The sequence below is a fragment of the Rhizophagus irregularis genome, chromosome 2, assembly GCF_026210795.1.
Source record: "Rhizophagus irregularis chromosome 2, complete sequence".
Lineage (NCBI taxonomy): Eukaryota > Fungi > Glomeromycota > Glomeromycetes > Glomerales > Glomeraceae > Rhizophagus > Rhizophagus irregularis.
Genome location: NC_089430.1, coordinates 3,969,083 through 4,037,067, shown reverse-complemented (window position 1 = coordinate 4,037,067; position 67,985 = coordinate 3,969,083). Strand labels below are relative to the sequence as shown.

At 29.5% G+C, this 67,985-nt stretch overlaps 19 protein-coding genes across 19 annotated transcripts in view; 10 read left to right on the top strand and 9 right to left on the bottom strand.

Annotated features, from left to right (window-relative positions):
• Positions 1-4,523: 4,523 nt before the first annotated feature.
• Positions 4,524-6,070, top strand: OCT59_012241 (uncharacterized protein; the record flags this gene model as incomplete). Its single annotated transcript, XM_066134326.1, has 12 exons — positions 4,524-4,542; positions 4,635-4,647; positions 4,917-4,963; positions 5,062-5,112; positions 5,196-5,244; positions 5,313-5,345; positions 5,422-5,456; positions 5,535-5,573; positions 5,653-5,688; positions 5,771-5,806; positions 5,890-5,951; positions 6,035-6,070. 12 exons carry the CDS (start codon positions 4,524-4,526, stop codon positions 6,068-6,070), a joined length of 456 nt encoding a protein of 151 aa, XP_065989602.1.
• A 3,644-nt stretch (positions 6,071-9,714) lies between these two features.
• Positions 9,715-10,194, top strand: OCT59_012240 (uncharacterized protein; the record flags this gene model as incomplete). The annotated part of the gene is made up of 1 exon (XM_025329926.2): positions 9,715-10,194. One exon carries the CDS (start codon positions 9,715-9,717, stop codon positions 10,192-10,194), a length of 480 nt encoding a protein of 159 aa, XP_025188516.1.
• A 14,199-nt stretch (positions 10,195-24,393) lies between these two features.
• OCT59_012239 (uncharacterized protein) lies at positions 24,394-24,908 on the top strand (the record flags this gene model as incomplete). The annotated part of the gene is made up of 3 exons (XM_066134325.1): positions 24,394-24,420; positions 24,480-24,558; positions 24,634-24,908. 3 exons carry the CDS (start codon positions 24,394-24,396, stop codon positions 24,906-24,908), a joined length of 381 nt encoding a protein of 126 aa, XP_065989601.1.
• A 448-nt stretch (positions 24,909-25,356) lies between these two features.
• OCT59_012238 (uncharacterized protein) lies at positions 25,357-26,250 on the bottom strand. The gene is made up of 4 exons (XM_025314858.2): positions 26,072-26,250; positions 25,874-26,002; positions 25,753-25,782; positions 25,357-25,681 (listed from the first exon to the last, which is right to left on the bottom strand). The coding sequence occupies exons 1-4, from the start codon at positions 26,231-26,233 to the stop codon at positions 25,493-25,495; spliced, it is 510 nt and encodes a 169-aa protein (XP_025184164.1). The 5' UTR covers positions 26,234-26,250; the 3' UTR covers positions 25,357-25,492.
• A 97-nt stretch (positions 26,251-26,347) lies between these two features.
• On the top strand, positions 26,348-27,295 carry OCT59_012237 (uncharacterized protein). Its single transcript, XM_025323250.2, has one exon. The coding sequence runs from the start codon at positions 26,384-26,386 to the stop codon at positions 26,873-26,875; it is 492 nt and encodes a 163-aa protein (XP_025184165.1). The 5' UTR covers positions 26,348-26,383; the 3' UTR covers positions 26,876-27,295.
• OCT59_012236 (uncharacterized protein) lies at positions 26,879-27,842 on the bottom strand (the record flags this gene model as incomplete). The annotated part of the gene is made up of 3 exons (XM_025309105.2): positions 26,879-27,483; positions 27,555-27,689; positions 27,754-27,842. 3 exons carry the CDS (start codon positions 27,840-27,842, stop codon positions 27,042-27,044), a joined length of 666 nt encoding a protein of 221 aa, XP_025184166.1. The 3' UTR covers positions 26,879-27,041.
• Positions 27,843-28,273: 431 nt separating this feature from the next.
• On the top strand, positions 28,274-29,808 carry OCT59_012235 (uncharacterized protein). The gene is made up of 7 exons (XM_025314859.2): positions 28,274-28,465; positions 28,522-28,855; positions 28,936-29,018; positions 29,081-29,259; positions 29,335-29,458; positions 29,534-29,613; positions 29,730-29,808. The coding sequence occupies exons 1-6, from the start codon at positions 28,319-28,321 to the stop codon at positions 29,570-29,572; spliced, it is 906 nt and encodes a 301-aa protein (XP_025184167.1). The 5' UTR covers positions 28,274-28,318; the 3' UTR covers positions 29,573-29,613; positions 29,730-29,808.
• On the bottom strand, positions 29,698-32,807 carry OCT59_012234 (alpha-1,4-glucan branching enzyme; the record flags this gene model as incomplete). Its single annotated transcript, XM_025329566.2, has 13 exons — positions 29,698-29,930; positions 30,004-30,252; positions 30,324-30,555; positions 30,643-30,803; positions 30,882-31,054; positions 31,118-31,169; positions 31,260-31,473; positions 31,551-31,731; positions 31,801-31,980; positions 32,046-32,229; positions 32,295-32,407; positions 32,470-32,639; positions 32,710-32,807. The coding sequence occupies 13 exons, from the start codon at positions 32,805-32,807 to the stop codon at positions 29,886-29,888; spliced, it is 2,052 nt and encodes a 683-aa protein (XP_025184168.1). The 3' UTR covers positions 29,698-29,885.
• Positions 32,808-33,265: 458 nt separating this feature from the next.
• On the top strand, positions 33,266-34,685 carry OCT59_012233 (uncharacterized protein; the record flags this gene model as incomplete). The annotated part of the gene is made up of 4 exons (XM_066134324.1): positions 33,266-33,493; positions 33,568-33,654; positions 33,722-34,172; positions 34,290-34,685. 4 exons carry the CDS (start codon positions 33,266-33,268, stop codon positions 34,586-34,588), a joined length of 1,065 nt encoding a protein of 354 aa, XP_065989600.1. The 3' UTR covers positions 34,589-34,685.
• On the bottom strand, positions 34,365-36,760 carry OCT59_012232 (uncharacterized protein). The gene is made up of 8 exons (XM_025314860.2): positions 36,123-36,760; positions 35,981-36,043; positions 35,704-35,881; positions 35,351-35,637; positions 35,198-35,281; positions 35,090-35,112; positions 34,835-35,021; positions 34,365-34,582 (listed from the first exon to the last, which is right to left on the bottom strand). Exons 1-7 carry the CDS (start codon positions 36,586-36,588, stop codon positions 34,872-34,874), a joined length of 1,251 nt encoding a protein of 416 aa, XP_025184170.1. The 5' UTR covers positions 36,589-36,760; the 3' UTR covers positions 34,365-34,582; positions 34,835-34,871.
• Positions 36,761-36,998: 238 nt separating this feature from the next.
• OCT59_012231 (uncharacterized protein) lies at positions 36,999-38,649 on the bottom strand. Its single transcript, XM_025324817.2, has 3 exons — positions 38,020-38,649; positions 37,762-37,933; positions 36,999-37,694 (listed from the first exon to the last, which is right to left on the bottom strand). The coding sequence occupies exons 1-3, from the start codon at positions 38,546-38,548 to the stop codon at positions 37,259-37,261; spliced, it is 1,137 nt and encodes a 378-aa protein (XP_025184171.1). The 5' UTR covers positions 38,549-38,649; the 3' UTR covers positions 36,999-37,258.
• A 65-nt stretch (positions 38,650-38,714) lies between these two features.
• Positions 38,715-41,719, top strand: OCT59_012230 (uncharacterized protein; the record flags this gene model as incomplete). Its single annotated transcript, XM_066134323.1, has 11 exons — positions 38,715-38,965; positions 39,040-39,148; positions 39,243-39,443; positions 39,516-39,671; positions 39,746-39,944; positions 40,029-40,122; positions 40,185-40,329; positions 40,406-40,564; positions 40,633-40,815; positions 40,890-41,170; positions 41,251-41,719. The coding sequence occupies 11 exons, from the start codon at positions 38,715-38,717 to the stop codon at positions 41,573-41,575; spliced, it is 2,103 nt and encodes a 700-aa protein (XP_065989599.1). The 3' UTR covers positions 41,576-41,719.
• A 134-nt stretch (positions 41,720-41,853) lies between these two features.
• On the bottom strand, positions 41,854-46,283 carry OCT59_012229 (uncharacterized protein; the record flags this gene model as incomplete). Its single annotated transcript, XM_066134322.1, has 21 exons — positions 41,854-42,199; positions 42,274-42,563; positions 42,639-42,737; positions 42,804-42,912; positions 42,984-43,057; positions 43,134-43,217; positions 43,295-43,355; positions 43,430-43,499; positions 43,570-43,649; positions 43,763-43,894; positions 43,984-44,136; positions 44,228-44,583; positions 44,657-44,767; positions 44,857-44,982; positions 45,058-45,211; positions 45,279-45,413; positions 45,496-45,564; positions 45,635-45,723; positions 45,795-45,899; positions 46,064-46,142; positions 46,236-46,283. 21 exons carry the CDS (start codon positions 46,281-46,283, stop codon positions 42,077-42,079), a joined length of 2,547 nt encoding a protein of 848 aa, XP_065989598.1. The 3' UTR covers positions 41,854-42,076.
• A 268-nt stretch (positions 46,284-46,551) lies between these two features.
• OCT59_012228 (uncharacterized protein) lies at positions 46,552-48,136 on the top strand. The gene is made up of 4 exons (XM_066134321.1): positions 46,552-47,023; positions 47,093-47,236; positions 47,313-47,511; positions 47,633-48,136. The coding sequence occupies exons 1-4, from the start codon at positions 46,576-46,578 to the stop codon at positions 47,640-47,642; spliced, it is 801 nt and encodes a 266-aa protein (XP_065989597.1). The 5' UTR covers positions 46,552-46,575; the 3' UTR covers positions 47,643-48,136.
• On the bottom strand, positions 47,848-49,819 carry OCT59_012227 (uncharacterized protein). Its single transcript, XM_025314863.2, has 6 exons — positions 49,751-49,819; positions 49,245-49,669; positions 48,914-49,000; positions 48,760-48,834; positions 48,594-48,694; positions 47,848-48,522 (listed from the first exon to the last, which is right to left on the bottom strand). Exons 2-5 carry the CDS (start codon positions 49,597-49,599, stop codon positions 48,645-48,647), a joined length of 567 nt encoding a protein of 188 aa, XP_025184175.1. The 5' UTR covers positions 49,600-49,669; positions 49,751-49,819; the 3' UTR covers positions 47,848-48,522; positions 48,594-48,644.
• A 1,326-nt stretch (positions 49,820-51,145) lies between these two features.
• On the top strand, positions 51,146-52,654 carry OCT59_012226 (uncharacterized protein). The gene is made up of 8 exons (XM_025309106.2): positions 51,146-51,317; positions 51,401-51,464; positions 51,566-51,761; positions 51,841-51,931; positions 52,003-52,106; positions 52,178-52,234; positions 52,308-52,350; positions 52,433-52,654. Exons 1-8 carry the CDS (start codon positions 51,236-51,238, stop codon positions 52,459-52,461), a joined length of 666 nt encoding a protein of 221 aa, XP_025184176.2. The 5' UTR covers positions 51,146-51,235; the 3' UTR covers positions 52,462-52,654.
• OCT59_012225 (uncharacterized protein) lies at positions 52,563-54,019 on the bottom strand. Its single transcript, XM_025314864.2, has one exon. The coding sequence runs from the start codon at positions 53,962-53,964 to the stop codon at positions 52,855-52,857; it is 1,110 nt and encodes a 369-aa protein (XP_025184177.1). The 5' UTR covers positions 53,965-54,019; the 3' UTR covers positions 52,563-52,854.
• Positions 54,020-54,215: 196 nt separating this feature from the next.
• OCT59_012224 (uncharacterized protein) lies at positions 54,216-56,462 on the top strand (the record flags this gene model as incomplete). The annotated part of the gene is made up of 1 exon (XM_025314865.2): positions 54,216-56,462. One exon carries the CDS (start codon positions 54,216-54,218, stop codon positions 56,025-56,027), a length of 1,812 nt encoding a protein of 603 aa, XP_025184178.1. The 3' UTR covers positions 56,028-56,462.
• An 8,558-nt stretch (positions 56,463-65,020) lies between these two features.
• Positions 65,021-67,985, bottom strand: part of OCT59_012223 (uncharacterized protein) — a 3,382-nt gene continuing 417 nt past the window's right edge. The window contains exons 1-7 of the mRNA XM_025309100.2: positions 67,194-67,985; positions 67,008-67,113; positions 66,791-66,913; positions 66,606-66,723; positions 66,443-66,524; positions 66,308-66,368; positions 65,021-66,221 (exon numbers count right to left, since the gene is read on the bottom strand). The exon at positions 67,194-67,985 is cut by the window's right edge and continues 417 nt beyond it. Of these exons, the coding sequence (XP_025184179.2) occupies positions 65,802-66,221; positions 66,308-66,368; positions 66,443-66,524; positions 66,606-66,723; positions 66,791-66,913; positions 67,008-67,113; positions 67,194-67,985 (1,702 nt within the window). The 3' untranslated portion in view covers positions 65,021-65,801. The remainder of the gene's footprint in view (positions 66,222-66,307; positions 66,369-66,442; positions 66,525-66,605; positions 66,724-66,790; positions 66,914-67,007; positions 67,114-67,193) is intronic.

Genomic DNA, 67,985 nt, shown 5'->3' with positions numbered 1-67,985 from the left:
AGTAGGATCTGCAAAGAATTTTATATATAATTTTTACCTTAACATCGGTAATGTTTTAGGAGTAAAGATCCATGTGAAATCCTTATTTTCTGTAAATAGTAAGGATTTGTGTAGATTCTTCCCTACCTCAGCGGATTTTTAGAATTAAAAATGTTTATAGAATTCCTAAGAATTGGAAAAATCTCCTAAGATATTTATTTATTATTTTATTTATTAATATATATATATTTATTTATATTTATTTATTATTAATATGTATTTATTAAATTGTATAAACGTATATTTATTTATTTCATATAATTACATATATTACATATTTCTCTAGAATAATAAAAAATAATAAATTCTGATTTAATTGTAAATAATAAATTCAAAGAGCTTACTAATAAATAAGTTAAATTAATTAGTAAACGTTATATATAAAGAAATAAATAACCATAAATTTTTTCTGAATACATACTTTTTATTAAAAAAAAAAATAAAATAAAAAAATAAAAATGGTAAGTTTCATCATAACTTACAGTTTTTAAAATCTTCATTAATATTAGAGATTGGAACCGTATCATAAATGATCATCTGGATATCCATGTAATTTTTAAAATCGTATCCAGTTGAAATTGGGTGGTTTATTGGCGCAGTATTTAAAATGGGTTTGTTGTTAATAAACAAAATTTAATTTGTATTTATTTCGTAATTATTAAATTAAATTAATAAAATTATTGCATATTATTATATATTTAATATTTTAATTATACTTTTTGTTAAAATGACAAAATACTAATTAAATTTATTTTGACAGACGTAATTAATTCATAGTAATTTTATAATAAATAATGAATTAGTCCGTTCACCGAAATATGACGTAATTAATTAGCGGAGAAGTATAATTTTAATTAATCATTTTAGTGATTTGATTTACATACATTATCATACAATATTATATACAGTAAATTGTAATTTGGAACAGATTTAAGAAGTTTTTTATTTAAATTTCAATTTACAATTGTGAAAAATACTTCAACTAAAATATATGAATTGCATTTGAATTTCTCTTTAAAAACATCATTTTACCCGCCAGTTTTGAATCTAAATGTGTACGTTTTGCAGTAATTTAGTTATCCGTGTCAGAAAATAATCTTTCACTGGGTACTGATGAACTGGAAATAGATAAATATTTTCTAGCTAATTTAGCAACATTAGGAAATTGAGTTTTCCGAATTGCCCACCACTCAAAAGGATTCACGCTATAAGCAGCTATTGGTGTACGAATAGGATCCAAATAACTTTCTAATTCAGAAAAGGGATTTGCTGTCACCTGCACACCAAAAATAAAGTGCGTAATTGATCATACGATGTTATTGTTAGCTTTTTAAGCCTACCAGATGGTGATGATTGTACCAAATTTAAATCAATTAATTCTTTAAATTGATGTATTAATTCTGTTTTTGCTTTGTTGCATGTTTCTTCATCCCAGTTAGAGAGTGTTTTCAAACGCAGATCTAAAAGAAATGCTAAAAGACCAATCATTATGGATTCATTCCAATAGACAAACAAAGAATTATAAATAGTCTGTTTCATTATTTTAAGAATATCTTATGCTGGCTGAATAGTTGATGCTGCTGCTACTTTAGATTGAGTTTGGTGATGATGTATTGTTGATTGCTCCTGAGTATCGTTTCTGAATTATCTTCGTCACTATCGCGTCTGCTTAAGTCGCTTTCTTCATCTGATTCTTCATGCTAAAAATTTGGAGTATCTTTAAATAAATTATAATTAATTAGCAATATAATTTTTAAAATAATATAATAATTTATAATAACAATATATTCAATTTACCTTGTTCTAATTCTAAATCATCATCATTGACTTCATCATTTTCAGCATATTTAAATTTGAGAACTTGAATCAAAGGATAAATAATTGACAAAGTAGCATAGGATGTTCTACTAAAGTATGTCACGGCATCTTCAAAAAGCTCTAATAGGACCCTGCTTACTTATAAGATAAGTCACCTTCAGGCTTAAGGTAAAAATCATATATAAAATTCTTTGCAGATCCTACTATAAAAGGAAATTTTATGTTACATTGTTATGATTTTTTTCCTTTTTAGCTAATTAACCAATAGAATTTAAGAAAAAAGTAAGGTAAAAACTATTAGTAAAAAATCAATTTTCTACAATGACTTTTATTATAAGTAAGTAGAATCCTGCTCTAATAGATCTACAATTTGTTTTAATAAATTCATTCATGAAGTAATAAAAGCCATTTTTTAAATCTTCTCCCATCTGCATGATCATCATAATTATCAGATAAAGATAATGTTGCACATAGTCACTCAATTGCTTTACATAATTTTAACAAATGGTTCCATTTGGAATTCCATCAGGTTTTAATATCTGCAATATTTCGCAAAATTGGTTCTTGCAAATTAGTTGAAATGTTTAGTACTTGTTTATTCGTGCTATCATCATCATCATCAGAATCATCACTAGAATTATCAGAAATATCTTGTAAAGAGGTATTTTTATGCCTTTGACATTCCTTTTAAGTATTATTAAGACGCTCACTTTACTTAGGAGAACTTGTAAAAAAATGTACTAAACGTTTAATTTGTTTAATTTAAATGTTAGTTTTTTGAAATGCACAATTAATTGAGAGTTATAGGGTGTGAGCAGCACAAGCACTGGTCAAAATCTATGCTATCGGGTATATATCAGGCACCTATATATTGGTAATAAATCGGATATATATCGGGCAGTTACATATATCGGGTACACATCGGGTACCCAATATATCACTGATACACACTGGTCAAAATCTATATTATCGGTTATATATCGGGCATCTATATATCGGTGAAAAGTGAAATATTTCGGCATAGTATGTCATATATATGACTTACAGTACGGTATAGGTATGCCCCAAAATCCATCAGAAAATTGGGATTGAATCCGTTCAATCTGATAATTTTTTTATTATTATACCGAATTTTTTTTTTCGGATTTTAATTCAAGCCATAATATATTCATTAGTTTATAGTTTATTATATAGTAATATGAAATTATTTATTAATTTGAACCAAAATAAAATTATTATGTTTGTTTAAAGTAAACCCACCCCACACACTACCCATATCCCAATATAAAAGAAACATTAGTATGTTTCTTCAAAGTAAATTCCAAACCTCCCTACATATTTACCCAATATCCCAAATAATCCAGGAAGCCGAAATCTACAAAAAAGAATAAAAAAAGAAACGTTATACTGGTCGAAATCATTTCTTTCAGCATTAATACTTTTCGTCAAAAGTTCATCATCGTCGTCACGTGATTCGTCATACAATCGGCTAATTACAAAATTTGGAAATATTTTGGCATAAATCAACTGGTCGATTTTTGGTTAATTTTTGATTGAGTTGTAACATAAAAAAAAACCATAAATCGACCAGTACTTTTTTTTTATCAATTTTTTTATTAACCACACGATCGACTTGGAATATTTGGCCTTAATACAAATTGGCCTATATTCGATGATCTATGATTGAATTATGTTACTAATTAAATGTTACACATTACGCAATATGCGTATTAAAAGTTTAAAAAAGATTCATCTTATGCATCCTTTTTTAAACTTTTTTAATTTCTTCCTTTCCCTTCCCTTCTTTCCCTTTCCCCTTTCCTCTCCTTTCCTTTCCTTCCTTCCCTTCCCCTTTCCCCTTTCCCCTTCCCCTTTCCACTTCCTTTCGTCCCTTTTTTTTTAATTAAAATATGAACGGTTAAAACTAACCGTTCTTTTTTATAGTTTCGGCACTCGGGTGGACTTCTAAAGTACAGAAATCCAAAGATTCGTAAGTACGAATTCTTTGGATTTTTTTTTATTTTTTTTTAATAAAATATGAATGGTTAATACTAATGATAACCGTTCTATTTTACTTTTTTTTTAGGTTTGGCTCTTGGGTGATTTCTGAAGAATAGAAATCCAAAGAATTCGTAAGTACGAATTTTTTAAATTTTTTTTTGTTTTTTTTTTAATAAAATATGAACGGTTAATACTAACCGTTCTCTTTACTTTTTTTTTAGGTTTGGCACTCGGATGGGCTTCAAAAATTGGAAATCCAAAGAATTCGTAAGTACGAATTCTTTAAATTTTTTTTTTTATTTTTTTTTAATAAAATATGAACGGTTAATACTAACTGTTCTCTTTACTTTTTTTTTTAGGTTTGGCACTCGGATGGGCTTCAAAAATTGGAAATCCAAAGAATTCGTAAGTACGAATTCTTTAAATTTTTTTTTTATTTTTTTTTAATAAAATATGAACGGTTAATACTAACCGTTCTCTTTACTTTTTTTTAGGTTCGGCACTCGGGTGGGCTTTGAAGATTGGAAATCCAAAGAATTCGTAAGTACGAATTCTTTAAATTTTTTTTTTTGTTTTTTTTAATAAAATATGAACGGTTAATACTAATAACCGTTCTTTTTTACTTTTTTTTTTTTTAGGTTTGGCTCTCGGGTGACTTCTGAAGAATGGAAATCCAAAGAATTTGTAAGTATGAATTCTTTAAATTTTTTTTTTGTTTTTTTTTAATAAAATATGAACGGTTAATACTAACCGTTCTTTTTTTACTTTTTTTTTAGGTTCAGTACTGGGGTAACTTCCGAAGAATGGAAAAAACCAAATTTCGTAAGTTCGAAACTTGGTTATTTTTTTATTTGTTTAATTTTTAATATTATGAATGGTTATTAACCGTTTTTTTTCTTTTATTTTTTATAGGTTCAGTGTCGGGAGAGGCTTCCAAATTCTGAAGAATGAAAAAAACTAAGATTCGTAAGTATATATATGAATCTTGGTTTTTATTTTATTTTTTTTTTAATTTTATTAACGAATGGTTACTAATAACCGTTCGTTCTTTTTTTTAGATTCAGTGGACTTCCAAATTCCAAAGATCAGAAAAGAACCAAGATTCGTAAGTATATACGAATCTTGGTTTATTTTTTTGTTTATTTTTTTTAATTTTATTAATGAACGGTTACTAATAACTGTTCTTTTCTTTATTTTTTTTAGGTTTGGTAGGCTTTCGAGTTCCGAAGAACAATGAAAAATCAAGATTCGTAAGTAACTATAAATCTTAATTTTTTATTTTTTATTTTTAATATTATGAACAGTTTCTAACCGTTCTTTTTCTATTTTTTTTTTAGGTCTCAGGTGTCTCGGGTGGGATTCCAAAGAACAGAATACCCAAGATTTGTAAGTACGAATCTTTATACTTTTTAAACAAAATTTTTTTTTAATTGTATCTTTTTTCTATTTTGTAGGTTTCTTTCAGTTCTTAGACGTTGGATATATAGGTAGGTTTTGAAGTAAAACTTCAAAACTTTTTTTTAAAAAATATTTTTTAAAATTTTTTTTTCTTCTATTTTGTAGGTTTAGCCTTCGGTTCTTGGGTGTTGAATATACGGGTGAGTTTCGGAGTAAAAACTTCAAAACTTTTTTTAAATAAAATTATTTTTTTAATTTTTTTTTCTTTTATTTTGTAGGTTTAGGATTTTGGTTATTGGACGTTGAATATATTATATGTAAATTTTGATCGGAATGAAAGAATCGAAACTTTTAAAAAAAAATATTTTTTAATTGTTTCTTTTTTCTTTTTTGTAGGTTTCGACTTTCGGTTCTTGGGCTTTGGATATGTGGGTATGTTTCGAAGAAACTTTGAAACTTAATTTAAAAAAAAATATTTTTTAATTTTATTTTTGATTATTTTTCTATTTTGTAGGTTTCAACTTTCAGTTCTTGGGCTTTGGATATATGGGTAAGTTTTGAAGTGAAACTTCAAAACTTATTTTAAAAAGGATTTTTTTTAAATTTTATTTTAATTTTTTTTCTATTTTGTAGGTTTTGACTTTTGGTTGGGCTTTGGATATATGGGTAAGTTTCCACTTCAGATTTTTGGTTGGGTAAGTTGCAAAATATTTTGAAACTTAAATTTTTTTTTATTAAAGAATCGGTTTACTAACCATTTCTTTATTTTTTTTATTAGGTTTCTCTTTCGGACTTTTGTCAGATAGCTGAGTGAGTTGTAGATAATTTTGGATGAGTAGATAATGGTGGATGATGGTGGATGATGGTGAACGATGGATGGTGAATGATGGGTAGTGGACAATGGATGTGGACGATAGTTAATAATGGTTGACAATGGTTGACGATAGTAAATGGTAAATGGTGGATGGTAGATGGTAGGTGTAAATAGACAGATACTGTAGATATTAGAAATTTAATATAATACTTTTTAATATGTAATTTTTAATAAAGCGAAATAGTAAAATATAATTAATTGATTGCTATTACAAAATTAAAAATAAGCTAAATACATAAAAATCGTTAATAATTAGACAAAATTAGACTCAATTTTGTCCAACATTCGGCAATTTGAAATTTGGACGAATGTCTAGTAAAAGTTGACGAATAGTTATTTCCGATTTTTTAATGAATTTTTGCCGAATTGTAATTGCCAAGTGGCAGGCGAACTGTGCAAATCGTGCATTTTAATTTTGACGATTTTTTTGGTAATGATCAGCCAAAATTAGACCAACTTTCGTCCAATATTCGTCAATTTGAAATTTGGACGAAATGGACTATTTTGACCAGTGATATCTAAGGTTGCTTGCCGAAACCTAGGGGTTTAGGCAAGATGGCGTTTCGCCAAAAAGCGAAATTCTGCTGAAACTATATTAAAGTTATATTAAAAAACTGGTGAAACTTTGGAGAAAGGCGAAACTGCCGAAACTTATTATAAATGCCGAAACTGCTGAAACTCTGCTGAAACTATAATAAATCTATAGTAAAATTTTGACGAAACTAATCGTAAGATTTTGAAGAGGTTTAGACAAGCAACCTTAGTGATATCAAATGTAGAATTCCAACGAGTTGACACGTTTAAAACAACTTTTAAATTAATGATTTCATGTAGTTTACAGTTGGAACTCAATTTTTCTTGACGTTGTGGAGAATAGTGGATTTTACCTAAAAGTGTTCGAAGCTATATATTATGAAATAAAATATTTGTTTAATAAAATCATACAATTTTATTGATAAATAAATACAATTATCTTACCTGACTTAAAAATCTATCATCTAATTCTTTTAAAATATCTTGAACACATAAATTAATGACGTGAGCAAAACACCTAAAATGGTTTTCCTTTTGAAAAAAACTATTATTTTTTGCTAATGCATCAATAAATGTTAGATTATTGGCTGCATTGTCAGTCGTAATTCCCATTATCTGTAAATAATATTATTAAATTAATAAATTACAACAATATAATTTTAATAAAACAAACCGAAATTTACCTTATTTTGTAATGATAGTTTACTTATTCCAGTCATAAATGTATTTTTAATATTCTCTCCCGTATGTTTACCTTAAATTAATCAAAATTAAATGAATTAAATATTTAAATTGAAGGTTAAAGCAAAAAAATTAATAAAAAAAAAAAATTAACAAAGATTTATATAAAATCAACCAGTACATTTCTCAATTTCTAATCATTATCAATATAATGAGCAGTTAATGATAAAAATAATTTTGAAGAGGGAGACGTCCAAATATCAATGGTAAAAGAGATCTTTTCTCTAATATTCTTAAAAGATTCTTTAACTTTGTTTACATTATTTTCATATAAATCCATAATTCTTTTTTTGACAGTATCAGCTGAGATTAGTCTAGCATCGGGTTGGAGTGTATATATAAGATTTGCAAAAGCTGATTCTTTAACTACTGTAAATGAGTGCTGATTAATAATGATCCACTTAATAAGACACTTTAACATTTCATTATTATTGTATCTCCACTAATAAATAATATAGATTTGTTAATACTTAATAACAATTACTTAAATAAATTATAATTCTATATATTTACCTTTGGCACAGCCTTAAGAATATCTTTAATAGACATTTCTTGTAATTTTTCAGAGCCAGAATGTTTGTTTTTTATATGTTTATTCAAATTCGATGTACTGCCTCCAGTACATATATAAGTAACTCCACATAAATTACACTTCGCCTTTTTATTTTGTTTATAGCTTACATCCTTCGTAAAATACTTCCATACGTCACTTGCTTTACTAACACCTTCTCTTTCTTCCGAAATTATTGATTTATTAGACGCATCATTATCAACTTCAATGTCTTCATCAATATTCATATCCTCTAAATCCATATCTTTAAAAATATCATTTAATTAGTAAAATTTTGGTAAATTAATTAATTTTAATTTTAAGTCTAATTTTGGAAAAATTCAAAGTGGCAAAATGGTAAAATGAAAGCGAAAAAAAAGAGATTATCAATTTATCATATGTAGTGAATAGTGATGTAGATCACTAGATGATCTAATTTTATTGTGATTTGATCTGAGTCATCTGACCAAATCTGATCATTTGAAGTCAAATTTATTTGATTCAGTCAAATCAAATCGATTTGGATTTGATTTGGATTTGATTTGGATTTGATTTGGATTTAATTTGGATTTGATTTGGATTTGATTTGGATTGGATTTGATCAAATTAGTTTAGGCTGATTTAAATTTGATTTGAAATCAAATCAAATCTTATATTTTTAATTTGGATTTGAAGCTCAAATCTGGATTTGAAATTCGAATTCGATTTGCAAATCAAAATTTTTGAATCGAATTGAATCAAATTACGAATCAAATCTGAATTGATTCGATTTGACCAAATCATTTGCGAAACACTAGTTCAGATTGATCAGACTTTTATTATAGAAATATTTGTTAATATAATGAAAAATTTTGGTATATTAAAATATATTGTTGTATGATAATTGTATTTTGTAATGCAAAACTGCAAATTACACAAAATATTTCATTATATTGAAAAAAAATTTGTTATAAAAGAAAATTTGTTATTAAAAGAGGTATTTTTTATATATGATTTATAAATTTTACTTTATTAAATAGTATATGGCATTTAATTAGTAAAATTTGATATAATGAGATTTTTTTCATATTTTAAAATCTGTACCACACTGAAGATCTGTTATATTGTAAAATTCGTTATATTAAAATTCGTTATAAGAAGAGTTATCTGTACTAGTCATATGTAAGGTTGCTAAAGAAACTAGGGGTTTTGGCAAGTTGGTGAAATGCTGAAATAGCAAAACTTTGCCAAAACTATATGAAAGTCTTGTTAAAAAGTTGGTGAAACTTTGAAAAAAGCAAACCCTGACAAAACTTATCATATGGGCGGATTTGGTTCATTACAATTTTATAACATAAATGCTTTATTGTTATTTTGTGTAATATAAGATTGACAAGCTACGCAAAGATCTTGTACTAGGTGATATGTAGATCAAAAAAAATATATATATATTTTTAATCAATTTTCACGTCAAAATAAAAATAAGTTCATTTAAGGGTAGCGGCCAACCTATCTATCATAATTACCAATCCATCTAACTAAAGGTATGAATGTATGTATTATACAAATAGCTTTTATTGATAATATATTTGACTTTTTTTTATTCTTTAGTTATTTTTTTTTTGTTTTTTGTTATTTTTTTCTAATAATTTCTTTATTTAGACACTCGTTCAAAAATCCAGCCAGGTTCTACTGCTCTATTTGCAAAAGGTGTACTAAAGGTTTCAAAAGTCAAGTAGAACTGCAAAGACATGAGACATTAAAACACATAGCATATAACATGCCTCCACAGCATATTTGTTCAGTTTCAAAATCAGAACTTTTACATCTCAAAAGGATTATAGTTAAAGAATTGCAGAAACGGCTCAATAACCATCATACTGCAGTAGGAGAGCAAACATTCTCAATACATTGCAGTGAAGATGCATTTGTTGGTCTTTTTAAAAAATATATTACGCATTATTCTCCTTGTAGATCATCTTATTTTTGTAGTTTTAAAGGAGAAGGAGCATTTGATAAAATAGGGAGGTTACTAAATGATAAAAACTGGGGGGAACATAATTATATAAAAGGCCAACTGAGTTTTGCCATTTATATGTATCTGAAGAGTTTGAAAATAATAGTTATAAACAAAAAAATATTAGTCAATGGAGAAATGACCGTTAAGTGGAAAGTAACAGGTGGTAAAGATAAAGAAAATCATAAATTTGAAGCAGGTTCTGCTCAATTTCATTTTTTTTTAGATCAATGTCAAATTTAAATTTATATGTAGAAAATTGTCAATTTTTTTTATTATTGCTTTTACATATATTTTCTGAAAGAATTTACACATCTAGTATTAAAAGTTAATATTGTTCTGGCAGTAAAATTATTTTTTTTAAAAAAAATTTTCTATGAATTGGGCTTCAACTAAAATATTAATTACTTCTATAAGAAATTTATAAAATAATAATTATTATAAATTGGTTCATAAAATTATTCAATTTTAATAACCTTCTTTTAATGTAAAAAATACAAAATCTATTTATGAGTAAGACGAGACAATAATATAATTATTAGTGAAAATTTGATTTGCACATTATTATTATTATTATATTATAAGAGAATCAAAATGCTTTGATAAAACATTTTACTACTTTACCAGCATTCAACTTTAGCTACTTCTATGTCACCAACAATGTGCCATTTCTAGTATTTCCAACAATATCTCTAGTCCTATAAAAATAAAGAACCCGTTTATACAAAAAAGCTAAATTTTTGAGGGTTAACGAAAAATTACAATTGATAATAAACTTTACAACAATAGTTTCAATACTAGCATCCCGTGCATATGTGCTTCATATCTCTTCATTTAAATCTCTCTTTCTCTCTCTCTCTCTCACGAAAATGTTGTATTGTGCCTTTTCCATTATGTTTGCTGAGTCATAAAAGTTTTGTACAGGCCGCTAGTGTTTATATTATTCCCTATCTAATTTGATCTTGTTCATTGATCCTCCTTATAAATACAATCTCCAATTTTTCGCGAATATATCTGTTTTTGAAATCAATACAATAAATAAAAAATTTTTAATTATTAATTAACAATTCTTTTTAAAAATTTAATCTTCATTCTAAAAATTTGAATGCTATATCTTATAAAGGATAAAATGAATTTATACATTAGTATAATTATACCCATTTGTGACAAACTAAATTACACAACTTACCGTTACTATATATTGTATCCTGCTATAATATACTAAGCAATTCCACATTTAAATAAAAAAGAAATATTGACCATTCTTTATTATACAATCTACAAAAGTATGAGATTAAAAAAAAAATATTATTAATTTATTTAAAAAAAAAACCTTAAAAAAACCTCGCATGCAAAATTAAAATTTTAGAACTATTCCTATATAAATATTTTTTTCTATATATTAACACTTTTTATTTGATTTTTAAAATGTAAACTGGATGATAAAATCTTATTTTTAATTATATGAGAGAATATACTTAATATACTTACATGAGATCCCAGAATTTGAGTATGTTTTTTTTAATTGTACGAGAGTTTAATAAGATATTTTTTTTTTTTTGGTACAGTCAACTCCCTTTATAGTTACTTCCTGTTATAGTCACATTCTACTATATAGTCACACCAGTTGAATGTTCAAAACACTTTATTATTAAAATCTATCTATATAGTCACAATCTATCTATAGTCACTATCACACCTATCCTCAAAAATCTTATATTAAAAAGAACCGTTTATAATCACAGTTATATAAAGAATATATTAAATAACTTGGCATCTAATAATCGTACAAAGATGTATCATAGCTTGTTAGAATCGTCTCACTGAGACGAATCGAATGGTGTTATTTTTATCCTTTTCCTTTGCTAATGTTTACGGCCAGACCACCCATTGCCTCTTATGAGACTAATCTTGGGTCTGTGTCCTATCATCTTCAATGGGCAACCATTATACCGAGTACTTAATTCCTCAGGTAACAGCACCACTATAGAAGACATCCCCCATCGGGCCATTATAGGCTGATCTGAAGCTAGGCCACACGCCGCCTACTCATCCTATACCCATTGCATGATACTGATACTCAATTTATTTAATGACCTTTAGAGAGCATCTACTTTCATGGAGGACTTTCGACAGGTAACATCAACCATCTAAGCACCCTTCCATACCACCATTTTAGGTACTAAGCCTCACTCAAAGCCACTACAGCCCGCGATTACCTAGCACCGATAGTACAGTTGTTTACCCCAAGTGGTATACTTTGTAGTGACCACTCGGACAGAAGTAGCAGGCTTCTGTCCCAGGCATCACCCCTTATGGTGGGTATCAACCACCAGGATCCACCAAGGGCCATAAGATCCGGAATCAAACCCCATAACCATGCTACCTGTTCTGTGCACGAACACCTTGGTTGGTCTAAGACCTAACAGAAGGTCAAACTACCACTAAGACATTGCACCCTCAGCTTTACCATCTAGGACGACCATCTAGCCATTACTGACCCCAAGTGGTATCGTGGAGTGACCACCTGAACAGGAAGTCCCCAAGGTATAGTAGTGACCTCAAGGACAGGACTGCGCACATACCAATGGCCTCATAGGAAACGTTAGAAGGACACCATGACCCTTAGTTGAAATGTGCGGCCTAACCGTACACACTAATTCACCATGATGCAGTCCAACTACACTAATCCCCGTACCTTCACGCTATTGGTTGTAGCGTCCGCAGTAAAATTCTTTTTATTTCCGTGGTCATGGGAATCGAACCTGCGACCTCACCATACTCAGGCTTAATGAGGGTCTCAGTGACTAACCACCGAGATAGGGTGACCAACCCTATTTTTATCCTTTTCCTGTGCAAACAGTCTTATGACTTTATCTTTTATTTATACTTTAGACTTCGAAAAGTAATCGAACAATATTACAAAAATAAGAAAATAAACTAATAAAAAATAAAAAGAGTAGCTTCACGACTCATACAAGTAAAGAAATCTAAACTAAAAAAATTTAAAGCAAAGAAAAACTGAACTATTACAGAATCGCATACCCCAACTTTACCCGAAGGCCAGTGTGAGTCAACTATCCAACATCCAAAAATCCAGTCCGTTACCAGAAAGAAATCCTAAGAGGTTGAACTGTTAAGCGGCGCAGAAAATCCAAGTGCGAGATCCAAGATCCACCCGAATTATAGAAGAGGATATCCAAGAAATCCAGGAATCCTGAGAAACTGACGCCAAAGAAGAGTTGTGTTGTTGTGGAGAAGTAGTATTAGGGAAAGAATTAGTAGATGGGCCACGTAATTTGGAAGCAGCCGAGATACCCTGCGACTCCTCCCAAGCATGGAAAAGAACATTCCGACACAGCCAAATTTCACCATATAATTCGACTTGGAAGTCATTAAGAAGGGGAGAAATAATCTTATATATAACAGAGAGAGGAAAGTGTTGATTCAAAAATGCCGTTAAATGCGCAGGCAACAATCCTCGAGTAAGCCAAAGACAGGATGAAGAAGGAGCATCATAGTTCCAACAATCCAAAGCAAAGAATTCGGTATGAAAGGAAATATCCAAAGATTTCAAGGATAGGAAAGAAGATAAACAAGAATCTCTAAATTTAATGACTTCAGACCGGTGTGTTAAACAGGGATTTAAATCCGGTAAAATATAAGGACAAGTCCAAAGATGATTCAAATCTTCAGGAGCAGAATTACACTGCGGACAGAGCCAGTCAGGAGAATATAAGTAAAGTTTGCGTTGTTGAAGAGTAGCTAAGGTAGGCAACATATCCAAAAGAAGTTTAATGCGGAAGACCCAAAATTCAGGATGACCATTCCTATGTGAAGCGAAACCTTTAATTTGTGAAAGGCAAAAATATATACCAGCCCAATCAAAAAGTGAAGGAGAACCAAGAGCAGTAAAACGCGCTAGTGAACAAAAAGATAAAAGAGCACGAGCATCTGCAATAGAGCGGAGAAAATGTCGAATATTCACGTCAATAGGCAAGGAGTTAAAAGTCAACAAGCATGGAGCATAACAAAATGTTGAAAGTAGAGTAGTGGGTTGTAAAGACGAATGAGCATCTTTTGCCAAAGAATCCGCTTGTATATTGTAGATATCATCGCCATGAGCAGGGACTTTAATCAATTCGACATTAAGATTACGATCCATGATAAGTTGTCGAATAGAAAGCCAAAGAAGATGATTAGGTTCTCGGAGCAACTTCGGTGAGAAAGGAGCATCAACAAACCGTGTCCATAGCGAAATTAACTGACTACAATCAGTATGAATAGAGATTGATGAATCACGGAAAAGGGCGTTCAATCCTAATAGAACAGCAGAAATTTCGGAACGCAAAGCGGAAGGAAAGTAAGAAGGGAGATGTATGGAAGAAGATTCCAGAACAAGTCCAACATCATCAAGAGCAATCCAAGCAGAAGTCATGGAAGAAGGCGAAGAATCATTGGCAGGATGGAACGAACCATCTGTGTACAAAGATTGCACAGAAAGTGGTAAGATAGTGTCATCAATTCTATCGATTCTATCCTTAAAGAGAGGAGAAAGAGCGGGAGACGCGTTTGAAAAATGAACAAGAGCCAAGGAAGTCGCATAACTCCATGAAGTAGATAGAGTAATGGGGAGGTAAGCCGCGAAAACTTTGGCGTTTCTGGTAGGATAGCCCACTGTATCCAATAGAGTTACATTAAAAAAGCATTTCTCGCTATTACAGTGTTGTCTGATGGCAGATTTCATGGATAAGACGGGAATGTTAAGAGCACAACTGGGACAAGGGTCATAGGATCGTTCATCAGCCGAGGTAGATACAGGAAGCCAATGAGACATAATAGCCGAGTTTTGTTTCTTGTAAGTGATACACACACGACCAACAGATAAAGTTTGAGTAGCAGAGTCAAGATTAATAGCCCATTGAGGATAAAAAGAATAATCTTTAACAGTATGATCTAATAAACAAGGAGAAGCTAAAGTAAAAGAAGAGTTAATAAAATATGAAGATAAAAGTAAAGTAGAAGAAGAAGAAGAGAGAAAATTATTATTGATAAAAGTAAACCAATTAGGGATCCGTCCTTTACGACCAACGATGCCAAGATAACGAAGGTCAGGCCAATTCATAAGATAACGTCCACAAGGAGAAACCAACTGAGCAAGCACAAATATATTCAAGTTTTTCCAAAGTTTCCAACTCGATTGAAAAATGGAATGAGGTAGAATAGATCGGAGTGGCAGAGCAGGTTGTAGATCATGCCTCGGAGGCCGGAAGGAAAGAGACCACGTGATGTTCAAACGCGAAGAAAACAATAACGAATTAAACAAAGTGTGCGTTCTCAAAGAAACGATCTGTGACCATGGTTCTAAGTTAATAGTAGTCGGGCAACTTTCAGCACCCAGATATCCTTGAAAATAGGAGATAGCATAAAGGGCAAAATCTTTGAAATCAGGATGAGTGAAAATTTTTTGCCAAGATGCAATATGGGAAGAAAGAAAGCGATAGAAAGCATTTTGAATCGAAAAGGGAAGTTTGAGAAATAACAGGGGCAACGGAGTAGTCGTAGCAAGACCAGCTTTTCTTCGAAGTACTGAAAACAGAGGCTTCGACAATTGATTGAATAGTACTTTCAGAGAAAAGGGTAGTTTGAAGACGAAATTCCAATCGCGGAAGAAGGACAGCATTGTAGAGATAGGCCACATGTTGTGCTAATAATTTCTTCGGTCCCAGGAGAGCTGCCATATCTTTAACCATGGAGCGCGCTTGTTTGAGAACAAAATCAGAAGAGGCGGATAAAGAAAACCAAACGCCTAAAAAGCGAAAGGAAGCATGCAAAGATAAAGAGGAAAGGGAAAGAGACAAATCAGAGACTAAAAAAGAAGGTGTAAGATCAAAAATAATCTTTGAAGAAGGGGAAGAAGATGAAAGAAGAACATATTTAGCTGAATTAGCTTGAACATTATTTAAAGTATAAAATTCAGCAGTAATAGAAAGTCGGTCTTCTATTCCAGATTTTGAAGAAGCAATAAGTGTAGAATCATCCATAAACGTTAAATGTGAAATTGGTAAAGAATGTTGTTCAAATTCAAGTGGAGAATAATTTAAAAGAGCTGAAGATTTTAAAATAAAAGGATCTCGTGCTTCTTGATTCAAAACAGTGAGTAAAGGATCCAAATAAATAACCCAAAGAAGAGGGGAAATGATTTCTGCTTGATCGATACCAACACGTACTCTATAAGCAGCTGTATCACCATGACAAGTAATTATCTTATTATTTCGTCGTGTAAAAAGATTTAAAATAAATCGCACTAAAAGTGCAGGGATATGTAACCTATCTAAAGCTAATTTAAGCATATTTAAATCCATAGAATCAAAAGCTTTAGAGATATCTTGAGAAACGATCCATAGTTCCTGATCATCAGTAGAGTCGTGTTTATGTTGATGGATAATCGCATCAAGCATTTTGATAGGGACATCAGTAGAACCACCAGGTAAGCCAGCAAAATTACCACCTTGGAGAACTTTATTATCAGCAAGAATGTTGGAGAGACGATTCGTGACGACCTTAACTACACATTTTCGAACTGTTTCCAGAAGAGTAATAGGTCGAGTGTTCTTAAGTTGAGCATCAAATTCGTGAGGTTTAGGAATAGGATAAACCACAGCTTCACGCCAGTCAGCAGGAATATCACCGCGAGAAAGGCAGGTATTGGCCAATAAAAGAGAGAAATCCAAGGCTTCACCGGACAGATGTTTAATCATCTCATAAGAAATTTTTGAAGGGCCGGAAGCTTTGTTATTTGGCATGGAGGAAATCACAGTAGACCATTTCATAGCGAAATAGGCGCCAAAACAGGATCTCTTCCCCTGCGTCACTGTGCAGCATTTTATATAGTGAAGCAGACACATTAGCAAGAGGAGTGTAAGCTTGTTGCCATCGGGCAGGAAATGAAATGATGGAAGAGTAACGGGTCAACGGAGGAGAAACAATTGATTGAAAATGAGAAATAGCAGCTTGTTTAATATCCGAAGGATCTGTTAAAAGAGTAGGAGTAGAGTCCAAAACGACCAAAACACGGTCAAGAACAATTGAACGTTTTTCTACTGATAAGGCAGAATCTATAAAGGTGCCGAGCGAGTTCAAAAAGTGTTCGTCACGTAGTGCAGTATAATATTCCACTGAGTCCGTAAGGTGTTGGGCGAATTTAGTAGATAAAAAGGCAGAAACTAAATTCTTCTGTGATCGTAAAAATGATTTAAATACAGATGCAGGGGTTGTAGAATAGGTAGGAACTGAGTAATCAGGGAGTAAGGATGCAAGATTTTCAAGATGGGAGGGCAAAGCGGCAGTCATTTGCGCAATCTGAATAGGCCGATTAGAACGACGAGTAGTAAGGCGATATAAAAATCGATCTAAAAACTTGTTAATAGCAATAAGTTTAGTTAATTCAGGAGAGTACGAATGTCGGTGTGTATTGGAGACTTTTTGAAAGGGTAAAGTTTCAATTGCAGCACTAATTATGGCAGCTTTCAATGCATGCCACATACGATCAAGAGAAAGAGAGGAGAAATCAAAATTAGGGTGATATTGTCTATCTAAATAAACTCCAAGAGAATCATCTACTTCAGTGGTAAAATTATTCCATTGTTCAACTGAAGTGGAAGCGTAAGAGAAAATAGTACGCAATTTTTTTTTTTGTTTAAGACGAGATTTAGCCAAGATAGCCAGGCAAGAACTGAAGTCAAAAACAGTTGTAAGAACTTTGTGATCGGTAAAAGGTCGATCAAGAAGACCCGGGCAAGTAACCACTTGTGAAAAAAGACCAGGAGCAGGGAAACCAGGTGAAGACCAGATATAATCCAGTCTCGAAGATCCATTATCATGAAAGAAGGTGGGATCAGGACCATTTGTAGAGGTGAGTGGCTTGATGATCGGTAAAAAACCGAGAAGAAAGCAAGCGAAGAAGCTTAAAATGATTAGGTGAATAATTAGAATGAGCGATTACATCAGCATTGAAGTCGCCAAGAATAACTACAAAATAATTATTAGCTCGGGCATAGTCGAGCCAAGAAAGAAGTTTGGCAATAAGATCATTGCAAATAGATTGATGAACAGAACCAGAAGGGGGATAATATATAGAAATAATAGAAATTTTAGTTTGATGAAAGAACAAATCTAATTTAAGAAGTCGACCGTTCCAAGGATCAATTGTTTGAACATGTTTATGAAGGGGATTACGTAACAAAATACTAACACCATCATGAGGGCGAGAAGAAGAGGATGAACAAGCCCAATAGGACTTAAAGTGATGTTGGGAGTGTTCATTTTTAAAAATAAATTTAGCATTTGAAGGGGAAAGACGCGTATCATTAATAGATAAAGCACCAAAAGAGGAGTGAAGAAAAAAATTAAGCAAATGTTGTTGTCGAACTGGAGAACATAAACCATTAACATTTAATTGACCAAATTTGATAAGGGGAGAGGGGTGAGGGGAAAAATTATGTTTATTGTTGTCCAACATTATTACACACTGATAAATCGGTAATAAAGAAGGGGGAAAAAGAGAACAATTATTGATTAGCTTGGCCTTGTTGCCGAGCTAAGATGAGGTTGTTTTGTTGGATTCCTTCTTTAATCGAGCCAGCCAAAGAGGCAACAGTATCGGAAAGAGAGGAGAGACGCTGTTCCATATCAATAGGGGAGGAAGGAGCGACGTTGGAAGGTGGAATGGGAGCAAAATGAGGAATCGGGGAAAAACCACTTGTTGATTGCAAAGGGGGAGAATTAACATCAACGAGGATATTATTATCAGTTCGATTCACTGTATCATCCCATCCTTGCATAGAGGAAGGGATGTAGGAAGGAGGTTTAGTGACAAAGGGGCCAGGAATAGGAGTACGAGCAGCCATAGCAGATTCCAAATTAGTGATGCGGCTGTTCATAGAAGCAAATTGTGTGGTAAGAAGGGCTAATTCTTCAACTACTTTTTCAAGAGCAGCACCAATAGATTTCCAATCAGTAAGCACAGTAGGAGGAGCAGGGTATGTAACATCCATGCCATCAGCATAGTGATCAAGTTCATTTGCATCAGGAATACCGCGACGTTGATTATTATTGTTGTTGTTAAGGTTGTCGCGATTCCATGGCCGATGTTGAGAGCGAGAACGAGATTGTTGTCGGTTATTAGGTCTGGATTTAGAACGATGGCGAGAAGCGTTGGTACGGCTTTGTCCATCATTATTGTTATCAGGGCGGGCAAAACGGTTATGTCGTTTAGCAGGATGAGAAGGAGGTAGATGCTTGTTATATAAAGCACGTAATTTATCATTAGATTGCCAAGGGCGAGAAGAGCGATTAGGTCTAGATGAAGAACCACATCGATCAGGGTTACAATTAGAGCGACCACATCGATGACAAAGAGAAGTGACTTCATCCGGAGAATGCCAGGTAAGGCCCAACTTTTCTTAAGGGCACATGAAATAGATTTAGCATTTTCCATAGCAGTTTCAGAGGCAAAATGGCAATAGGCGTAGGGTTTGGGATTGTAAGAATTCATAGAGAAGGGAACATTGATAGATTTAGCGGAAATTTCATCGGCAATTTCAGCAAGATCGACCGATATAGTACCACGCGGAAGACCGGCAAGTAAAGCAACATAAGTGCGTCTTTCAGCGCGTTGGTCAGGAGAGAAAGTAGCGGGGCAGATTCGCAAACAATGTCCTCCACAAAGGACGCCCCAGGTAGAGTTGAGGTTCTGTAAAGCACTAGTAGATTCAAACGTAATGTATGCAGTATGATAAAGTTTAGATAAACGGGTATGGCAACGAGTAATATTGCCGTAACGAGAAAAGGTACCACGCAAAAGAAGCCGTCAGGTTAGTTGTGTATATCGGTAACCAATTGGTAGGTACGCGCGCTGTTCAGCAGCCTTAATAGCCTGGGGATCATATGCATGGAAATGCAAGCCAAACAAAGAATCCATAGGGGAGGCTGTGGCCAGGGACGATGATTTTATGCGGCAATAAAACATGAATTATGTATGCAACAAAAGCAAAATATGCATTTTTAAGGTGCATATTTTTTTTACGATTATGTGCAAATTATGCACCAAAATTTATAATTATGTAAAATTATGCGCAGTTTTATTATAGTAAAAATCAAAAAAATTAAATTTTTGTATATAAAAAAATATTATTTATAATTAGAATTTCATTTATTCTTTATTTAAAAGTGTTATTGCGTAAATTTAAATCCCTATTCCTTAAATCCCAATTCTTCTAAATTTTAGCACCATTAAAGTACATCATACTTAATCTTTTAAGAGAATCTTGAGACAGGTTTTGACGATCACTGTCTAAAAGAGAATTATACATAGAAAAACTTCGTTCAACGGTACAACTTGAAATCGGCAGCCAAATGTAATCCATTGCAATATTAGAAAGGATTGGCAGTTGTGTTGCCTTATCTTCCCAATATCGATCCAATTCCATTTCACTTAAAAATTCGTTATCTAATCCACAATAAATTCCCCATTCTCGTAATAATTCATCCGATAGGTTGTCAAATTCTTTAATTATACTATACTGTCGAATGTTTTTTCGTAAAGCATCTCCAAAATGAATAAATTTGGGATCAAATACTTGACATGCATAGAAAAGTGGCCGAGCTGGATGATTAGGAATATGTGCAGTGAAGCTTCGACTTATAAGCTGCTTCAAATGCTGCTCGAAAAATGGAATAGAATTCATGTGTATTAAATCGGAGACTATTAATTAAGTTTTCTAAGAAAAGACCAAAATCATTTGAATTCCTATATGTTTCGATATATGCAGTAAGTTGTTGAAGGCGTAATTCTACAAAAGGAAAAACAGGTTTTTTTAATTGTTGGAAAAAATCAAGATCTTGAACAAATTCTTTAGCATAAGAGGAAATGAAATTAAGGTAAATTGTAATGACTCCCAATTCCTTTTCATTTTCCAAGCAAGAATTAATAGCAGCCAAAGTGTTGTGTTTCTTATCATTATTGAATTCTTCTTTAAAAAAAGAAGGCCAATAGATAATATGATCCTTTGCATATGAAACCATCCGAAACCAAGAGTTCCAACGCGTTTTGTTATATAAAGGAATTTTGCATGGTGAGGGAATTCCATGCATTTTTAAATAAGCCAGGTATCGTCCTCTTCGGGAAGGAGAATTAACAAAAACCTCTTTAATTTTATCCAAAAAACATTTTAAAGTATTAAATTGAGGTAATGTTCTCCACATATCCCTTTAATTTTATATAGAAAAGAACAAATCCTTTTTTATTAATTAGAACTTTTTTATATTAGATTGTACAAACACTTTAAACAAGAAAATTAATGCAAAATAATTAAAAAGAAAAAAGAAAATATCGACCACTATGTAACCATAATTATTATTATGATGAAATTCGCCTCCTCTTACAATAAAAATAATGTCTACCAGCAGCTTACATACCCGATAAGATTTATAATATGTGCACAACACGGCACATGAATTAACTGAGGCATTAATGGAGACAGAACTTCACGATGACATTTTTTCATGTACGCGGCTGAATCTGAAAGAAATAGGCATGGCAAATTGAAGGATATATTAAAGTGAGTAAGAATGGTTGTGAGAACTTGTCCCATTGTGGTATTATTTACACGTTCAAGAAAATCAACTGAAACTAATTTTGTTTCATTATGATAACAAAAAAGGGTGTTGACAACACTCCGAGCACAATCATCAGTAGTTTCATCCATAATTATAGCCACAGGTTTTGAATCAAAAAGTAATTTAAGTGACTGGAAGTGTTTATCAAAAACGCTAGGTAGGTAATTTTGTCTGAGAGTAGGAGCTTGAGGAATGGAACCTCCATTTTTAACGTGTTTTTTAAAAAATAGAAGTAGTGAATTGACTTTTTCAAGAGGAATGTCTGCTGTTGCAAACGCTTCTATAAGGTCTTCAATAAGTTGTTTTTTGATTCTGAAACTGCCTGAGTAGATGAAAGGGTAAGTTGTTGTGTTTTATTCTGGCTTTCTTCTTGACTTCTTACGTTAAAAACGTGTTTCTGACTTTTACAATGATTATCTACAGTAGATTTACGCTTCCAGTCTATAGAAATATTGCAATGATTGCAAAAGAGAACATTGTCATCTACTCGAAAAATATCTTTATATTCATTACATCTAGTATAAACTGATGAGGTTTTTTGTTTTTTTGGCATTGCGAAAGAAAAAAAGATGATCGAACTGATAATCCGTAGCAAATTAAATATGTTTTACTGCGGATTATGCGCTCTGATATGGGATAATTTAAATTATGTGATTTTATGATGCGATCAACTTAAATTATGCATTTATCGCATAATTATGCATTTAACGTGAAATTATGTGATTGCATAGAATCATCGTCCCTGGCTGTGGCGTTGTCAAGATCTTCCTTTTTTCGGAAGTGGACGATGATCCTCTTCAAATCGTTGGATCCACTACACGTGGCACGACTACCATAAGAGGAGAACAAGAAAAGTTGTCGATCAACCGCGTCGCACGCGTCGTGGTTCGAAGCGAAATGATTCCAAAAGCCATCAACGTCATTAGGAGCGGCCAAGGCGTAGAAAAGTGTAGGTTGAGATTGTACTGCAGCTTGGGACGCGTCCGGAGAGGCAGCACGTTCAGGGAAAGAGACTGCGGGAGTAATTTCAGGGCTTTTGCCTTTATCGTTGTTGGTAGCAGGGGCGTGTTGCGAAGCATCGAGAGAGGAGGTATCGGGTTGAGAAGGTATCTCAGCGGAAGTTGTCTCAACAGGGCCAGGAGGCGTGAGAGGTTTATCAACATCCATGACAGAGTTTTCAGCACTGACTCTGGTACGTTTATTAGTAGAGGTGGTCGAAGGTGGAGTGTTCGAAGGGCCAGACATAGAGGAACCTTGACCAGAAACGTTGCCGGTTGGAGAGCTAGAGGCAGGACGTTTAGATGTAGTATCTTTGTTAGACTGGTTATTTTTCTTTTTGTTATCTTTACCCATTTGTAAAGTGTCGTAGTAGTTATCTAAAATAAAGAAATTATAAAGAAAAAGTAATAAAAAACTCCGAAAAAATTTTTTATTTTTTCGTAAATATTGTCAAGTGAGCAGAACGGGAGAGAGTTTTATTTTTTTTTTTTATCCTTTTCCGATCACTGGCTGACGAGTTATTCAACAAAATGTTAAACATCGGCATTATAATATTTCTTGATTTACGTTTACTGCGCCATTTAACATTTTGCTAGATTTCTCGGTACCTAGTGATTGTAAAAAGACGATTTATAGCTCGTTGGAATCGCCTCATCGAGACGAATCGAATGGTGGTAAGCACATCTCTCTGTGATTAATATTGACGGAGTTACTACTTAAAAACCATTTAATATTTTTTAATTTCGGAATTTGATCTAGTGATTAGATTTCGATGTATCTTACACCATTAGATTCGTCTTATCAAGACGAATCGAATGGTAGTAAGATCGTCTTTCTAGGATCAATATTGACAGAGTTATTACACAAAAACCATTAATATTTTTTTAATTTCGGAAATTAATCTAGTGATTGGATTTCGACGTATTTTATACCATTAGAACCGTCTCATCAAGACGAATCGAATGGCGGTAAGATCATCTCTCTACGATTAATATTGGCGGAGTTACGATACAATAAAGTTTTAAGTATAATTCTGGCTAAAATTATGTTAATTTTTGGCCGGAATTATGATATACAAATATAAGAAATTTTTTATATAGTCACATCTCTTTATAATCACCAAATATGGACTGTTCCAAATGTGTGACTATAAAGAGAGTTGACTGTACATCACAAAAATTCAAAAATTGTGAAAGTTCATATTTGTTTATTTCGTATTTATTTATATAGATTATAATTAGCATCAATTTAACCAATTTAGCAATGAGACGATACTATTTTAGTAATCTATTTTTAAACTTTAACTAATTAAGTTATGAGATGATGATTATTTATATTTTACATGTGGTATTGCATTATTCTATTAAAAATATTCATGGAAAAAAAAATTTTTCATCGTTATGAAAAATAAAAATAAAAATAAAAAATGTTTAGCATAAAAAGTTTTTAAAAATCATAACAATTAAAATTTGAATAAAATGAAAGAAGAAAGCATATATCCACAAAGTCCTTTCATTAAATATTTGATAGCAAAAGAACTTTCCATTACAAAATTATAAAAGAAGGAACATATCCTCTTGGTAAACAACTTTGTTATACTAAAAAATTAAAACATCCAATTCCTCATAATTATGTTGTTAAAACTAAATATGAAAAAGCGGATTATGTTGTAAATGTTCAATTGAATATGTGGAGTCAAAACCTTTATTTAAAGTTTGTTTTGGTACAAATTTTACAAGTGAAGTACAATCCTCAGAATTTTCAATGGATGCTGCTTGCAAATACTATCAGGTAATATTTATTAAAGGACTTTTTTATTGCAAATACTTAAAATTATTTTAAATTATTAGGAGTTTAAAGAAGGTAGTACTACTAAAATATCTGGCTCTTTATTATTTGGTCTTAAATTATCAAGTGTTGAAAAAATACGTAAAACAATATCTCTAGATAAAATTCGTCCACTTACTAAGCTTAGTAACACTACAAAATGACGCAAAATATTAGGCCTATCACAACATATATTAAATGTTGTTGAATCAGAAAAAGAAAATACATTTCATAAGACGGACAAAATAAAACTTAAGCAAGTAACATTTCAAACTTGCAATGATGATGTGTATAGTGTTAATTTTGGGCAATTAGATAAAGTTAAAAAAACAAAAAGAATTGAAGTAGTAGTTAAATCATTGGATAAGGGACATGTTTCTAGAGAAGCATATCGATCTATAGCAAAAATTAAACCAAATATTCCACGTGAAGGAGATGTATATAATATCTAACAAAAAATAAATAGTGAAATGAAAAAAATGATTCCATTAACACTTGTTGATTTGCTACAACCAACTGATTTTGTATTAATTATAGAAAACCCAGATATTATAGATAATACCATTGTCATTAACATGTTGGAATCAGTAGGAAAAGGTGGACAATGACGTATAACAAACATTTTAAATTATATTATTCCATTTTACATTAAACGGGAAATTTTAATTCCAGGAAAATCAACGTTACATATTCGAATTTCAGGTGATGGCCAGTAGTACACTACTTATATAAACAATATATTTTTTAAAACTTTAAACCAAAATATATAATAACATAAAAAATTATAATAATGTTTTTTTAATAAAGTACTGCATTCACTTTTAGTTTACAAATTTTACATTATGATTTTTCTTTAAAAATCCAACATTTGCAATTAATTCTCAAAAGTAATAAAGCATTAAAATCATAAGAAGTAACCCTGATATTCAAGGTTATTGTCTCTTAAATAAAAATTTGGATTTATTTTGAATAAACTACATGCATTTTTTGTAATTTGAACCATTTTTTAGCTTTTTAGTGTAATTATTTTAATCAACTATATTTTACAAACATCACCCACACATTCTCTACCACCTTCTTTAATATCATTTTGCATATTTAACTTGTGCCTTGCTCTTACTAATTTCACAAATTCCGAATATCCTCCAATAAATTCATACTTACCCGGGCTACATCCTTCATAAATTAAGGGAGATGATGTGTGATTTTTTGATTTAGGAATTAGCTTAAGAAAAAATAAAATAAATGAGTGAAAACAAACAGATATACACCGACACAGAGAATTGAATAACTTACCGAATGAAGGTCCTTTATTTTGTCGCTCCACTTGTTTAATTTGATTTCGTGATCATTCAATAAATTCAAGAAGTTAGTGTTTAAAGAAAATCAAGTAAATAATTTTATTAAACATATTTACGGTTTCCTTTTTATGCGCGTCGACGCTAACTTGAATACGTGTATCAGCATTTTTGTTAAAAGAAGGATCTTTCAACTTATAACCTAATTCTACTGCAGCACTAAAATATGAACAATTGATAAATCCTTCCTAAATTTACAATAAAAGGATTTATAAAAGTCAGTTAAGAAATTACGTAAAACTTTATTATTAACTTACGATATGGTAACAAATATTTGAAGGAACAGACTTAGTGTTTGAAGAAAAGAAATAATTCATTGTTAAAGTGAGAAAATATGGTTGAAAATTATTATGATGATAAATTTTGCGAGTTCCAAGACAATTTCGAAACTGTAAAAGACGAAGAACGAAATGGTTCATACTGTAAGAGGCAGAACAAGAGAAAATCTAATCTGCTAAAATTTTCATAAAGATTAAATGTAACACAGCATATAGTGGCTTAGTTGCCAAATATAAAAACGATTGTGGATGTTTGGGAGTATTTATTTGTTTTTATTCGAAAATAATACAATGGCCGCTTCAGATCTTCAAACGGCGGCACAACTTTTACAACAAGAACAAGACTTCCAATTTCTTGCTTTTGATTCAACAATTGCTTTAGAACTTGGTCTTTTGATTATCAAAACTGCTCAACAAAAAGGAATTCCTGTAGTAATTTCTATTAAACTTAATGGACATCTTTTATTTCACTATTCTATGCCTGGAACATCACCAGCAGATGTAGAATTGGCAAGGAAAAAAAGTAATGTCGTTAGTGAATTCCGTCATTCTTCTCTTTATGTAGGAGAATATTTAAGCCAGCAAAAAGGAGAAATATATTTTGTTGATGAAAAAGAATACGTGGCACAAGGTGGTGCTTTTCCATTGATTGTTAAAGGTGTTGGTGTCGTAGGATCAATTACTGTTAGTGGATTGATACATACGGAAGATCATGATCTTGTCATTGGATGTCTAAAGGAATTCTTTGGATTAGAAAAAGAAGGAAAAAACAAAGTTGAATAGATTATGGGCTTAAGAACTTTATTTGTTTATTAAGTTGTAAAAATGATAATTCGGAGTGTGGCAGTTATAAATAAAAATATTCGTTTGGATATAATTTTTAATATATTTTTCAGTATAAAATATAGAAATATTATAAGTAATAAGGCACGTATAACTGAAGAAATTTTTATTTTGGCCTTACTTCTTCAGCTTTTTTCTCAATTTCTTTTTGGTAATTAAGTATTTCAAATAATCCAATAGGTGTCTCAGATGATTTCCATTCATCAGCAAGTCTTTCTTCTTTAAAAAAAATTTCAGCAACTTTGGCATCAACTTCTTTATTTGTTGCTCCACCAATAACGCACAATAATAAAGATGATTCACCAAATGACAAAGATTGTTGCCTCCAACCATAATAAAAATCTTTATTACGTTCTTTGGAGTCTGTGTATCGTACATGGTGTAGTTTTGCGAGTGATTCAATATTAATTTTTTCACCAACTTTATATGTTAATAATAAATCTACTAAAGTCTTATCGACATTTACATGATCGCCAATCGCGGCATCTTGACGAGATAAAGACGCGTCGTGTTCGAGAATACCATGTCTTTGAAGATCACTTAAAGACCTGTTTTAAAATTAATCATTTAAGTGTAATTGAAAAATATAATTTTTCATCAATATAAGAAAATTTCATACATTTTTTGAAATAATTTTCCGTACATAGTAAAAGCGCCAAGCGTTTGTACTGAAGCAAAAGCTCTGCTGGTATTAAAACCTTTATTAAGAGCTTCAATTAATTCGGACATAGAGAAATCTTTTCCACTTCTTGGACTATAGAAAAAGAATAAAATATTTACCATGTGTGTGTATATATAAAATTATATAATAAACTTACAGGAAACCATGATTAGCCAAACAGTTAAGGGCAGGACAAGGTGACCTTACGTCATTTTCACCAGGAGGTCTATATTCAGGATGAGACATATTTGAAAGAAATAAAATAATTAATTTAGCATCCATAATTAGAAGTTATTTATACCTAAATTTAGCAATACTATCATTGATGACGTAATATTTTAGTTGGTACGCACAACTCACTAGAGACATCCGTTTGAATTTTCGGTAAAATTAAAAAATTTTAGAATAAATATTCTTTGCTAGTCATATTTATTTCGATTTTATACAGTACAATGATAATGAGTATGATATGACCCTCGTTGTATGTATGGTATGGTCAAGAATTTTAATATGAAAGTAGGACCATACATACCAATTTTTAGTACCATACGTCCATACCTTATATACAATGGAGATCATATCACTCATTATCTATATTATCGATTTTATATATAGCAATAGATTCACTATTAAATTCTATCCATAAATCTGAACGATCTTCCGTACGTACGTCAGTCGCACATCTGATTCTTTCGGATCAGCATTTTTTTTTTATCACAAAAATGAATTCGATACTTCCATCACAAATTAAAAATAAAATTAAGAGAGAAGAAGTCCATGCTAGACAACGACAAGAGAAAAATCGCCGAAAATTGGAGCTTAGACTTCAAAGGCGAAAAGAGGAAGCAGAAGATCCATCCAAAAAAGAGGTATGCCTTTCAACTCTATATACAAAGTTTCATTTTAATCTTAATTTGATTTTTAGGAACGCTTAGCAAAGAATGTTCCTAAAACGCTTGAAAATACACGAGAATTTGATGAGACAATAGTAGATGCTGAAGATACTGAAGTATTTGAAGACGAAGCGTCAGATGAATTTTCTTCATATTTCAAAGGAATATCACCAAAGATGCTTATTACTACTAGTAAAAGACCGTCAAAATTTACATATGAATTTGCCTCTGAATTAATTGATATATTTCCAAATAGTCAATTTGTTAAAAGGGGAAGTAAATTTTCTATCAAACAAATTATTGGATTTTGTACGAATAGAGACTATACAGATGTCCTAGTTGTTAACGAGGATAAGAAAGTTCCATGTAAGCATTCTATTATTTCAAATGAAACTTTTCTTTTTTAAAAGAAATACAACGTAATAATTTAACAATTTTTCGATTAGATGCTATTACTTTGATACATTTGCCAGATGGACCTACAGCATACTTTAAATTAACAAGTATAAAGCTTAATCACGAAATTCAAGTATGATAATCAATTCGTAAATACCGTCTTTGCATTAATATATTAACTTTAATTTATTATAGGGCCATGGAAGATCTTCATGTCATAAGCCTGAGCTTATTTTAAACAATTTTAATACGAGATTAGGTCATACAATTGGAAGGTGGCTTCAAGCATTATTCCCTCATGTACCGGAATTTCAAGGAAGACAGGTTGCCACTTTTCATAATCAAAGGGATTTCATATTTTTTAGGCGACATAGGTAATATTATTGAAATAAAACTATGATTTATAGAATATTTTTTTTTTTAAAAAAAAAAATGTATTTCATATTTAGATACGTATTTAAGAGTAAGGATAAAGCTGAGTTACAAGAAATTGGTCCGAGATTTACGTTAAAACTTAAATGGTTACAAAGAGGAGCCTTTGATAAAGATGGGGAATATGAATGGATGTTTAAGGTGTGCATTTATCATAATGGATTTTATTTGTTTATATTAATGTTTAATTGTTTTAATTATGGATTCTTTAAATAGCCGGATCTGGAAACGAGTAGACGACGATTTTTCTTATAATTGATAAATACTTTTTCAATTTTGGACAAAAAAAAATAATCGTACGTAAGTTTTTGAATATTACTATTGTTTTATCTTTTCTCAATTGGAATAGGGGATGATAATATTGTGAAAATAGAATTTTTTTGGTGCAAAATGCTAATATCACTGGTTATAGGTCTCACAGTAAAGGATGGGAATTCCCCGGTTTAAAAATTTAGCAAAATTCTTAAATAAATGTTCTGAAGTTTTATTTTAATAATTTAATAATTTTTGATTAAGAGGTTTTAACATAACCCATCAAAAAATAATCCTATCGCATAAATTTCATTATTTAACAATGAGACAAAACGAGAGCAACTCTACACGGAATATATACCTGTAATAAACAAACAATGTTAATTGCTAAGGTGTTGTAACATCAATAAGAGAATAAGCAATTAAGCCTTTACCTGAATATAATTCTTTCTTCCGTCCCATTCATGTGGTTGTGAATGATATGATATACTTTCATCAATCCTATCATGACCCCCAAATATCTTGCGATCAGTATTAAGGGCAATCGAATATTTTCCCGCCCATTCAGTTCCAATTTTATAATCAGCAAAAGATTGAGTTGGGTGAAAATTAAAAATCCAAAGTAAATTTCCTCTCTCAAAGGCTACTAATTTATTTTCATTATGTTTTAGAGAAATATATGCCTTTTCGAGAATGAAATTGTATAAGTAAGTAATCACCCATATCAAAAAAGGAAATAATAAACTTAATTTACCTGTGGCGAACTTAACCATCCATATTGTTCCTCTAAATGTTGCATTGCTTTATCAAACTCATTTAAATATTTATATCTTAACAAATCATCGTCTACTACATTCCATTGTCTTCTAGCATAATGGAACGAATTATTGTTTCCAGCTCTGGGAAAGTCCAACCATTCCGGATGTCCAAATTCATTTCCTTCAAAGTTTAGATAACCTTCACCGCCAAGGCCATGTGTAAGCAATCTAATAATTGAAGATTACTTTGTTTAAAAAGAAGAAAAAAAAAAGAAAAATATTAGGAGGATTTATTATCGGACCAATAATATATACCGAATCATTTTATGTAAGGCCAAACCACGATCAATGATTGGAGTAAGTGGAGTCATGTCCGACATATGCGTGTACATTTCCTTGTCCATTAACCAGAAGGCAAGTGTTTTGTCGCCTACAAGAGCTTGATCGTGAGATTCAGCGTAGGCAATAGTTTTTTCCTATGAACATTCCACGATACAAATAAATTCGTTAACAAACTTCAAAATTCTGCGTTATTAACTTCTTTAAATGCGTACCATATGTCTTCTGTTAGTCAATGTCCAACAAATATTACCCATGTCCCAATCATCATCACGTTGTTCTTTCAATAATTTAATCCACATATCGGGAATGGCCATGGCTAATCGGTAATCAAAGCCAATCCCTCCCTCTTCTACTGGTAGACAGAGACCAGGCATTCCAGATACGTCTGAGGAAAATTACGATTTAATATTTTTCTATCAATTATTAAATGGGAAAAAATTTTTCTAACCTTCTGAGACTGTAATTATACGGGGATAAAGCTTGTGAAGCATGTCATTTGCCTATTAAATTTAAGATATTGATTAAAAAATATAAACTTGCAAGAATGCAAATTTTTTTTTTTAAAAAAAAAGAAAGAAAATACAACTCACCAACATTAAATAAACGACTCCTCCTTCATCCACAGTATCGCCAAAATATTCGTGATAACCACCGGAAAATCCCGTCCCGATGCCATGATGATGATACATCATACTAGTGACTCCATCAAATCTAAATCCATCAAATCTATATTCTTCCATAAAGAAGCGAAGATTTGAAAGTAAAAATCGAAGTACCTCCCAATGACCATAATTGAACAATCGACTAGTAAATCAAATGAAGTATTGTTGAGAATTTAAAGATAGTAAGAATAGTTAGAAAAATAGCCAACGGGTTATTACCTATCCCAAAGGTCATGTCGGCCTTTTCCTCCTTCATGGAAGTAACAATGATCCGACCCGTCAAACATGTTCAACCCATCTAGCACGTTCTTGCATGCATGAGAATGAACAACGTCTAATAGCACATACAAACCCATGCCATGGGCAGTATCAATGAGTCGCATCAACTCTTCAGGCGTACCTGATATCAAAGGAGTCGTCAATATTTATGAAGGCGCTAAATGTCGATTATTAATATATGATTGTTTACCGTAACGACTGGATACACCAAAGAAACTTGTCACTTGATATCCGAAGGATGCATAATATGCATGTTCCATGATAGCCATCAATTGAATAGCATTATAACCCAGGTCTTTGATACGCTTCAACACGTTATCCGTGAATTCATTATAAGTTCCAACACGCCCTTCATTTGTAGAAATTCCCACTAAAACAAAAAGTGTGTTAAATTCCAAAAGTTTTACGAATGAGTGTAGCAGGTTAACTACGTACCATGGGCTTCATAAATTCTTAAACTTGTTGGTTTTTTTGGGGAGTTATTTTTCCATTGATATTTTTGAGGTGGGTTCCAAAAGATGGCATCATATGCAAGACTTACATTTAAATCTTGTGTAACTCGTTTTATCCAGGCTGGAAGACGATCGATACATTCGCCTTCTGGTGTAGTCATGGAGATCTATTTATAGAAAGATGATTATTTAACAAAATTTCATTGAGAATGATCGGATACAATATACTTACTTTTATTTTAGTATTGTGAGGAATAGTAGGAATACCATTTTTGGCAGGGATATGAACTTCCCAAACACCAAAAGAATCCTTCTTCATTGGATGTTTAGACCTATCCCAATCATCTGAAACAAAACTAAACTTACTATAGGATGTTGTTATGTACTTAAATTAAATATAGACTCACTAAATTCGCCAATCAAACTTGCAGCAACGGCATTAGGTGCCCATTCGCGGTATATAATATCGCCATTTGGTAGTACATTGAGACCAAAACGTTCGTATCCACGCGAAAATTTATCATAACCACCTTCATTTTGGTTGATTTCTTTTACCCATTTTTTATATGATTCAAGTCTATTTCAAATATTTTTTTTTTAAATTAAAATATAATTATAGTCAAGGAATTAAATGAATTTACACAAACCTGCGTTTAATTGCGGGAGCAAAAGGTTTTAACCAAGGATCAATTTTACAAATACCAGGCTCATAATTTTCTTGACTTATCATTTCTGTAGGGGACATTTTAGTTAATTGGAAAGTAAGAAAAAGAGTTTGTTCTTAATTAAAGCTTAACGTAACTATTTATATATAAAAAAAAATGGGATATAGATATACAAAAAAGTTAAAATGGATACAAATTAATGTACGTGGGCGTATATAAAAAGAATTGAAAAGAATGAAAGAAAAGGCGTTTTTAGATTTTCGAAGTTATTTTATAGTAAGCGTATCTTAACACTGAAAGCGTGGGATAACTATTAACTTTAATTTACTTTAATTGGAGATTTACATATTAGTTTATACTAAAATTAGGAATTGCACGAGTTAAACTTTATGTCATGAAATTCACGTTCAAATCATAGCCCATCATCATTTCATCATATTGGAAGATATAATGATATCTGATACTAAGATATCGGCGCAGTAAATCACGTTCAGATATATTTTTCCTGATTTTAATCTATTCAATCTATTCTTTAGGCATGGCTCGTTTAATTCTTCGTAAAAATATAACGAACATTTTTTATTCTTCTCTCTTCCATTCTAACTTTTTTCGATTTTATTCAACGTACCCGTCCTCTCCTTCCAAAATCAAAATCAAATCTAATTCGGATCAAATATATGATTTTCGGAGTGATACAGTAACTAAACCGACTGATGAAATGTTTGATATTATGCGTAATGCATCACGAGGGGATGATGTATATAATGTAAATGTCCACTCTTGGATAAAGTTCTTATAGAATTTAAGAAATTATAATAATAATAATAATAATTTTATTAGGAAGATGAATCTACTTATGAACTTGAAACTTATATAGCGGAATTAACAGGACATGAAACAGCTTTATTTGCACCATCTGGTACAATGGTAAAATCATTCAAAATTTATCATTATTTAAGTATAAACTGAAAATATTCTATTCCCACCATTTAAGACCAACCAAATAGCAATTCGAGCACATTTATCAACACCGCCACATTCGGTATTATGCGACTTTAGATCCCATATTTATAATTACGAAGCCGGAGGAATAGCATATCATTCTCGGGCTTCCGTTACACCGCTAATACCATCCAACAAATTATTCTTAACCTGTTCCGAAATTGAATCAGAATTAATTACAACAGATGATAATCATTACGCACCAACTCGTGTAATCTCTTTAGAAAATACATTACATGGTTTACTCTTTCCTCTTAACGAAATTCAAAAAATTTCTAAATTAGCTAAAAAAACGAACATAAAATTGCATTTAGATGGAGCAAGATTATGGAATGCATGTGCTGAAACTGGCTTATCTTTACAAAAGTTTACAGAAAATTTTGACTCAATAAGTATATGTTTATCAAAAGGTATTGGTGCACCAATTGGTTCAGTGCTAGTAGGTAATAAAGAATTTATTAAAACTGCCAAACATTTAAGAAAATTATTCGGGGGTGGTTGGAGACAATGTGGTTCATTAGCTGCCGCCGCTAAATATGCTATTATTTCCAATTTTCCAGATAATTTAAAAAAATCTCATTTGTTAACTAAAACATTATCTAATGAATTACTTAATCTAGGTATTCATGTTACTCTTCCTGTTCATACTAATATGATTTTTATTGATACTAAATCAATTAATATTACGACTAGAGAATTAGCTAATAGATTAGCTTCACACAACATTCTTATTTCTGGTAACAATTCTACTACTACTAGATTAGTTTTGCATTATCAAATTCCTCCTATTTCCATTGAAAAATTTATTGATGTAGTTGCTAATATTATAAAAGAGAAAATTTTTTTAAAAAAACTATAATGTACATAAATAATAATCAGTAAAAGAAAAAAAAATTGAAATGCTGTGTATATGAATTTGAATAATATAAAATAAGATGAAAAGTACGGTAAAGAAGTTATATTTATCGGATGTTTCTCTGAATATAAAGAACATCATTATAAATATGCTATTATTTAATACGTGATTTTTATATATTATATTCTTATGTAATCTTGTTTTTTAACAAAAATAAATGAAAACAAAAATTAACTAACAGAAACTTACCTTATATATTATATATATATATTTAAATTTAATAACATTATGAATCAATTTGAATTGTAACATGTGATATATCATATTTTTGTTTTAAAATCCGTCTGGCTTGTGATAAAATTGTTGCAGGAACCAATGGCTCTGCTGAAACATCTGGATCATATGGATTAAGTACCAAATGGCATGTAAGAGTTGTCTACAAAGAAAAAATTGTAGTTTAGTGATAAGCAATAAACTAAAGACTCTTCACAAGTAAATTCTTACTCGGCCAACTGTTAAATCCCAGACTGAACGTTTTATTAGAAAAAGGTTAAGATTAATAAATTGATTCCCATCAAACAAAAATTAGGACATAAAATTAGGGATAATTACTGTGCAATTCATGTATATTCTTTACTCCTTCAATTCCCTTTAAATCTTTTCTTACAGAATGTACGTCAATATGAGACGGAGTTGCTATGATTAGAGAAAAAGTTAAAACGTATATTTAATAAATAAAAAATTATATTTTTTTACGGTACAAACCTTCCATCAAAACTCTTATACCACTTCTCAATATACCAAATGTAGTGGCCATTACAAGAGCTGAGAAAAAAAATGTACATAATGGATCGACCCAAGTCTTACTATCATCCAACATAATAACTATAGATGATATTAAAACTCCCAAGGAAGACAAGAAATCTCCCAATACATGAAGCAAAGCTGCACGAACATTAACACTACTATTTCCATGATCACTCCCATGACTATGACTATGTCCACCATGACCATGACCATGATCATGATCATGTCCTAAAACAAGCATCAACCTATAATATAATATGATGTCAATATATTTTTTTGTTAAAATTTATATAATTATAAATGTTAATTACACAATATTTACTGCAACCCCTATTGAGGCTACGAAGCACATGGTTTTTCCATCTACATCTATTGGATGTTGTATACGGTCATAGGCTTCGTAACATAGATAGCCAGTAAGGCCCCAAATCAAGAAAATTGATACAAGAGCACCTAGAATTTCTGCCCGATGGTAACCATACGAAAGTGCTAATGTCATAAATTAGACCGAATTATTATAGGTCAGATATTAATTTGAAATCGAAAAAAAAATAAAATATGCTAGTTCCATTTGTTGATTATACAAACATTTCGTAGCTGGTCTTCGCGCAAGATATATAGATAAGAGTGAAATTGCGAAACTAACTACATCTGATTTGTTTAAAAGGAAAGAACTTAATTATGCAAATATTAAATTCAACAAAACTACAATAATTAGTTGATCTCTTACCGCTTAGCAAATGAAAAGAATCACTTAACAAAGCCAAGCTTCCAGCAATAAAACCGCCGATAAGTTCAATTACAAAAAATAAAAGAGAAATTACTATAGCAATCCATAATTTTGAAGCATATCTTTTAGAGGTTCTATCCATACGACATCCATCATCTTCGTCTTCTAAACCACACTTATCCTCTTCATCTTCACGAATATCGGGACCTTCAAACGAAGTATATAAAAGTGGGGTTGATGAATGAAGAGAAGTAATGCTCGGATTATCATGATAAGACTCGAAAGATGCGCCTCTTGGAATATTCATTTGTGGTTGAACGTCGACAGGTAGTGAAATATCTTGTGCCGATGTATCTAGTGAGGAAGGATAAGCAGGTGAGTCTGGTGGAATAGGGCGGACGGAGGTGTCGTCCGCAGAGTGTTCAATTGTATTAGCGTTCAAGTAGTCGTTGCTAGTTTCTACCATATTTACTATTTATATACCACTATTCTATTTACAATTGTTGGTAGAAATATGATACTAACAGACGTACTTTCTTTACTAAATCGAAAATCGATTTTAACAAATCTTGTTAATTCTTGTAGGAAAAATTGATTGGTAAAATAAGCGGAGACAGAAAATTATTAAAAATTTTTTTTTAAAAAAAGGAAGTTAATTAATGTACATTTATGCGGCAGCTTTGGTAAGACAAATTAGTAGGAAAGATTCATTCGTTATCACAAGGTAACACAAAATTATTAAATTGTCAGGATAGATTTATATTGCTATTAGAGAGGGTGAATTTAGGCTTACAAAATAAATTGCGATACAATTAGAGAGCAAATTTCCGGAGTATAGCTTTAATGACAAAAAAAAAAAAGAACCGGAAGCAGTCATAATTAAGACAGTATTTAAATTTTATTATATAATGGCATTGATTACATTAATTATAAAGAACCATATTAAACAATGAATCTTTTAATTGACTGGTATTACATGACTAATTAATTCGCGAATAAATAATAAATCATCTACGCGAAAACTCATTACATGTATTATATGTAGAATAGAAAACTCATTTTGTTCTTTAAAATGGCAACCAGATCATACACGGTAGTGAATATTATATATTATAAAAAAAGTTCGTTTCACTTGATTATATCAAGTCCATAAGACTGAACAATGCACTGACGCTCTCACCGTTATGTATTCTTCTAATTGCTTCTGCAAACATTGGAGCAATACTAAAAACTCCCATCTTAGAACATTGCGCTAAATGATCAACTTGTGGAACACTATCGCTTACGATGACTTGATCAATCTCACTTGTTACAATTCTTTGAATAGCATCACCACTCATAATTCCATGAGTGATAATGGCACAAATCTTTTTTGCTCCGCTTTCACTAAGAATCTTTGCGGCTTTGGTTATTGTATCAGATGTATCTGCAATATCGTCAATTAGAACACACACTTTGTCTCTAACCTCACCAACAAGCATCATATCAGTTTTATGAGGCTTAATTTGAGAACGACGTTCTTTATGAATCAAAGCAAAATCCATATGAAGTTTGTCTGCAATTGCTGTTGCTCTAAATAATAACAAATACATTTTTAAGAAATAAATCAATCGTTAAAACACCAATAAGCAAATCCTACCTTTTAGCACCACCAGCATCCGGAGAAACAATTACTGCATTCTGATAATTTGGAATGTTTTCCTTAATATATTTAATCATCAAAGGTTGTCCGTAAAGATTGTCAACCGGTATATCGAAAAACCCTTGAAATTGAGGATCATGAAGGTCCATAGTTATTATATGGTCGGCTCCTAAAGTAAATGAGCCGTATGTATATTAATATTTTATATTTTATTCTTTATAAAGAACAACATTATTTACATTATCATGTAACAACCTGCACACGTTATAAGATTGGCTATAAGTGTTCCAGATCGAGCAATCCAATGTTTATATCCGCCCGCGCTACGAGTAGATATTTCGGACGAACTAGTACCATTAGCGCTTTGCTCTCCAAATGGATTTTTCACTTCGTTTGCAGGAGTTGAATCTGGTGTATTATAGGTATAACCAATAAAAGCATCCTTTGGAATGCGTGGCAAAAGTTCACCATTTTTCTTGTAAGGAGCATCGGGTTGTCGCGCGTATGGAAAACAAGGTATCACAGCAGTAACCTTTGCCGCTGATGCAATTTTACAAGCCGATATCATAATCAATAGTTCCATTAGATTGTCATTGACGTGGCCACAGCCAGATTGAATTATATAAACGTCCTTTTCTCTAACACTCTCATGGATCTCAACATTTGTTTCTTTATTTGAAAATTTTGAAAGTTTTACACGTCCAAGTTGCACATTTAAACGAGAAGCTATTTGTTCAGCTAATTCAGTATGCGACGAGCCTCCAAAAATAACGATATTGCGCATTATTAAATAGATCCGCGTCAGAAAAAAACTTCACTTTCGCATTTAAGATTACGTAATTAAAAAGAGATGAAATAGATGAATAACTGCGCCACAGTAATCTTAATCTCTCGCGTTATTCAACATTTGTATATTATATATTATATAATAACTATAACTTTTTTAATAAATGTCTTCTGGTCCACTTGTACAATTCGTAGCTTACTCCTCAGCTGTTGAAGCCATATTCTGGCACACTTTATCAACGCGAAAAATTGATTTGTATAAATTAGATGATACTTCACATGATATTTTGGGACATTACTTTACTGGTCATACTATAACTTCACAACATGCCACTGAAGCAAATATTTCCATGCCAGCTCGTTTGTGCCTTGGAATTGATGCTTTCGATGACACCAATTCCGCTTCTTTCTCACGGTAAGAACTAAAATCTGCGAACTTATCGAAATTCATATGTTAATTCGCGTAATATATATATATTCAATTTACAGCTTACCACCTTTCGCCTATCCTTCAATTGGAAAAATAAAAAATACTAATACAATTGAAGATTTTAAAGCTCTTGACAAAGCTGCTTTATTTAAAGAGATCACAGAACAAGTAAATTCAAATAAATTCGAACTTATACTTTAACGGTTTTTTTAAAATTCTGAAATAAAATCATCATCTCAACTTTGTTCTGTCCAATATTTAGATTTGGCAGGATATTAAATCTGGAGAAGCGGTAAAAAATCCGTATCTCCTTACCCGATTCCTTCTTGTGACCTTTGCAGATTTGAAAAAATATAAATATCATTACTGGTTTGGTTTTCCTGCATTAATAACCGAACCACCATGGCATGTTTCCGAAAATGGCGAAATAAAAAGCATTAGGGATTTATGGATATCTAGCGATGTTAGTCTTATCATTATTTAAGAATATCATATATATTAACAACATAAATTAACATGTTCAAAACTTGATCAGATTGAAAGCTTCAGAGAAAATTATGATCTTTTTAGACAAAAACAGTCTTGTGCAAATGCTGGATTTTTCCTCGTCAAACGATCCAATAGTAAAGAAATGATAATCGGTAGCCTATCTGAATTTGACACATTCTTTGAAGGCTGTGGTAGTGATGAGGTGAATTTAGGACTCGATTCAATGTTTTTTTTTCAATTGAGAAACTAATTAACTTTTATAGTATATAATGTTAGAGAATTGTTGGATTTGCTGATCCTTCAAGCTTGCCTACAAATCCCGGATGGCCATTGCGTAATCTTTTAGTACTTTTGCAACGTCGTTGGAATATACATAAGATTAAAATATTATGTTACAGAGAGGTTCCAGGCAAAAAGGATGTATCACAAACTTGTATATTGACAGTTGAAATACCTGAAACTGACACAATCTCTGGTACTGTATTGGATTTTTGGAAATTTATTTATATTATCTTTATAATAGCACTGTTGATGCTAAATAATTTTCATTAATCATAAGATGAGTGTCCAAAAGGTTTAGGATGGGAAAAAAATTCTCAAGGTAAACTTGCTCCTCGTTCTGTTGACCTAGCACATCTTATGGATCCAGTAAGGTAAGGAAACGCGTATAAGTCTCTATTACATCGAATTGAGATTTTAACATTCTATATATAAGGTTGGCCGACACGTCAGTTGACCTAAACTTAAAATTAATGCGATGGAGGATTGTACCAAATCTACAACTGGAAAAAATTAGAGAAACAAAATGTTTATTACTCGGTGCCGGAACTTTGGGTTGTTATGTGGCAAGATGTCTTTTGGTAGGTTGATTATTTGATTATTTATATTTTAAAATTATAAAATATGTTAATTTACGTGGCTTCTTATCTTATATAGGGATGGGGTGTTCGTCATATAACATTCGTTGATAATGCACGTATCTCATTTTCCAACCCTGTTCGACAACCATTATTCTTCTTTGAAGATAGTCTCGAGGGAGGCAAGTTTAAAGCACAGACCGCTGCTGAAAATTTAAAAAAAATTTATCCTGGCTCAGTATGTATAAATTTGTGTTTCCCTAAACATTTTTTTTAAACCTATATTGAGTCAATATTGAAATTTAGATAACTGAAGGGCATCATATAAATATTCCTATGCCAGGACATCCAGTTATTTCAGAATCACAAGTTCGTAGTGATATTGAAAAGATAACACAACTAATTGATTCACACGATGTTATTTTTCTATTAATGGATAGCAGGGAAAGTCGATGGTTACCTACTTTGTTGGGGGCAAGCATGCGAAAGGTTTTTAAAATAATTCAATTCTACTTGATTTTAATAAAATAATATAATATTTACTAGTATATTTTATTTATTAGCTTGTCATAAATGCAGCATTGGGTTTTGATACTTACGTAGTAATGAGGCATGGCGTCAAAGATCTTGATTTCACTTCGAAATCAACAGGAGTTTCTAGCAGCAAAATGCCAGAAATTAAGCAACTGGGATGCTATTTTTGTAACGATATTGTGGCACCGACTGATTCTCTTAAGGATCGTACACTTGACCAGCAATGCACGGTGACGCGGCCGGGATTATCTGCAATTGCTAGTGCATATGCCGTTGAACTAATGGTTTCTGTTTTACATCATGAAAAAGGGTAAATTCTATTCGTATAATTTAATCTTTTTATGACTGGTTTACAAAAAAAAATTTTTTTTTCATTCTATTAATTAATAGACCAGCGGCACCAGCAGATACTATTAATGATCTTTCTGGTTCAACAGATACTAGCACCTCAACTCCTTTAGGTATTATACCACATCAAATACGTGGATTTTTAACCAATTTTAATAATATGTTAATAGTTGGGCAAGCCTACGATAAGTGTACAGCTTGTTCTGATAAAATATCAGAAGAATATAAAACAAATGGATTTGAATTTCTTAAACGTGTTTTTGATTCACCCACATATCTTGAAGAATTAACAGGATTAGCTAAATTACATCAAGAAAGTGAAGCTGCTGGTGATTTTGTTTGGGATGAAGAAGATAATGAATTGTGAAGATTATTTGATCATAAAGAGATTATTGACGTTTTCAAAATGTCTTGGCTTTTCATATTAACTATAATTATTTTTTTTTAATATTAATGTATTTTCATATCTTTGCCACATTGCGAATAAACCCTTTTGGCTACGTTATTTTTTATGTCGCGTATTCGTTTAGCTTTTAATAATAATGAATGCTAAAAATAACAGAATTTAACCAACTTTTAAAATATATATTACAAATCAGAATAAGATGCAAAAAATCGTCTCGTAAATCCGTGATTTAATTTTTCAAAAAAATTTCTTTTTTAATTAATGAAAACAAACATCACTAAAAATACAAACTTTTTTGTATGAATCAAAATTAAATATATTCAATATTCATGCATATTTTTTTTGACCTTCGACAGAATTGCAAAAAAATAATTGACTCTCCGTATAAATTGTTTTTTATGATAATTAAATAAACAATAATTTCATTGATATTTTCCTCTATACTCTTCAAATAATTTATTTCTAATCGTCGAGTCCCTTGAAATAAGTTGAAATCGGAAACCATTCTTTACACTTATTCTTAAATTCTTCGGCTTTTGATGAATCTAACTTGTTTTTAAGTTGTTCGTATACTGATATGCAATTCTTCATAAAATTAAATAAATTGTAAATAGTCGAATCGAAAAAGAGAAATACATACATATTACTTGAATAATTACCTTTAGTGTTCTCGTACTCAAAAATTCATCCTTAATAGAGTTCATCAATAAATTTGTGACTTCTTGTTTATTATCAGGATTTATTTGCAATAATGCATTAGAGCCAGCTAATAAATGTGACATGGACCCTTTATTCCTTGCTAAAAATTCCTCAGTATATACTTCTAAGGAAGTATTATCGGGAAGTATGGTTGGTAATACTGTATTAACAACTTTAAAAATTGTTTGATATTCAGTAGAATCACGTAACGGTTCTCTTTTTTCGTTTTCTTCTTTCTCAAGCCTAGAAACTAAAATAAGATAATCTGTTGAAATATTTTTCATAAATTATAATAAACATAATATTATTAGAATAGTTACCATACCTTCAAACTTGAATCGTATTATATTTACATGTAATTCTGGATTTTCTTTATCAATATTATATGCTCGTTTTAGAGCCCTAAGAGCGAGTAAATACTTTTCTGAAATATAATGACGATTATTAGTAACTAAGCATAATAATATTTATCTGAAATCAGAAAACAAACTTTTTTGAATGTAATATTCAAATCCTAATAAATGTGTTTCTATTCTTTTCGAAGCCAATATTTGCAAAGGTTGAAGGAACTTGAATGCTTCCCCTAAAGGATCTTCTACCTGTAAATCATTCTAGAAGTTAATTAAATTATTAATAATGTTTATTATATAATAATCAAACATAATTGAACCTTCAGAAATTTTTCGCCTTCCGGGTCATCATCTTGTACTTTCTTTTTCGATTGATCCTCTTTTGCCGGAGAAGCTTTATGAAAAAAAAATTTTATTTCAAAATATATATATATATATATATATAACTCACTTAATAAATTAACTCTTACCTTTTTTTGCCTCCTTAAGCGCAGCTTTTTTGGCTTTACTTTTGGCTTTCTTGGCAGCCTTAATCTCTTCTTCTGTCATATTTTCTTTTGAAATTATTTTGTTCGAATTTTATTCAATTAGAAATTTTCCATTATATTAAAAATTCGCAAATGAAACGTACCATAATTTTGACTTTCTTCACCATTGGCTGATTTTGGATTGTCTTTTAGATAAAGATAGATCTGGATTTTTCCATATATGATGATTCATAATAAGAACAAAGGAGACAACATATGAGAATATTACTTATACTTACCTCTATGGCATTTTTCGCGGCACGGAAATAATAGGGGTGTGAACGTAGCTGATCTTCAAGTCGTAACATGCTTTTACATCATAGCAATAATAAATAAGTGTAAAAATTTCACGAGAATATAAGAATGAATCGCGACATACCTCAAGTATGCTCTAAGAGTAACTTTGCGTAGACAATATGTATGAAAATCGAATTGATCATCCGTTATATCTGCAAAATGCTTAAATATGATTGACAATAAACCATATTAAAAATGCATTATTTATATTAATAATTTAAAGTATTTAAAATTTATGTATGTAGAAAATTACTAACTTAAATGTTGAATTATACCTTGTCGATTTGATGAAAACGTTTAAGAGCTTTGCCTAAATTATTCTGCCTCCTATAACACTCCCCTTCCTCGAGTGCATACCACATACACTGCATGTCTATAAGATCCGTTAATGGATCAGGAGCGTCGCCCTTTTTTTTTTTAAAAAAAAATATATATATAAATAATCTAAATAATATATAAAAAACCATATAAAAAACATTCAATCAATTATACACACTCTAGTAAATAATCCAATTGTTTTTAGAGCTTCTTCTGGTTGATTATTCCGAAGCATATACTTTGTGCATTTCGAATTGATGAACCTATCTTGAAGATCCAACTCTCGGGCTTCGTCCATAACTTTCATGGCATTATTAAGGTCTCCCCCATGCTATATACGTCAAAGATGCAAATAATTGGTAATTGGTAAGATTGGGTTTCAATTTATGATGCCACCTAAAATATCTATTTAAAGTTCGGACCTTGAGTATACGGCCCTTTGTCATATATAATTCTACTAAAGTTGGTGTGTGTTCGATTGCTTCATCGATCAACTTGAGAGCCCTTGTAGTATCACGTTTGTTATCGTAATGTTGAGCCAACAAATAGAGAGTCCAGAGATACGCTGTAGGTTCTTCAATTTCGTCACCAGCATCCGAACTTTTGGTGAAAGTGTTACACGTCTTTAGATTTTGGAGATATTCTTCAACCAATTTCTCAATTGTATCCTCCTTTATCGGATCAGCATAAAGTTTTTTAAGATTAACAAATAATGAAGGGACACCTTTTCTAAGAGCTGCTTGCATATATTTATCTACTTCTACTTTAAATCTTTCATCTACAACCATATAATAAAATATAAGAATATTACAAACAAGACAATCCATGCAAACCACATTCAAGTAACTGACCAGCTGTATGTTCTATAGGAAGTAGCTTTAAAAGATTTGACTTTGGATATTTTGTTGCCATTTCTTGACAAATTTCAATAACTTTTTCGCGTTGTTCAGAGGACAACTCATCTAACAGGATTCAATTCTCATTATTAAATGAACTTATTATAGTGAGTTAACACGTTAAATTAATTGATATATACTAATGAAATACTTACTGGTATTTATTTGGGAAGCTAATAACAAGCCATTATAATAATCATAACAATCGGGATTGTCAGCAATCAAGTCTTCATAAGCTATCTTTGCTTCCTGATATCTTTCAAGTTTCAGCAGAAAGAAGGCTAGTCGAAAAAGACGAATATATGATTATTTTAGCATAATATAACTATGATATAGTCTATAATTGATATTCAAACCTCTCTTTTCTTTCCATGAGCGACGATCACAAATATCATTTTCAATGGATTCTAAGTGCTCCAAAGCTTTATCAAACTTGCCACTTTCTTCTATTATAAGATTATGATATAGCAGCATCTCGCTGTGTTCAAAATTCATAGGACCTGGTTTTTCCTACGAAGGATGCCATCATCATTAAATGTAATTAAACGCAAATAGCTTAATGAGATTTTATATTCACCTTTAAAGTATCCACGTAAGCTTTCAATACTTTTTCGGCTATTTCATAATTTTCTAGCAGATGATAAGATATAGCAAGTCCAATCCAATATCTTTGATTATTATGTCTTAAATTCAAAAGACGAAGTCTTGATTCCTTTTAATTAAGTAATATTCCCATCGAACAATAATTTAATATTAATAATTGTTAAAATAAACATAATGATTCTACATCTTACATTAAAAGCCTCATAATTTCGCATTTGAATTTGGAGCAAGGAATAATCTTGAAGGATTTGCATATTATCCTATCACCAAAAAAATTTTAAATAAATGATTTTCAAGTGAATGCGAAAATAATATTTAAATCATTCATACCTTATCAAATTTTAATGCTTGATTATAGCACTTTAAAGCTTCACCGTAGTTTTTATCGGATCGATGTAACAATCCATATACGTGCCAACCTGTCCGATTATAAAAAGTTTGAATGATGGAAAATTGTTTCTAAACAAGTAATCATCAAAAATATAATTACAAATATGGCTCTTCAGATCAAACCTAAGCCCTTTGCGTACGAAATCATGAGCTTCTTCCTTCCTATCCATATGGTTAAGAAACAATCCTTTCATAGCCAATGTCTCTGCATCAATAATTAAATGATGATAATCGCATTATCAAAATTACAATAGATAAACATCAATTAAATGAATTCATTTTCAAAATAATTTCTTTATTATGCAAATAAAACAAAATTTAACATATATCAACAGATATAAAAAAAAAGAAATAATATCATATATGTACCCCCATGTTCAGGAAATTTTTTCAATATTTGATCAGCAGCTTTCAACCCTTTCTTATACTGTTTATACTCATAGAATTTCTAATATAAAATTTATAACTTTTCGGTCAGTCATGCTAAATATACATATATAATAATATACCAGAAGTAGCCATCACTATATAAGATACTTGCAAGAATTTGCTTAAAAAGAGCAGATTCTTTGGACGGTAATTCCCTCATTTCTTTAAGCTAAATAAAAGCTTTGAAGATTGCACTCGATATAAAATGTGCTACAAAACTGATCTCTCGAATGTTAAAAAAAAAAATTTTTTTTTAACCCTTGCGAAAAAAAAGTAAATTTTACTTTTTAGTTATTTGTGTGATGGAAAATAAAATCTTGATCAAAAAAAATAATCACTGTTATCATGTGAATCATAATTTACAATGACTTGTGTTACGTGATAAAAGATAGATATTAAGATCGAATCGCAATATTAACTTTCAATAATTTTTTGTTTCGTCAACTAAAAAGATGGCTCATACTAAATTGGATTTTGATGAAAATTCTTCTAAAACACCTTCTTCATTAATTATAAAGGATATTGTACGTAATGAACAAGAAGAACTTGCGGAAGAAGTATTTTTAGAAGAACTTTCATCACAATTAGCAGAAAATCCAAAAGCAATGGCTGCAATAACAGAAGAATACATGAAAACCACTAAATCAGATGGACAAGATTTTGAGAGTATTCAACTGCTCCCTAATCCTGGATTTGTAATAAAAATTCGTATAGCATCCTCAAATAAAAAACTATATAAATTAAATTCAAAATTTTTCATCAATTTTTGTTATTCAAATAAAGTACCATGTCCACCAAATGCTACTGAAACTGAAATAAAAAAATCAATGAATGGCGATGAGGATTCAATTTATCGTGTTCCGACCGTTATTAGTAATATTCGAGAAGATAAAGACAATAGTATGTTTTTGATTATTTTGTATTTTTTTTCTTTAGTAATATAACTGATTTGAAATATTGAAATGTTAGAGGAGGATCTTTGTTATGTTTGTGATGCTATTATTCATACATTACCATTTAAAAGAACAAGAGAAGATTCCGATTTTAAATTATATATAATCGAACTGGCGGTGGAAATGATTGAAGAACAATTTAATCTAGAATTAACTCGCAGTACGTCACTATTCTGTTCTTGTGATTTTCAATAAGAACATGAATCTGGAAGAATTAATTTATGTATGTTATTCAGACTTTGCATATCCGAAAATAAGTTACAAAGGCAAAATAGAAGAGAAACCAGTTATGATTCCTAAACAACAGAAATCTTTAATAACGGAGATTTCCACGAAACCGAGCCAACGAAAAATAATTGATGAAAAATCAACCAAAAATGTCAGAACTCTGGATAAACCTAAATATACCATCACAGAAGAATTTAGAGATAAAAGGTTATTCCTGATTATAACTATTGATACGCCTTCTATGGTAAATTAACTAAATTTAATATGTAATAAATTACCTCTTTTTCTTTTTTTTTTAAAAAAAAATTATTTTTATTTATTTATATAGCAATCAGTAAAGGATAGCACATTAGACTTAGAACCTTTGCGTCTAATTTTTAATTCGCCCAGGAAATATAATTTGGATATCACGTTACCTTCAAAAGTGAATATCATATCTGCGAAAGCAAGATTTATAAAACCTAAGAAAAGATTGGTTATTAGAGCAGAGAAAGATTGATTAATCCAATGTAAAGTAAGCGTAACAATTACTTTTTTTTTATTAATATCATTTCAGAATGTAATTTTATTAAAGACCATAATCTATTTATGAAAAGAATGCATATTTAAATGTTTATACAACCAGCATATTATACAAAATGAATATATTTTAATATTCCACCTCTTTTAAAAAAAAAAAAATTAACATAATAATAATATTAATAATAATAAATTCGTAATAAATACAATATCATTCCACTAACTACCCCATAGTAAATTCCATAATTAAAGTACATAATTATTTTTGTCAAAATCCTCCAAATAAATCAATACGTTTTCGTTGTTGTATACAAAAACTAAGAAAATTTATTTCTAATGTCTTTTTGGTTCCATCTTTCCCTTACCCAATAAATAATTTTTATGCCATATTATAAATTTATGTATTCCATACACTCTTTTCTTTTACCCTATTAGATGAAAATAAAATTTGAATAAAAATTTCATAATTTGCATGTGAATTTTTTTTCCTTTGGGCCATTTTTTTTGGCCGTATAATAATTAATTAAAAAAAAATACTTCAATATTACGGAATTTTCATTTTTCTTTGATATTAGTTTGCTTTTTTCCATACAAAATTTGGAGGAAAACTATATCAAATACAGAGATTAAAAATTTATATATATAATTTAAATTATTTTCTTCACTTTTTTTTCGAATGCTGACTGCAAAAAAAAATATCTAATAAAAAAAAGACAAAATTAAACAGATTTTTTTATAATTTTTTTTTTTTATAAAAAAAAAAAAGATACCAAAAATTATAATAGTTTTAATAATTATTTTCGAAAGTATTCAATAGCCTATCACAGTATTATGCAATGACATTTTGGTGCTTCGTCTTTAGATTTAGGACCTAAAATATTTGTGAAATTTAAGTTAATTGAAAAAATTAAACCGGAACAATATTAATTAACTAACCATCATTGTCATGTTGCGACACATTTTTTATAGTCAAATGTACAATAGTGGTCTGTCCACGTAGAATCTTGTTTGCTAAATGAAACAAATTTAAATTACATACTAGTTATAAAGTATAAAAATGCAAAAAAAACATAAAATTAAACCTGCTTACTTTCAAGCGTGGTTCCATCCTCCAAGAATCGACCTTGGTACACGATCTTCAAACTTGACACCGCCACAGGGGTTTCATCGGCCCATTCTATAAGTAACAAATTTTTTTTTTTATTATAACTAAGTTAAATAAACCCATTCCAGAACTGAATATTTATATATAAAATTTGATTGAGCAAAATTCGAGTCGACTGATTGTCACAATTTAATATACTTTTTCAATTCAAATCCAAAAAAAAATAATATTGTAAGAGACTAATAACTTTTCCTGCATCACTAAAATGAGCAATTGACCAAAAATAAATAAATAAATAAATCTACCCAGTTATTACCTTTGGGCCAATTATTAAAAACTCGACTTTTAACCACTGTTATTGTATCGGTGGGATCAAAAGCAAATGTATGTCTTTTGCCAGAAACTAAAAGTAGGGTCAAATTGACCTTGTCTTCTAAATCTTTAGACTCTGCATCTTGTTGTGAAGCTTGTGAAGATGATGCGGAGGACGATGTTGTTGAATCGCCTCCCGATTGCGATTTTCTGTTTTCCGATTGTGTCGGCGTTTTTACAACAGTTGACTGTTTTGAATCACCATTATTATCAGCAGCCAAAGTTTTAGTTACTGAAGGTTGTGAAGTATCATCGTTACTACTACTGTGAGTAGGAGAATATTGAGGTTCAGCGCTCATTGTGTTTTGTTACTTGAGAATGGAAGAAATGGAAAGATGTAAACGAGTGTGAAAGATGAACTGTTCAGATCTAAAGTAAATGACAAAAACACATGATAATAATTAGATATAAATTAAAAATGGTATTCACGATATTATAAAAATATCCTACAATAAATAAAAGGTTAAGCGAGATTGTCTCCTGTAAATTATTAGCCGAGCGGCAACGGAAAAGAGTTTTTGTAGTTTTACAAGGAGAAAATAAGAAGGTAAATGAAATTATAAATGTGATAATCATGTGTCCCAGTAGAAATTCCGATAAACTGCGGGTAACTTTGTTTCACATTTTTAAATTCCTACCTTACACTAAAATTACAGCCGTGCAATCGTGGGCTGAAAGTAAAACGGACTATATGAGCCGAAATAGATTTCATTTTATAACTTTAAACTAAATATAATTAGTTTACAAGATAAGGACAAAAATCTTTTAATATAGAAAATTATATATATAATAATATCAGTAACTTAAGTAACATTATTTTCTTTCTTCACTAATATACAAATTGTATTTCAAATAATATTTTGCTTTTTCTATATAAGATATATTACCGGTGATGTTTAGCAATACCCTGATATTTATTTTAAAATAAATTTGAATTGCAATTATAATTAAAAACTAATTCTAAAATTAAATATTTTTTTAATGTTATCAATTTAGCAACTAAATATATATAATTTAAATATTAATTTAAAACCTTAAATTTCAATATTAATAAGAATTATTGTTTAAGTTCATGAATTATTTATCATATCATTATTATAAATTTTAAAAAAGAAATAAAAATAAAAAGTATTAAATTAAGCAAATATAGATTTTATTTAATGTTATTAATTAATAGGGTTATTAATAGGGTATTGCTAAACATCACCGGTAGTGATGATCACCGATGGTGAAATTATGATGTAATGCCGGCCAGTATTTTATTAGGTTTTAATTCTGGTCGAATATACATCATAATGCTGGTACGGTGACCATTACCGCCGGTGAGCTTTAGCAATTTACTAAATAGGGTTTTATTATTATTCCAAAATTTTGAATATTATTTATAAAACAGAAGGTTCAAATTAAATATTTTTTTAATTAAACAATTAAGATAATCAATTAATAAATATAACGTAATTTACTTTTTTATAAATTTTTTTAAAAAAATTAAATAAACAGGGTAAAAAATATGAATTATAATAATATCGGCTGATTTTCGCTAAATATAATCAATAAAACCTTATTTGTAATGCATTAATGAACTTACTTTTATACATCTATTCCTTTTGTAAAATCCCCTTAAATATTCCAAAGTTTCATTTACCATATTTTTTAAATGCAAGATTTTGGAGTTATACTTTGACATCCTTTATAGGTCATTACATAATGGCGTTAGATTATGGCGGTAAAAATCACACATTAGATAATGACAACATTATTTATGCAGAAGAATAGTATTGGCCTATAATAGTCAAATTTGTGACGGACAATATTTTTATATTGTCAAATATATATATGATCCGTATTCTACATGCTTGTTTTTACTTTCCCTAAACTCTTATTGAAAATTTAGATTCTTTGCTTTCGTAAATTAATTTAAACTTTATTAGAAAAATGTCTCTTATCTATGGGTTAGTAGCTCGAGGCTCAGTCATTCTGGCTGAACACACTGATTCTTCTGGCAATTTCACTCAAGGTAAATAATATTTCAAGGTTTTTCGTTTGCTTTTCAAATAGTTCGTTAAACTCCGATTAATCAATTTTCTTTCATTTTTACAGTCACTCAGGCAATTCTTGAAAAAATTCCACCAAATAATTCAAAATTAACTTACGTTTATGACAGGTATAATAATTTGAAATCTTTTATAGAAGGGTTTTGTTATACTATTAAATTTAATTATATTTAATGTGTATGTATGTGTATGTATTTTGACTATAAAAAAGATATCTTTTCCATTATATTTGTGAGGATGGTCTCACTTATTTGTGTATGGCTGATGATTCTTTTGGACGACGAATTCCTTTTGCTTTTTTGCAAGATATAAAGGAAAAGTTTTTAGCTAATTATTCAAAAGACAGAGCAAACACAGCTCTGCCTTACGGTATGAACGAATTTTCAAAAGTCATTGAAAAACAAATGGTATGTATTATGAATTTAATAGGAAAATCATTCGTAATTATAATTTAAATTTTAACTTTTTTTGAAATTCTCGATATAGAAATATTTCTCGAATAATCCAGATGTTGACAAAATTAAGCAAGTGCATGGAGAGGTTGAACAAGTTAAGGATGTTATGGTTACTAATATTGGTAATTACTCGCTATCTTTTTTATAAATGTAATTTAATATTTCAATTTTTTTTCTAACGATTTTATCATAGAACGTGTTTTGGCACGTGGTGAAAGAATTGAACTTTTGGTCAACAAGACTGATAATCTAAATCAACAAGCATTTGCCTTTAGAAAGAGAAGTACTGCATTGAGGGTTTGTAACCATATTTTCTTCTTTTGGATATTCTATATGTAAAATATCACTAATAATTTATTTGCTTATAGCGGTCAATGTGGTGGAAGAACACAAAATTAATGATCCTTTTAGGATTCGTCATCATTGTAAGTATAAAATTAAAACTTTTTATTTAAGATAAATATATTTTACTGATAGGAAAAACAATTTTTTTATTAGTTGATTATCTACTTTATCATCAGTACTGCTTGTGGGTTTCCTAGTAAGTTTCTTTTTTAAAATGCTAAATTTATTTTACAATATACATTAACACAAAATTCTTTTTCTTTCTTTTATTTCATAAGCTTGGGCTGCTTGTCGAGGTGGTAATTAATTTAAGGTTATATAGATTATATTATTTTTGTCAATCCTTAATAAGAAATAATTTTTTTATGATTTTTAACAAAGGTAAGTAAGATCAATTTTATATATTTTATAATTTTAGTTTTAATCTTTGGTGAAAATGTACAATAGGTAAATGGTAAAAAAAAGAAAAAAATATAAATTTGATAAGATTTTTACTTGAAAATCGAATTTACATTTGATAAGATAATAATGTCACAATCTCCGATTAGATCGAAGATTGGTTATCTAATCAGATTGCGATAATCATGTGCTACTTGAATACTTCCTAACCCGCAACCAATGTTCATATTCCAACCGTACTATAACTAATCCCACTCATTAAAAAGATGTTTTGAAGAAAACAACTGCTGCAGTATTGTAATCATTCCTGAGAACCTCGCTTCATTTGAACTAAACCATCAGCAAATTGAGCTTGATACCGATATGCAGCTGTAATGATTGAAGATTTAACAATATCCAAAGGTTCAATAATCTTAGCTAATATACTAGCATGAATTAAACGGAAATCAATAAAATTTAAGATAGAATTCAAAATTGATTTAATTTTATCTCTATGTTGTTCTAATAAGTTACTACTATTTGGATCAACTGGATCCAATTCTTTTATACCAGAGCCTTTTTGTCCTTCCAAACCGGCAATATTCGGTAAAAGTAATGAAAAATAGATAACATCATTCGTCTCAATTTGATCTACAGCCCATAATACACAATATCTGAATACATCATATTCTGTAGTGACAAAATTTCCTTCCTTCAGATTTAAAGTGCGGGAAAGAAGGAATTCCAACGCTTTTGAAGATAAATTGTGATAATCAATATTATATAAAGATTTTGACATTAAAAATTTACAAATTTCATCAATAAGTTGGTCATCATCATCATTAATATCATTAATCGAATTATCCGAGATTTTTGATAAAATTTTTGCTATTTGATTACTACTACCAACATTATGACAATGCTCCATATAGGATTTCATGAACTGAACAATTATTTCTTTTAAATTTGGAAGTAAGAAGGCCGTAGCCCCATAATATGCATCTGGTACTATATCGATTGTTAACGTTTCATCAGATACATTTCCAGTATAAAAATATTCTAATACTACTTTAAAAATCGATGACGTTACTTCTTTAATAATGATTTTGTTTGATTTTGTTTGCTCTTGTGTGGATAATAATAAATTATGAAAATAATTTGAACGACCGGCTAAAAATAATTTATTAGCATGTAATTCTTCATCATCATTACACCTAATAATAAGATCACTGTAAAGTGGATTATCTATCATGTCTGTTAAATCCACAATTAATGAATCTCCTCGTGTATATGGTTTAGGTGGAGAGTTAGTGGTTGTTTTGTAGTCTTCGCATTCTTCGTCGGTAGTATCATTGGTTTTTGTTGATACTTCTTGAGGAGTTTCTGTTACTCGGGGTCTTTTGTTGCGCAAATTTTTTCTGGCGTCATCCATTATTCTCACGGAATATTGACAGTTTAATATTTGCCGCGCGTGAATTTAAAATCAAACTATCAATTATCGGCCAATTAGATTTGCGCTATACTATTTTTGTATTTGTGAAATAATGGCCGGAAAAATTACGTGTTCAAGATACATAATAGTACCGTTTTTAGAATATTTGCTTGGCATTATCGGCATTATAAAATGACTATAAAGTCTCACCTGTTTTTAAAATTCTTTACTTTTTGAAAAATATATCAAAAATGGAGGAGAGCATTGAACCACTACTTATCGAACAAACTTCATCAAAACAGCAACATAGTTATTATTCAATTGTTACAATATTTATATTGTCAATGTTGTACTTTTATATTGCTATTAAAGAATATCCAAAATGGAGGAAATTGCGAGAAAATTTCTTCACAAAATCCAAAAATAATTTAAAATTTGATCCCAAACCCGAAACAACGGAACAAAAAAATCCGTTACTTTATATTCCATTTATTCCTTTTGCAGCAATATATTTAACATTAAGAATAATATGGGACACATTTAGATTATTCGTATTTTATTCATTAGATTTAATTGAAATGGGCTTAATAATGCTTGGAAACTTTTTAATACAAAATATTAAAATGATACCAAAAGTTTGTGCAGCAATACCTTCATTATGGAAAACTTACATTCAAACCCCATTTCTTAAGATGTCATATCTTTTGTTAGATTGGTCGTATTTATATGTATGGCCGGTACTTAAATCTACGGTAATTATTGCGTGGGACATCAGCATTGTGACATGGACAAAAGGACGGGAAGTTACAATATATTCATGGAAGTTTTTAGTAAAATATTCTAAAATTGGATGGGATGAAATAATATTTCCATCATTAAACTTTATGTCATGGGTAGTAACCACATTCATTATTGAACCAGGTAAATGGATGATATCTAGTAGTGTCTATTTAGGAAGGATATTTTGGTATTGTGGATGTTTCCTCGCCAGAGATTTAGCAGAAGATTTTAAAGAATTATTTTGTGTTGGATGGAAAATTAGCGTATTAATATACAATAATGTATTACACCCAGCCGGAAAATTGGCTAATAGAATTTATGAAAAGTTTAGACATTATTTTCCTAAACTCCAAAAAATTTTATATGTAAGATTTATATTGGCTATAACAAATGAAGCGATTTATATTATATACGAAATCTGTAGAGATCCATTATTTCGTAGTTGTGCAGAATACATTTATTCTATCTTACAATCTGCAATTATTTATAATATAATCAAAAAACTTATCAGCGATATATCTAGTATACTACAAATCATTAAACCAAAACTTATGAATCGTCTTAAACAATGTGGACTGGAATTAATCGAATTCACATTTATGTCAGCGTTGGAAATATCTAGATCAGCATACTTTTATTATACCATATTATTACCAATATTCATCAACATGCCAGTAATTTATAATGAATTTAAACAAATTTGTAATGAATTCTATAGAAATGTTAAGGAGCGTGTATCGAAAATTTTGAAATCATTATGGACAATATTCGCTCCTTTATTACGTCCCATAATATTAGCTTTAAGTTTCTTTTATACAACAGTAATTTTAGTTGTACTTTTATCAGCATTCAAGATGGGCAATTTTGTAGTATCAATATCAATCGAAGCACTTAAAGAGGCATTAGTTTTAGTACAAAAAGGTTTATCAACATTACATTCTATATTAGGATCAATGTATAATGCTCTCTTACCTTATCTTTCTTTAATATTACAAACAACAAAGGATATGATGTATGAGTTATATGTAGCAATTAATAATTTGGTGGCAGAATACTTTCCTTCATTTATGAATTATTTTACTGGAGTCATTTTAAGGCAAGTACAAACACTCAAAGAGTATGCAATGAATGCTTATGAAAAATATGAACCTGTCATTGTGGAATTAAAAGATCGTGTTAAAGTGACTGCTGACGAAGTTGTTTTAAATATTGGTCAAGGTATGATGGAATGGGTTAAAAAAGAGAAGGCATTAAAAGAAGGTGTTTTATTTAAAGAGGAATAATCAATAGTAATAGGAAAGAGCAAGGACTTTTTAAGAAAAAAATCATTTTTTTTTATATTTTTATGTTTTATATAAATCATATGTAATAACAAAAATTTTATAAAATATATATAAATACCTCATTTACATTTTGAAAATAAAGATATTTTTTACTGTTAACTTACAAAATTATATAAAGAATAAGTATAACTCAGTAAATACATGTATTATTTATATAATTTAATAATAGTAATAAAAAGGTAATTTTTATAATGTATTAAATGGAAAAATCTTATTCTTATTCAAAACTTGATAGTTCAGTTCACCTTTATACTTCCAAGGTTGTAAATAAATTTTGTATTTAATATAAAAAACACATTTTTATTTTCATAATAAAATAAAATACAATAAGATTAAGAAAATAAAATAAAGTAAACTATAATAAAAAAGAATAACATATATTTCAAGATAAAATTACAAAAAAACATGTAAATACAAACAGTTGAGCTGTTGGAGTGAAAAGTAAGAACTGTGAAAAATATTACTTTTTATTAATATATTATTTTTAGATTAGTAGTACAAAATTACATTACTAAAAATTTTTTAATAATGTTCTTAGAGTAGTTGTTGTAACTTGTTATTTTGTATTAGAATTGTAATGCTGACTGGAATTATATAGTTATCATATAAATTTTGCTTTTTTAAATTATTTAATATTATGTTTTAAAATTTATTTATATAGGTAATCTAAACATTACAAATTTTTTTAATTATATAAATTATAAGATTGCATTCCAATATACAATTTAATCTATTTAATATAAAAAAAAAAGAGAAAATAAAAATGGATTAATTTTTCATCCAACCTGAATATTCAATTTGTTTTAATTTTCTCTTTACTTTTATTTTTAAAGACAATTTTTTTTTATTATACTAGTGTTCACCTGTTGTCTACGACAACAGTTAATATGTAATTCCGGCCAGAATTAAAAGATCTGCAAAGAATTTCCTTTTTTGGAAATTTGAGCAACACAATTTTTTTAATTTCTCTGAAAAGTAACAGAAGATAAAATTTCCTTTTTTGGAAATTTGCGTAACCGATAATTTCCTTTTATGGAATCCTGTGTAACCCAAAATTTCAGTTTTTCGCCAGAAATAAAATTTCCTTTTTTGGTCTTGTGTAACATTGGCGACGAATAGGAGTAGGGTTACACAATTCAAATGACTTATTTATATGGTTAATCTAAACATAACGCCTACGTGATTGCAGTGTTTTTTAATATATAGAATTATATATTGATAGATATTTATAAAATATTTAAAAAAAAAATCTTTTTATTAACTTAATATTTATAAAATGGCTAAAATGTATTTATTTACAAATTAACAGATTATAACTTTAATTGAAGTAAATATAGCACCATTTGACATATCTCATTAAGGCAAATTTAATAGTTATATACCTATATTTTATCCTTTTATAATCACTAAATAATAAATTAATACAAATTAATATTCATTAAAATTATAAAAATTTCATTTTTTAAAATTAAATAATTCTATAAATATAAACTTTTAAACCTTAAAAATAATTTGCATACTTTAAAAATACATTCTAAATACATATTAGAAAATTGATACGTTTGAAGCGTCATAAATCATATGTTCATAATAAAATGTAAGAAATCAACAACACAATAATTAAAAATTCAGTTTATTTATGAATTAATTGTTTTATTTTTTTATTTTTTATTTATTTTCAGTTATTTTAATTTTTATTTTAAAAAAAACAAATACAAATTAAAAAAAACATAAAAAATATATTATAAAAATTATAAGAAAAAATTTATTTATCTTTTGAATGGTGTAAAAAACTTTTAAGAAATATTAAAAAATTAAGGAAATTTTAAATCAGGAGACATAAATAAAAAATATTATATATAATACATATAAATAAATTTAAGATTACACTTAATTCTAAGATTTTATTGGTCATATATGTATGCAAACAGATAATACTTTGAAGTAAAATGGAAGTGTTCTATGCATATGCTTTGAATAATAAAGCATTTTTTTTTAAATTTTTTTAGTTCTATTACTTTTATTTCAAAAGTTTTCAAGTTTTGTAAAGATTATTTAAATATATAAGGTTTTTGCAATAAAAAGGTATAAAACTCAAAAAAAAATTTAATTTTACTTTATATGTTAATAATTATGTTTTTTTTACTGAAATAAATGCAAATTTAATATTAATTCAATTTTTAATATTTTTTGAGTTTTGTACTTTTCTATTGCAAAGACTTCATATATGTAAAATAGAGTTAATTTTAAATTATTTAACTAAAAATTAATAAATTTATTTATATAAAATATATACATTTAAAAATTGCTTAATAGTTCGCTTCTTTTTATTTAAATTATAAATTAATTTAAAATATCAGATTTAAATTAGATTAAGGGCGTTCTCAAGCATCTCCCTCAATTAGACCTGATAGTGATGTCATTGTACTCAAGTATCACAATTAATGACAAGATCAATAGAATTATAAGTTCGATTTAGCTTGAGCATGCCTCTTTTATAGTTTAACATAAATTTTTTAAGCAACAGTTTTTTTTTATGATAACCAATTTTATAGTTTTCGACATGTCTATGAAGTTTCAAATCCAATTTTTAATGCAACCACTTTAAATGATTTTACGAACTTGCAACTTTTTTGCAACAGCAAAGTCAAATATTGGCTCTAAACGACAAAAAAAAGTAAATACATATTCTTTTTAAATGTAATATAGATCTTTATTGATTTCTTTTTTATAGGTATCTTCTTCCATTGATTGTAATAATCATGTCGCTATTTCTCCTGATTATGCAACTTCAACTTCAATTCCACTTACACCAATTCATGCTAGCAAGCCATCAAATCGATGAACATCAGCAGAAATTTAGATATTTATTAAAGAGGTTGGAGAACATTAACAAGCTTTGCAAAAAGTTAAAGATCCAAAGGAAAAAGGCCAAATTTGGAATAATATTGTTTCTAATATACAATCTTCTAATGTTGCAAGTTCCGTTTTAAAAGAGCGTTCTAAAGCTTCTATTTAACAAAAGTGGGACACAGTTTTTCAAAAATATAGAGAGTACTTTCTATAATTTGAGTAAAAGTTAAAAGATAATTCATATTTGTGTCAAAGTCTCTATTATTTCTTTTAAAATTTTCTTGCATTAAGAATAAAATAATAATTTTTTTATATTGTGAAAGAGCTTGCTGAGAACTCATTTTTGTCATAAAAAAATAAAGTAAATTATTGTAATGATTGAACATCATCTATCAATTGAAGATCATTGAGAAAAAAAGGTGGTTTTTAGCTCGCTTGTTGATCATCAAAATAAGAAACTCTTTGAAACTTTTTTGACCAATCAGATCATTAATCAGTCTATCAATTGGGGTGCTTGAGAACGCCCTAAATTAGACTTTAAATTATATAAAAAAATTAAAAATTTGGATTTTTTTCAATTTTTTTAACAATTAATTATCAAAAATTAATAAATATTATTAAAATAAATTTAATAGTAATTAAATCATTAAAATTAATATTAATATGATAATAAAAAATTAATATATACCTATCACTAATATAATTTCAGTAATTTTAGCATTCAATTAGTTTTACTAACTTTTTAATAAAAATTTATTATAATTTTACACTAATTTTGCCAAGTTTTATTTTTTTAATATTACATTAATTTGCAGTCACTATAAATACTAACGTTTTTAATATGCTATTAAAATTCTTTAATTTTACTAGTAATTTTAGATATTATGTAATATTATATAGTAATATAAAAAGGGATTAAAATTTAAACGCATCTGCATTTTGAATGTACTCTTCTTTTTTGAAAATTTTTATATAATAAAAATGCTGATTATTTTATCATATAATATTAAAAAATTACTGATTTTTTTGAATAAATGCAATTTATATCTTATATATTTATAAATAAACTCATATTATATATATATTTTTACCTCTTCTACAACTTTATTTATTATAGCAAAAAGGGTTTAAAACTTCATTTTTGACTTATATTATAAGAATACGTTTAAATGCAGGTATGTTTAAATTTTAATTTCATATAAAAATATTCAAAAAATAATATTATTAAAAGAAAATTTTATTTTTCATTTTCCTGAATTTAATATATAAAAATAATGTTAGGCCAATTATTTGGCAATTATTTTCAAGTAATTTTTGATAAAAAATAAAATTCAATATAAATTCATATAACTTTTAAATTATAATTTATAGATAATTTTGCCTGCTTTACAAATTTACTTAATATCTTAAAAAAGATTTTGATAATTTATAATTTATTTTTATTTTATTTTTATTTACTCTCATAAAAATTGATATTTAATTATGGTAAAAAGTTTATGTAATCATAAACAATAACCTCTAAAATATTTCACTCAACAAGCAAATGTTCCCAATGAGTTATAATTTATAATTTAAAAAAATAAAAAATATTAAATCTTACATAGAATTAGAAATAAATTTACTTTTATTAAAAATTTTTTTTTTTTTTAATTATACTTAAAGGAGATCAGTCATTTTTATTTAATGATGTAATTACAATAATCACAACATATTTACAAAAAATAAATAAGACCATACCTGCATGCAGATAGACCTTTGAGTCAAAATTACCCAAATATGAACTGTATTACCATTATAAATACATTAAAAACAAAAAAGTAATGTAAAAAATTAAACTTCTTTATGATCTTCATAGGGTTCCTCCAAAGGACACCATTACACTTTATTAAAATGTACAGCTTTATTACTGTATACACTAATTCATCATGGTGCAATCCTATAAAGAATTGGCACGTTCTGGAATGAAATTCATAGATCACATTATATAGCCTTAACTTCCATCACATCCAGGTGAATACACTATATATGCCACCCAAATTATTTTGGGCTGCCGTAATTATAAGTAAAATCCCAAATTCAATTATGACATCCCAAATTATTTTGGCACTTTACATAGTAAATTATATATAAATTGAATGAATTACGACATCCCAAATTATAATTATGGCATCCCAAAATAATTTGGACAGCATGTATAGGATACACTAGGTCCAACCTATACACTTTAATGTAATTTAATGTATCTAATTTTGACATTTCTACTGCTGATTAACTTTGATTAGTAAAAATTAAAAACTAAAATTCACCAATCCCATCAGCTTCGCTCCCTAAAGATCTACATAAATCCAAAAAAATTAAGTAATACCAAACCTTTAGCCCAGATGATTAACATTCCAATATCCCTAACTCCCAAAAGAAAACCAAGAGCGAAAATGCTGAAATTTCAAGGATAAAAAAAAAAACAAAAACAAAAAGGAAAGTCATAACCTCAGAAAATCCCTAGAGGAAAAACTGAGTAAAAAAAGAAATAAATCCTAAGCCTTTGTCTACCACTACAAACATTTCAAAGTCTCAAACGTTAACTAATAATAAAGAAAAGCCCACTTCTTAAGTGATCACCTCTATTTCAACTTATACTTCATGGAAAAAACTTTTGCAATGCTTCCAAAAATAAAGAAACTAATGGAAAAACTTCATATTGGTGCAGAATTCAAAGTCCAGCCGCTCAATACATAACTGTTACAACTTTTAGGAACTCGGTGGTGGCAGAAATAAAATTATTTTTGGTAAAAACCACTCCATAGTTTTGTAACTCCACTAAAACTTTAAGTTAAAGGTCCGTTCAAATTTTGAAAGAATGACCAAGAAGTTCACAATAAAAAACAAAGTACTCTACAGCTACTCGAATGAGAAAAATCAAAGTTTTTCCTTACTGGAAAAATGGCCAAATAATCAGTAAGGTAAAAGCAAATGTAGAAATCATCCTCTTCTATTAAAAAGTTATTTATTAATACTAATTATTTTAAATTTGTTATATAAAAATATTTTTTTATATTTATAATTAGCATACAAAGTGGCTAAAAATGGTTTTTATAGTCCGGCCGGGAATCAGGCTTTCAAGTTGTTTCTTAAAAAAATTTTTTTATATTATTACTATGCCTGCAGGTAATTTTTTAAAAAATCAAAAAAAATTTCACATATAAAATTTTTGAAAAAAAAATTAAAAGCCGGGTTGCCGGGTTATTAATGAAATTTTTATATTATGAAAACTATAAAATCAAGTTTGTATGGCCTTATATAAAATTATAATAAAAATTTTTATTATATTATAAAATTTACTAATATAATAATTACTTATTAGAGTTGATTACCCCTGGCTCATTGGTAAGTCTGTGAGTCCTTTTGGGAAGTCTGAGTATGGTGAGGTCATAGGTTCGATTCTGCCAATCATGAAAATTAAAAGAATTTTACTGCGGACACTACTACTAATAATGTGAAGGTACAGGGATTAGTGTAGGCTGAACTGCATCATGGTGAATTAGTATGTATCTGTCGACGACATATTTTAACAAAGGGTTATGGTGTTCTCCTAGCGTTCCCTATGAGGCCATTGGGAAGCCTATTGTCCTGTTTGGATGGTCGTTCTACTTGTCATACCATCTGCAGGTCTTTCTTATCTTGGTCTTACATCTACGATACCACTAAGAGTGTGGTAAACTTTACTGTGGGAGTTTACTATGCTAGATGGTCCTCATAGATGGTAAAGTCTCAAGTGCAATGTCTTAGCAGTAGTTTACCTTTTAATAGGTTTAGGCTGATTGGAGACGTTTGTAAGCTCACAGGTATATAAGGTTAGGTGAGGGTTTGATTCATCGAGTGAATTTGACGTACTGGTGGGTGATCCCTGGGTAACTGGGTTGGTTACTTATAATAAAGGGGTGATCCCAGTACTCTTAGCAGCTTACTGTCCTGGTAGTCACTACTATTACTACTGGGGGATTTACAACTATGATGGGCTGGTATAGTAATCGCGACCTGTAGTGGGCTTTGAGTGAGACCATATTAGTAGTCTTAGTATTGCAGTACCTCTAAGCTAACCATCATGGAAGGACTTCTAGATGTCTGCTCCGTTATATCTGCCGTACGTGGGTGGTTCTTCAAACTTCTGACGGAGTCTTAGTGGGTAGTATAACTGTGTCGGAGCCTGCTACGCACGATCTATCCTTGTGTAAGTATAAACTTGGGTCGTCTTTCCAGTGTGGTATATAGGGGTAAGGGAATGTACATCTGGTTACTTCTAATAATTAGAGTAGGTGTTTGGTTTAAAGATGTAATATGTAATTATTTTTAGAAGGTTATAAGGTTGCAACTATTACAACATACATACAACACTTTTGTTGTAATTACACAATATTATAATTATTATATAGTATTATAATTACTACTAGTATTGTAATTATTTCCAATTATATAAATATGTATTATTATATATTAATTATTTCTTTTATGATGATATTTGTTCTATAAAAACTTATTTTTGTAATTTTTATTTTTCAAAAAGGAAATTTTTGAACAATCATAAGTGTTGTAATATTACAACACTTTAACTTTAAAAGTAGTAATAGGTTGCAACCCTTACTATTACAACACAAGGGTAGTAATTATCAATTACATACTACATCTTTAGTTCTGGTTAGTGCTTGCTTAATGTAGGAGCAGTATTTCCACAACTTTAAGTTGTAGCAGCTTCCCTTTAAGTTGCTTTGCCGGAAACCTAGGGGTTTAGGCAAGATGGCGTTTTGCCGAAAAGCAAAATTCTGCCAAAACTATATTAAAGTTATATTAAAAAACTGGCAAAACTTTGGAGAAAGGCAAAACTGCCGAAACTTATTATAAATGCCGAAACTGCTGAAACTCTGCCAAAACTATAATAAATCTATAGTAAAATTTTAACAAAACTAATCGTAAGATTTTGAAGAGGTTTAGACAAGCAACCTTATGCTTCCCTCCACGTAACTCTAGCGAACCTAGGCTTATGCCGATATCTCCTAAAACATAAAAAAAAAAATAATAATAATTACTTATTAAAAAGAGTTTTAAAAAACAATAATACCTTTTTTTAACTTGAAAAAAAATTATTTTTGAATATAAAAATGCCATTTTATCAGAATTGAAAACTTATAATTGTATAAAATTAACTAAAAATTTTAGTACGATTCTATTTAATATACAAAAACTAACTTTATAAAAAATTTTAAAATTATTGCAAGAAAAATAGTTAAATTTTTTCATAATGCATTCCAAAAATATATCTGAAAATCATGATGTAATAATATAATTCAAATTGAAAAGAATGCTAGTATTACCAAATTTATCAAACTCTTCTCCTTTATTCCTACTATTTTTTTTAAATAATGCTGGTTTGAACAGAAATTTTATAGAACATTGATCTAATAATTGATATAAATTTCTTATTATAGCTAAAGCTCTATATGAATCAGCTTACGAGTCAAAAGTACTTTAAAAATATATTAGCTTACGAGCCAGCTTGTGAGCCAATATATTTTTAAAGTACTTTTAAGTACGAAGCTAGTCATGTAGAACTTTATTAATAGCATAATTAAATATAAGGCTTACTTAACTGATCTTATCACCAATAGATACAAGTAACCATAGAAATCACAAAAATCTTTTACTTAATTATTTGATAATTTGTTGTTTTAAAAATTTATATTAAAAGAACTTATTTATTTTTTTTTTTGATAATCGCAATACATTTACAAATTTATTAGTATAATATTAGTAATTATACAAAGATAAAAAAAACTATAAAATATACTAATATGATTAATTTGTAAACCATTCATCATTTCTCTATAAAACCTTACATATGCACTATCAGATAGTTATGATAACTAATCAAATAGGCAATATATAAAACGCATCATCTTAGCATATAACCTGATGTCTTTATCTGGTAGACCACAAGACCTACTAAAAAAACATTAATAAGTTTATTTTATATTTATTTATATATTCATTTAATTTATTTTATTGTATTTATAAACTGGTATTAATTAAAAACTATAAAAATATTATAAAAATTTAATTTAGTTTTAAAAAGTATACATTATAAAATAATAAAATTTGCTAATACTAAAATCAAAAAAAAATCAAAAAAAAATCAAAAGATAATTATAAAGATTAAAAAAGAAAAAGAATTTTCATAATATACTTTAAGAATTATAGCAGTTATTTTTGTGAATAAAAATAAAATTAATAAATAATTAATAATCTTTAACAAGTAGCCAAATAATTTTAATATAGAGTTAGTTGATTTGTAAAAATCAGATAATTAAAATAATATAAATTATATAAGTATTATATTGTGAAAAAAAAATAATAATTAAGAAATAACCCTTAAAAAATAAGATTTACTGTTAATATAAAATATATGCAAATATATTATTTTAAAAAAAAAGATAACCGTTTAATAAATAAATCTATTGTATTTATTATATACATATAAAATAAATACATTAATAAAAAAAAGTTTAAATTAAATGCCAAAAATAAACTCCCACTTTTTGTTCAAAGGATAAAAAAATAATAAAGAAATTATGAATTTTTTTGATTGATTAAAAATCAAAGGATAAAATTTGAATTGTCTACTAACATAAAATGAACTATCTTACATGCCAAAAATATATATAAATGAATAATGTTAAAAAACAAATAAAAAGTGCAAATATATATGAATTATAAAATAAAAAGCCAAAAATAAAATTTCTACATGAAAAAAAAATTTTTTTTAAAAATAAAGCGGAATTAAATTTCATCAAAATAATTAAATTTTAAGAGTTAATTTTGACTTTCATTTGATTGTGGCTCATCTTCTTTAATTTCATCAATAATGACATCCTCATTATTGACATCCTTATTATTGTTATCTTCATTATCGTCATCATCCTCATTCTCATTATTATTATCATTTGTAACATTATCATCGTCCTTTTGTTCATCTAAATTATGATTATTTCCAGTTGTTGCTCCTGATTCCGCATCCACATCAATAGTAACAATCTCTGGTGTGCTTACGTTGACTTCTGCATTAGATGAGTCTTTGTCATTTTTTTGTATTTCAATTTGTCTCTTCTCCGCAATAACAAGTTCATCTTGTTTTGCTTTTTCCTCGCTTTCCAATTCTTGTTTCAAACTTTCCAAAGATAAATATACACGATTATTATATGATGTTCCAGATTTTAATGCATCTTCATTGAACTAGAAAGATGAAAAATTTAAAATTAGAATATGTTCTTGCAAAAAACAATTGGTGTATAAATATAATCTTAAAATTTATACGCTACTTGGAAATCCATTCCGATTCCTTTCTCATTTTGTAAATCAAGAATCTTCAATAAACGTCGTCTAAATTAAAAAGTTATAAACTGAATTTAATATAATATAAAAGGAAGATAACAGACTATACAAAAATAACTTACCCAATTCCATTAATTACAGGAACATTATCTTTGTCTCTTACCCAAACTGCAATTCTATCACCACGAGCTCTACGAGACATTACTAACCAAAGGAAAAAAGAGTGTTAGTCTCCAAGATGTCCCACATATGTTCTACTTTCTAATTTAATAAATCTCAACGTACCGGCACCACAAATATCATCATTTTCATCCAACTCTTCTCCAACCAATGCATACACAAGCCAACTCCAACAACGATCCAATAACTGGGGACTTTTCATTGAAATCACCCATTTTCCTCCCTGAATTAAATAAAAATACCTTTAAAATTACAATTAATAGAAAAAGGGTTTATTTGAAAATAATTACATTAGCATTAGCTGGATCTTCCCACATTGGCTTAATTTTATCCTTAAATATATGGAAATTCGTATTCATATCTAATTGACTGGGCTTCTTAACCCAGTTGAAATAGCGACAAAAACTTTGAACCTGAGTAAAGAATAATAATATTTTCTTTAGCACATTTAAGTAATATTTATATAAATTATATAGTCGTAATAAACTTAATTTTCATTTTAGTTACCGTATCAAAAGTACCAATAGTCTGCAGATTCTCTTCGTATGTAAGCTTTCCTGTTGGTGTTTTTGGTCCAGGTGTCATGACAGGTTTACTATCATAATACATAGTCCTGTAAAAAATATACATATATCAATAAAATAATTTGTTAAAAAAATCCCTCTATATAACTGTATTGTGTATTGCACTAACCAATTATGTTGAAGAGGGTGTGGTTTATCATCCTTTGAATATACTCTTTTGGAATCATCCATGGCAGAGTTATGACTTCTAGATCTGGTCAAGGGAACCCCAGCAGCAAAAGGATTACTTAAATTTCCAGTGCGTCCACCTGAAGGAGTTCTTTGCATAGACCTGCTACCGAGCAAACTATTAAAGGTCTCAACGGAAAGTTTTGGGCGAGCAATAGGATTCACCACTCGAAGGCTAGCAGTTTTAGAGAAATTTCCCATACTACTAGTTTTGCTATCCTTATCACTTGGAACAAGATTTAATCTAGCCCATCGTTCATTACTTTCACGTATAACGCTGTTTATGTTAAAGTCAGCAAAGTTAGGAGGAAGGCTTAATCTGTTGGAGTTTTTTGAATTGCCGCCTTTTTCAGAAGAAAGTGATGGAGCAATCCAAGGGTGCGCCCCTTTGCTACCCATACCAAGACGAGCATCCTGAGAAGAAGATCTATTCATCGAGTTATCACGATTCTGGCTATTTGATCGGGGACTCTTTGAACGTGAAGATGTTTCTTTACGATTTGGACTCTTTGAACGAGGCCCTGGGCTTCTAGACCTCGAACCCGGACTTCTAGGCGAACTAAGAAGTTTATCACCAGAAGGGCTTTTACGGCCCGAAGGGCTTTTTCCTCGTTTATCAGAACTTTTACTTCTTCCAGGACTCTTACCACGTGAGGGACTTCTATCCCTAGAAGACGGACTTTTATCCCTAGAGCCTTTATCTTTTGTTTGACCTGTACGAGCGTTGAAGATG

What these genes read in the sequence shown, in the direction of transcription:
- OCT59_012225 (XM_025314864.2), bottom strand. Translation starts at nt 53,964, where the DNA reads ATGGATGACGCCAGAAAAAATTTGCGCAACAAAAGACCCCGAGTAACA.
- OCT59_012238 (XM_025314858.2), bottom strand. Translation starts at nt 26,233, where the DNA reads ATGAACCATTTCGTTCTTCGTCTTTTACAGTTTCGAAATTGTCTTGGA. An exon ending in CAAATATTTGTTACCATATC is followed by an intron (nt 26,003 to 26,071) that starts GTAAGTTAATAA and finishes TTGTAAATTTAG; the next exon opens with GAAGGATTTATCAATTGTTC. An exon ending in ACGCGCATAAAAAGGAAACC is followed by an intron (nt 25,783 to 25,873) that starts GTAAATATGTTT and finishes AAATTAAACAAG; the next exon opens with TGGAGCGACAAAATAAAGGA.
- OCT59_012232 (XM_025314860.2), bottom strand. Translation starts at nt 36,588, where the DNA reads ATGGTAGAAACTAGCAACGACTACTTGAACGCTAATACAATTGAACAC. An exon ending in GCGAAGACCAGCTACGAAAT is followed by an intron (nt 35,882 to 35,980) that starts GTTTGTATAATC and finishes TTATGACATTAG; the next exon opens with CACTTTCGTATGGTTACCAT. An exon ending in GGGGTTGCAGTAAATATTGT is followed by an intron (nt 35,638 to 35,703) that starts GTAATTAACATT and finishes ATTATATTATAG; the next exon opens with GTTGATGCTTGTTTTAGGAC.
- OCT59_012227 (XM_025314863.2), bottom strand. Translation starts at nt 49,599, where the DNA reads ATGAGCGCTGAACCTCAATATTCTCCTACTCACAGTAGTAGTAACGAT. An exon ending in TTTTAATAATTGGCCCAAAG is followed by an intron (nt 49,001 to 49,244) that starts GTAATAACTGGG and finishes TGTTACTTATAG; the next exon opens with AATGGGCCGATGAAACCCCT. An exon ending in GTCGCAACATGACAATGATG is followed by an intron (nt 48,695 to 48,759) that starts GTTAGTTAATTA and finishes CAAATATTTTAG; the next exon opens with GTCCTAAATCTAAAGACGAA.
- OCT59_012228 (XM_066134321.1), top strand. Translation starts at nt 46,576, where the DNA reads ATGGCTCATACTAAATTGGATTTTGATGAAAATTCTTCTAAAACACCT. An exon ending in TCGAGAAGATAAAGACAATA is followed by an intron (nt 47,024 to 47,092) that starts GTATGTTTTTGA and finishes TTGAAATGTTAG; the next exon opens with AGGAGGATCTTTGTTATGTT. An exon ending in TAATCTAGAATTAACTCGCA is followed by an intron (nt 47,237 to 47,312) that starts GTACGTCACTAT and finishes TATGTTATTCAG; the next exon opens with ACTTTGCATATCCGAAAATA.
- OCT59_012231 (XM_025324817.2), bottom strand. Translation starts at nt 38,548, where the DNA reads ATGCGCAATATCGTTATTTTTGGAGGCTCGTCGCATACTGAATTAGCT. An exon ending in CAATCTTATAACGTGTGCAG is followed by an intron (nt 37,934 to 38,019) that starts GTTGTTACATGA and finishes CATTTACTTTAG; the next exon opens with GAGCCGACCATATAATAACT. An exon ending in GATGCTGGTGGTGCTAAAAG is followed by an intron (nt 37,695 to 37,761) that starts GTAGGATTTGCT and finishes GTTATTATTTAG; the next exon opens with AGCAACAGCAATTGCAGACA.
- OCT59_012226 (XM_025309106.2), top strand. Translation starts at nt 51,236, where the DNA reads ATGTCTCTTATCTATGGGTTAGTAGCTCGAGGCTCAGTCATTCTGGCT. An exon ending in AAGTCATTGAAAAACAAATG is followed by an intron (nt 51,762 to 51,840) that starts GTATGTATTATG and finishes TTCTCGATATAG; the next exon opens with AAATATTTCTCGAATAATCC. An exon ending in AGAGAAGTACTGCATTGAGG is followed by an intron (nt 52,107 to 52,177) that starts GTTTGTAACCAT and finishes ATTTGCTTATAG; the next exon opens with CGGTCAATGTGGTGGAAGAA.
- OCT59_012237 (XM_025323250.2), top strand. Translation starts at nt 26,384, where the DNA reads ATGGCCGCTTCAGATCTTCAAACGGCGGCACAACTTTTACAACAAGAA.
- OCT59_012235 (XM_025314859.2), top strand. Translation starts at nt 28,319, where the DNA reads ATGAATTCGATACTTCCATCACAAATTAAAAATAAAATTAAGAGAGAA. An exon ending in AAGATCCATCCAAAAAAGAG is followed by an intron (nt 28,466 to 28,521) that starts GTATGCCTTTCA and finishes TTTGATTTTTAG; the next exon opens with GAACGCTTAGCAAAGAATGT. An exon ending in AGCTTAATCACGAAATTCAA is followed by an intron (nt 29,019 to 29,080) that starts GTATGATAATCA and finishes AATTTATTATAG; the next exon opens with GGCCATGGAAGATCTTCATG.